Consider the following 62500-nt stretch of genomic DNA (forward strand, 5'->3'; position numbering starts at 1 on the left):
GAAGTTGTCAGGAATACCAGGCTGCTGCTGGCTGGTTTGAGGATGGGGGAGGAGGGGGGAGGAGGGGGGAGGGGATGTGGGGAGACGGGAGAGGGGGGAGGAGGGGGGAGGGAGGATGGGGGGGGGGGGAGGGGGGAGGACAGGGGGAGTGTTTTGTCCTCCACTCCAGAAGGGAGGAGGCGTCTGGCTGCTGGCTGAGGATGGTACGATCCTGTGTGGGACAAGCCCATGCAGTGAGACAGCTGTTAGCTGTGGCACGATCAGCACACCCTGGCTGCTCCTGACAGGAGTACAGATCCTAGACACACACTAGGCACACTGCATCGTCAGGAACTCACTGTTAGTGTTGCTTGTCAACCAAGCCTCAAGCTGTTAACATCCCTTGATTGCATCTCTCGAATAACACCACAGCCGCATACTTGGGAAAAACACCCACTGAAACCCACACCCTCTATCATCTGCCCTCTTCCCACAAAAAGAGAGAAGGGGCTGATGAGAGGGGGTAAGAGGAGTAATGGTTATTCTCTGAGGCAAACCTGAGCCTGGAGTGGAAAGGAGGGAAGTAAACATAGAAGGAGGAAACAGTGGAAGAGGGTTGGAGAGAGAGAGGGCGGGGGGGAGAGAGAGAGCTGGGGAGAGACAGGGAAGACCAGAGAGAGAGAGAGACAGAGAGAGAGGCAGAGAGAGAGGAGAGAGAGGCCGAGAGAGAGGCAGAGAGAGGCAGAGAGAGAGGCAGAGAGAGGCAGAGAGAGAGAGAGAGAGAGAGAGAGAGAGAGAGAGGAGAGAGAGGCCGAGAGAGAGGCAGAGAGAGGCAGAGAGAGAGGCAGAGAGAGGCCGAGAGAGAGGCAGAGAGAGAGGCAGAGAGAGAGGCAGAGAGAGAGAGGCAGAGAGAGAGAGGAAGAGAGAGAGGCAGAGAGAGGCAAAGAGAGAGGCAAAGAGAGAGAGAATAGCTCTTAGACAGATTACAGCTCATTAGTCGAGGCCTTGCACCATGCTATCATGTCAAGAGGAATCCTTTTTAATTTGCACAAATTTGCCTGGAATTCTTCTGATTTAAACCGGCCTCCATTATCAAAGCTGGGAAAGTGATTAGCCCCTGATTATTCCCATGCAAGCCTGCCAGTGCTCCCCCTGCTGACCTGTCTGGAGGCTGGAGGCTGGGGTTAGGCTTCCCTGGAGGCTGGAGGCTGAGGTTAGGCTGCCCTGGAGGCTGGAGGCTGAGGTTGCCCTGGAGGCTGGAGGCTGAGGTTGCCCTGGAGGCTGGAGGCTGAGGTTGCCCTGGAGGCTGGAGGCTGAGGTTGCCCTGGAGGCTGGAGGCTGAGGTTGCCCTGGAGGCTGGGGTTAGGCTTAGCTGTCTTCAAAAACCCTCACACCGACCACACATCATCCTCATGGAACACTGTAGGACTTGAGATTGGAGCGGCACATTTCATAGCAGTCGTTTTGTGTGATATTCTGTAACTATTTTTGTTCTGGAAAATATTACATTCGATTTTAATACAGCTCTCCTTTTTATGTTTTGTGAAAAAAATTGTATTTCAAATTAAGTGTTTATGTAACGTTTGTGTCGTATCAACTGCTTTGCTTCTATTGTCCTCCACTCCTCTCTTCATCTCTAACCATGGGGGAAATATAAAATGTTGCTGGATTTTGTGTCACCAGAACCAATTGAAAGCCTTCACCTTGTGATCTGATGTTATTATAGCACTGGGTTGACAGACTTATAACTGGGGCAGAACAGGTGGAATGGTTTCCCATTGCTAAATAATCACTCCAATTAAACAATTAAAACCCAAGGCGGAATTGAGTTACAGATACCCCATGAATCCGCCCCCAGTGCTAATAATAAATGAACAAAGACGTCCTTGACTTTTATGGTTTCATCAACACGTTGAAATGTTAATTCCAATTTTGCATTGCTGCCAAAACGATACATGGTCGGCCATTAACTACCGAATTATCAGCACATGCTCACATAAAAGACAACAGGAATTTAAACCCCCAAAAATCTGAAATCTTTATTCTATTGTATGTTTTTGCAGTGTGTACAACAATTTGCTAAACAGTTTGTGCTGCAGGTCAGGGTTATAGAACGTGTCTTTGATTCAAACCAACGTACTTCTTCTGTTCTTCTCCTTCTGCACCCTGCTGGCAGAGAGCGGTGGGGGCCCGGGGGCCACACATGCCCCCTCTCTCACCACCTCCTCCCTCCATCCATCCATCTCCTCGCTCCCTCGTTCTTCCTCCATGTCCCAGCAGGCTTTGCTGCAGGGTGCTGTGTAGACGCTCCGCGGCGGCGAGGTCACTGAAAGCTGGCATGGTAGGAGATGACTGAAGCCTAATTGTGCTTTTGAGGGATGCTGTGCTGTGGGGTTAGTGTGAGGCTGTGTGAGGCTGTGTGAGGCTGTGTGAGGCTGTGTGAGGCTGTGTGAGGCCTGGCCAAGGGATGGACCCATGGCCAGGGGAGACTCAGGATACTGGCTTCTGCTAATCTGAGGTCAACAAAGTTGCTAAGGGTCATTTGACTGACATTAGGGCTCCTGTTGCTTGTTTGAAAACTGGGGCTTCAATGAAGGTGTTGAAAAAAATTCTAATTAAATTAAATTCAAAAAAAATACTGTGTCCTTATTGTTATTACTTATTTGCCTGATGAAAAAACTCGTTATTTTTTGACCATTCATGGTTCTCTCATCCTCTCTGAAACTCTGATACTATCATGTTAAATTAAAAAGTTACCGGTATCTTTAAGAAAACGGTATCTGCAACTTTTTTTGCGCGACTATTTTGTCCCAGAAAAATATAAAGACGATACTGTCAGGCATAGGCTACTTTACAAAAACCAACCGCTCATTCAACCTAGCATTTCCCTTTACAATGCAGTCCCTCTCTCTCTCTCTCTCTCTCTCTCTCTCTGTCTCTCTCTCTCTCCCTCTCTCTCTCTCTCTCTCTCTCTCTCTCTCTCTCTCTCTCTCTCTCTCATATCTCTTGATCCCTATAGTGTACCCCCCCCCCTCCCTCCTCTCCACCTCCACCACTACCACATCCAACCCCCCCAGGCCCTCCATCCACCCCTGCTATTTTCACCCTGCACACATCCGTCGCTGCACTTATCCAGCCCCAGACGGCTGGTGGCTCAATGGCTAAACGGATTAGCCGACAACAGAGCACCTTCCCCTCTCCGCTTCTTGCTTCAGTCCTGGGAGGCGCTTTCTATTGAGCCGGCCCGGGCCCTCCACTAGCTAGTCTTTATTGAGGCGTCTATGGGGCTTTATGTTGCTAGCTCTCGGCCTTGCCCTCGCAGTCATCAATCATCCGGGCTCCAGAGTCGCTATCAGACCCCAGACAGTCCGCCAATGCAGACCCTTCCAGGAAACTCTATAGGAGATGGAGAGAGTGGGAGAGAGAAGAGAAGGAGAGAAAGGAAGAGAGAGCATCACTCTGATTCCGTGCCTGCCACTCTCGGTTGTAGTGGATTTGATAGACGTCCTGTCGAGTGTCTGACAATGCAACGATTAACGGGTTGCAGAGAGAATCTGTCCTATTTAAAAAGCGACAATTATACCAATAAAAGTAATATTCGAATATAAACCTCACCAAAAAATTGTCAAACGATTGATACTTTCATTAAAATATGCAGCTGCTTGTCTGGGCCGTATCATAGCCTGTGGTTTAAATACGGTGAGCAAAGATGACCAAATATTTATAGCCTACCAGCCTATAACGATAACAGGCAGAGGAACAACAACAAAGGTTATTTAAGGGAAAGATGTCTCATATAAAGATCTGTCCATGATATCACTTTCCCCTTTTTCATCAGGACTCAACGGCGTGTCGAATTCTACTCTGCACTTAACTTTTTTAATAACGATTTTTTTCCTCTCTCTCAAGGCGCAAGCTCTCACTCACCTCCTAGTGGAATAGGCGGAATCCGATTATAGTTCTATTTTACAGCAGACGCCAGGGCGCAATAAAAGAAGAGAGCACGGAAACGGGACTTCACCCATCAATTAGATCTCTATTAGCAGCCAATGCAGACCTCACCGCAGGAAATACTGCGGCCTTGCCTCAGCCAAGCGCTGAAATTAAACAATTGTTCAAGCCCGACATGGTAGAGTCAAGTGCACAATATTTTGGGTAATTTGTTTCTTATAACTGCCTAAAGCAACTAAAACGGTGACCTTTTGACCTATGTAGGGCTAACATGTCAATATTGGATGATTCGCATTGACAAGAGAGCACATGAATGGGCAATAGCCTGTCTTTTAGATACGTTGGAGATACGATTGAGGAGAATTGGTGATCAATTGGAGATCAATTAAGAAAGGCCTTTTCCCCCACTTACAGCCAAGATCCTATAGATATGGTAAGATGCTAACGTTGTCTGTTTAAGCCTGTGAGCTTGCATTCTATGCCAATCCAAAGATCCAATATCGTGTTTGGACAGGCAAACATTGGTCAATGGTTTGTATAATTGTAATTAATATCTAGGCCTACATTAGTGTACAGATCCTGATGCTGTGACCAATCAAAACCTGATATAATGATTCCTTACCAGAAACCATTACAAAACGTAATATTTTTTACCTGACACAGTGCAGTAAGAAATCAATGCTTAAGCCCATATGAAGATGTGATTTCGTTGAACGGACCTAGGCTACTATAAGGGGCAAATCGACTATACTGACTTTAAAAGAAAGTTATTTAAGTCTGTGAGCGTGATAGAGCTGAACTTCTAATGCGGACGTTGCCTGTTTCTAAGTAAGGGCTGGTGTACGTAGCCTTTGCTCTGTTTGTTCATCAAAGGATGGCCATTTATCATCTACCGGGACAGCTTCGTATTTTCTACCTAGATCCCTCAGTTCCAGACCCAACTTCAGCATTTTTATGGAAAACTGCAGTCATTTTGATTGATGAAATCTAAAGATGTCTAAAACAATCCGCAAGATCCCCAACTGTGACGCACCAACGGGGTGCTTCACTGTTTGCATTGTTCCCGACAAAGAAAGGAGAGAGTCGGGAGAATACACGAGAAAAAATCGTGATTTCTGTTCAAAAGGGATGTAAAAGCAGCATTTCTTTACAGGGAGTGGGAAAGTTGCAGAAAACCTTTTCCACTTCAGTCACAAACAATACTTGCTTAGTTTTCTTAGCTCATTGGGACAGGATATAAAGAATTGATTATTTTACTGAATGATTTGTATGCTTATGCCAGTCAGAACAAGGTCTTATGAATGAATCTAAAATTGAATATCTTCTGAACAGCCTTAACATCAGTGCATTTGCTTTTTAAAATAACTAATTTAGCAAAAGCTAAACTGTCTACAATAGCCTATTTTCTCTTAACGTTCAGTAGGCTATGCTTGCCTTATTTGGAACGGTAGGATTTATAATGTCACAAGAAATGTCACCTGCGTAATTGCCGCAATCTATTATTAATACTAGGTGTGTGGTATCTAATACCCACTGAAATATCAAGGATAGTCTACTTAATATCGCATCACCCAAAGGGAGTTTCAATAAATCTCCTTTTAACTGCGTTTTCCTTCAAAACTCCTCAGGGCGAGAGGAGGCCGTGTCAAGATTGCGTTTGTGTGCCAGTGCTTAGGACCAGCTGCTCCTAAGGACAGACAAGCCCTTGTCAATTAGCCAGTTGACAAGCAGGTCCTCCGGTTGCCCGAGGCGCTCCACCAGCCAGCAGTGTACAGTCCCCGCAATTAGTATCAATTCCTGTCTGGACCTCCACGGAGCGCACAGACACCGGCCGGTCAAATGGCCAAACACTCACAGCCACAAATGACAGTCGCAGTGTGGACCTCTCGCTGTAGAATGTTTATGAGGCTCAAACCAAACTGGACTTCTGGGGTTTTGTGAAGACAAGTAAATAAATGTCAGTCCAACCCTGTCACAATACTGTCATCCTTTAGAACGATTGCTCACCGTGCGCCTTTGTGGCCTGTGTCACCGCAAGCAGCTGGGGGTCTCATTCCCTAGCCTCCGCGCTGCCCTTTAGGCCGTGGGGGGATGGACTCCGGACAGGGCGGTCCAGCCGTTTCTACAGCGCCATGATAGGTCGGGTCATCGGGGCCAAGTTTCCAGCAGGACATGCAAAGTCCTGAGCAGCGGCAGCTGACTTCGAACAAAACCCCCAGAGCTCACCAGGCCTGGGGAATCATTAGTACAAGCGTTTGTTTAACTAATTAGCAAGCTGGGCAGTCAGAAGGAGGCTTGTTGGGGCAATGCATTTATTTTGAGGAAGATCCAAAGTTCAAAGTACAGAACGGGAACATGGCAGAGTTGCCTGGAGCGGCTCACTGAAGTTCAAGAACAGTGCAAACAGCACATGCCAACAAAGGGGGACACGTAGCATTCAACCGGGATGGAGCTAAAGAAAGTCCAACGACCGTAAAGAGAGAGAGGGGGGCGATGTCCCGAGTTAAATATGGGAAAGTTTAGGGAATGGGTCGATGGGTCAAGAAAAGTCAACAAGAGAGCAGTCTTGATGACAGAAGGAATTTAATATCAAAAATACATAAATCTTCAAGTGAGGGCAGGCACATAATAGGCACAAAGGAAGCGAGTGTTCGAGTCAACACGGATTTGTTGTTGGAGATTAAATGGATTGGGCCAAGTTGTTAACATTAACACAAAACGTTCGCACTAGAATAGAAGTAATACAGAATAGGAGGTTCCCTGTGGGCCGGGGTTGACGTGTCGTGAAGAGAGACCGCTTATCTTGCCGCCTGGAGGCCAGTGGAGAGAGACATGACCCCATGAGACCGCGCATTTTTTCACTTGTTAACAGCCGCGCGCAAATTCACGTTGACAATTGTTTTTTACTATTGAAAAATAACAATAGGCCTATGTTTTTATGCACTTACATGTTGCAAGGTCTAAAAGCCATATCGTTTGTCCATCCTCCTTTATCAGCTGTCTTCTCTGTTCTGAAGTTGATCTTAGCTATAACTCGGAGTCTAACATGTTCAGTGCACTGAATTGGTAACTTAATGTCTCAGTGTTTTTGAAAAACAAGTGGCGCCACTTGAGCTTCCCACCCGGCCCCCGGTCTATCAGACCACCGCCATGCAACACTGGAAGCAGTTGACCAACCGTTAAGTCGCTGAGAACTTCGACTGACCTTCGGCCGTTTCTCAGTGGTTGGCCGCTCTCACCCCATCAGAACCAATGCTAGTTCCCTAGCAGTCACAAACAACTCTGAGTTCCATAATTCTTCACGAAAATGCATTATTAGGGAAATCCTTCCTTTTTGACAATTTAATCGTGCAAACTAATCATCTCCGTGACACGGGCCATTCATCTCCTCATACGCAGACAAAGACAAGGCCTCTTCGCAGCGTGCTCGCCTGGGTCCTGCAGAACGGTCTATTTTGAGATCAAGTGCACAATAAAAGCATTGTGACCGACTAATGGTTATGTTTGTGAAACCACCCAAACCCTGTGTGAGTTTCTGAGTATCCGAATGATGTAATCTTCAGGCTACAGAACACACCACTTGAAATAAAACAATTTCTCTTTTTATTTTCATGAAAATAGAAAAGAGGAACATGTATTGAGATCCATGTGTAAAATACGGTGCAAATTGAAGAGATTCAGTTTATGGAGCAGAATTGCCATCTTCAAAGCCTCTAGTTGTTAAGTTGTGACTACTTTTATGAATCAATTTAGCCTTTCCGTCTTTTTCTTGTGGGAGTAACAAGACAGAGAAATTGATCCGTCGAGACCTCACCTTTCGGTGCGCCTCAATAGCGGAGACACCAGCCTCGCGCATCGAATTTATAATTTTTAATATATATGCAATAAATGTTCAATTTGTTTGCTGAAATGACGGGAAATAATAACGTCAAAATGTAAAGCCATCCATTAAATCTAAACGACGTGCGTGCTCCGCCGCTTGGTGCTTGATTAATTCGTTTTCTGATTGTGTTTGATAAAGCAATAATGATAGCGCTGTGATCTTGGCCATGGTCTCCGCGGGGCAGTTGGACAAATTCCCTTTTTGAAAAAATACGGGTCTGTAGTTCAAACCTTATCAATAATTAATATTATTTAATCGATGCTTTTGTACCGGGCCTGCATTCCAGACACACGTTGAATTAACGGTACAGGAACATAATTTTATCAAGCTTCTGCCAAACAATCACGTGACCTTACATTGATGGTGAGTGCATCGTATATTATAGGCCTAAGCAGTGTCCCTATGGTCGACAAGACCACACTTGCGCATTGCTTACCTATCATTAGACTTGATACACTGATAACTTCAACCGTAAATCATTTAACTCAATTAAACCTTTGCAGGACTGCGAAATGTTACTTTAATTATCAAATTATGGGTAAAATGATGAGGTATAATGATCAAAATCAACACGCATTCTAAATAACGTTCATCTTAAAAACTTGCATATTTGGTCTGAACAGCTATGATTTAATGTTTGTGGTCAGTCTTCGTCAGTGAACGAGACCTAGGCCATAAAACCCCCACTGTGCATTGAGGTTGAAGCATCATTCTTGTAACCTATAATGTTGCTTTAAAACGCTTCATGCTAATAATGTCATAGGCCTACACAGTAGCCGATGGTGACCAGTACCCTCCAAAGGTAAACAGGCCTAGAGAGATACTATAGCTACTGGGTCAGATTTACACGTTTGCGTAGATTTTTAATTGATGAACAAGAGCAGTTGGTTAGAAAAGCAACAATGGAGGGAGTTCCTGACTTGAAGCCTGTTGTCAGCCGGCACTTCTATCTGGGCTTGTTTCATTGTTCAAGCAGGTCTGGGCTTTGAAACACATTAACTAAACAGTAGAGTGAATGACACTAACTCTAATTTTGGTCTATGAAATTCAGTCTATACGTTTTTGTCTAAGAAGATCACTTGGACTATTAGCCTGGCTATCCTCAGACCATCTCATCACCAAATAAAAAACAGCAGAATTGCTGTTCGGAATGGGGCTCATGGTATAAATCAAAAATGCATTAACTTGGCTCTAACTATTTGATTAATACATCGTATTCAAGGGAAGGGGAGCCGGGGAGGGGTACGTGGCCGGTGACATAATGGGCTCTGTCAAGCAGCCATGTGCAATACGCCCAGGCGATTTGTGGTGACAATCCTGATGCGATCAATTCCATTACGCCTATTCACTAAGAAACAAACATGGGCCTACCTTCCCAAAAGAATAGTCTACTGAATCCAAAGACGTTTCTATGGAAAGACTTGAGTCACGACAGAAAAAAGACGCCCTCTTGCAGATTATCTCAGAAACAGGCCTCCAGATAACCTATGAAAATGTTTTAAGTCATGTGCTAAATGTCATGGAATCCTCGGCACATTTTGGAGAAATATCAGGTGGTTTTCTTGAAAAATTCGCTCGTGACTGTGGCCTAATGAACACATAAAACATTTCGAGCAGAAATCGAACCCGGTTCTTTTCTCAGTCAAGATGATGATTTCTGAAGCGAAAATAATTAGGCTATACAACCGTGTCCTTCTGAGCCTCCCTCTACTGAACAACGCTTTTTAAATGCCTTCCTTGCTTGTCTCGATTTTCGTTTGTTTCGTCCTAGTCCACTCCCTGTTTGTTTTTGTGCAATAGCTACAGCTGTGGAAAGAAAAGGCCCTACAGCCGTCTTTTTCCGATTACAACCGCATTCCTTTGAGAGGTAGCCTTTGATTTCTCCCCTTTTAACGTCTTTGACTCTACCCTGTCAGTCGCTTGCCTGTTTTGTCTTTTTCTCTTCCCCGGCAGTTGAACAGAAAACGTATGGATCAGTGATGGATCAGCTTTAAATTAGGAAAAGGTTAAGAGTGGAAAAGCTGAAAGTGCGTGTTAAACGGTTCCCCTGGCAATTGTTTTATTTTTTGAGGGAAAACGGTTTTTTTTACTTTATTTTTATTTGCTTAACGGTCTTAGGCGAAAAAAAAGTGATACCATGGCTGAACGATTTTATGAAGGAATTGCCATGAAAACTGAAAACCATAGGCTTAAAAGACTGATTAATATACTGTATATATCTGTTACTGATATATATATACTGTATATATATATATATATGTCTGTTATATAATATATATAACAGACTGCCACCACACCGGTCCATAGGCTATATAGTTTCATTGAAGATGTTTTTGTTTCGGAAAAAAGAAAATAAAGAAATTAATAGGCCTAAGTGTAATTTCTCAGTGTAAGTGAGAAGAAAAAAAAAAGGAAAGTCAATTTTTTATCTGGACAGGATAGGCTAAGCGTTTTATTTTTTAAGCTTCTTTCACACCTATAACACTCAAACTTGGCCTTAAACCTATTGTTCTACCTCTTGTCTTACATGCCACAATACAGAATTGAATGCAATCAGCAAATTCTCTACATTCGGTATTACATTGAAAATCATTTGTAAAACGATTGACTGTTTGCAATACAAACGAAAGAATGCTCTAAAATAATTATAGCAGGCTATAAAAGGATAATCTTCAACTCAAAAACAGCTTCCTCCACAGCATAAGGTATAATAACGACAGTAATGATGCAGTCCTTGAGGACCTGACGCAAGAGAAACGTTATGCAAGCCCTTGCTCACTTTGTTCGTGAGATTGCACCACTCCTATTCTTCACACACCGAATCTCTGACAGTAGACATAGTCTATTGTATCTACCGTTACAACATCTTACAGGCTATGATGATGTGCGTGATTCCAACGGTCATGAACACCATCCGTTGATTTTCGTTATAAAATAGCCTATTCGAAAATGTGAACAAAAATCATGCAACGTAGTTGTAGTCTATGTTACTTACTGTGGCGATGTGTCTGCGCCGTGAAGGGTTCTTTTCCATCTCAAACCGTGTCAAATATGAAGTGTAAAGTCTCGACTATTTCGCAGAGATTCACTTAAACAAGTGGAAACTTGGTGCCCTTCTGCACCATTTTATACATGATGAGCCGTCAGTAATGGGATTATTAAACAAAAACGGTTTCAGGCGCTGGCGTTAACCTTTTTTAATGCATAATTAGGTTTTGCAAAGAAATAATTAGATTCAACAGTGCATACACTGCCTATATTTTCAAATGATATCTACCACAATCACATCATGTTTTGACCCTCTTGTCAATCACATCACAACATTTTTCAAGTATCACAAAAGCAAATCATTTTAAAACATATTGGGACCACCAAATACAGTATTATCCATAGCCAAAATGAATTATCCATGGGCCTATAAGGGGATTGCCAACTCACGCTTTGTCCACAATATAATGGGCGAGTGCGCCATCTAGTGATACAGTGGCGTTACATTAACTTTTCACAAAGCGCTTTTGGCTCGCCTCATCTGCAGCATATTTCACATAATTTGCACCATAAATATATTTTTAATGATAGTTTATCTTAATTTTACTCAACATGCCTGATCTGTTTGGTAGTTTAAATGTAGGCCTATATCTAAGTTTATCAAGGCCCATTGATTCTTCTGTGATGATTTCAGTTAAATAATTATTTAGGATAGGAATGAAGTACTCTTACTGCACACTTACATGAACTCATTCATTCATATAAATTAGGCAAACTAAATGTGTGCCATCTGCTTATGATTAGTCTGTAAGGAAACTAATTGTCCGTTAGTCCAGTAGCGCAGCATTCTTTTCAGCACCACGGACAACGACAGCTGTCAATCATATGTAAAGTGCAGTACCGCATCTTGCCAAAGTGAGAACATTTGACATGAACTGGTCACACGGGACCTTAGCATAGCATCAACAATCAGTGTTTGTCAGCAGGTCTAACCTCACGACCCACATTTCTCCTCGGTTATCAAGTCAATTAATGACATAAATTAGACAATTCAGACTCACCCAAAACTCACCCATTTGAAATGTACGCTTTTATCCAATGCGACATAACCAACAAATAGTGTTGTAAAGCAGAAGATCAAGGAGTTCATGTTCAAGTCTTTTATTTGTCAGGTACACAGAACAACACAAGGTCGGACTGGGCACTGAAATTCTTAAGACAAGACAACGCAAGCACCTGGCATAACATAACATATAAGTACACGGAACATAATTTACATCTATGCTGAGCTTAAATAAGTGAAACTTCCTAAATATACAGATAACAATAAATAATACACTATACTAACCCTAAATAAACATAATACTTATTACAACCCTATAACCTACTCAAACCTAGGTGGAGTACAGTGGGCCTACAATGGTGCAAAATTGCAGATCAGTGACTGTCAATGACCATACAGGAGCCTGATGGCGAAGTACAGTGAGGTACAGTAGTGCAATGTTACTGATAGTGCAACCAGTACTGAAAGTGACAGTGTATAAGTGACTCGTGTGCAGAAAAACAATGTCCATATCAGTGTCCATTTAGAAGCCTGATGGCCCTTGGGTAGAAACTGTTGTCCAGTCTGCGTGTGCGCGACCAGATGCTGCGGTAACGCCTGCCAGAAGGCAACGGGATAAAGAGACTGAAGGATGGGTGAGAACAGTCTCTTAGGATCCTGCCAGCTTTCCCGAGGCAACGTGTGTGGTAGGTGTCCTGTAGGGCTGGGAGCTTCCTGCCGATGATGAACTCGGCAGAATGGACCACACTACGTAGGGCCTTGCGGTCCCTGTCTGTGCAGCTCCCATACCACACTGTAACGCAACCAGTCAGAATGCTCTCTATAGTGCATCTGTAAAAGTTCATGAGGATTTGACTGAGTTCATACCAAACTTCTTCAGTCTCCTCAGGAAGAAGAGGCGTTTACGGGCTGCTTTGACCACCTTGTCCGTGTGAACAGACCAGGGGTGCGTTTCCCGAAAGCATCGTAAGCCTAAGTTGATCGTAGAGTCCATCGTACGATGGATCTTAGTTGTACGGGCCGTTTCCCGAAACCATCGTAGCTAAAGAGGCACTTGAAAATCGTCGTAGATCAACGAGGGCTCCAGACCAGTCGTAGATCGCTAAGTGCATCGTAGCACAGAGACTCAGTGGAGACACGCGTAGGCCGACCATGAAAACTACATTAAACTCATGCTGAAAGTTAATTCCGATGGAAAATAAGATTTTTTGGTCCTCTTTTTACACCAGTTACGCTGGAACTGGGATATTTCTTAGTGAACCATACAAGTTTAACTGCCGAAAAAATATCAGAATCCGGTTTATCCTCAAGTAAATTTAGGTTACACAAAATAATTTGATTTAGTGGGTTTGGCGCATGCAATGAAGGTATTTAAAAAACAAGTGTCAGTCTTATTCAAAATACTATAACATTGAAATATGGCTGTTGTAATGTGCAATAGAAACTAGAAATGCATTAACGTAACGCTTTTACGAGTACAATAACACAACAACAATTGAACATTGAAGATGTTTATTAGAATTATAGGGCTGGTAGCACGCCAAGCCCGGTGGATGAAGAGGCTGGTGGCAGAGCCGAGCCTGATGTTAGGAGATGGTGGCGCCCAGGAAATGGAAAGACTCCACAGGGTTGAAGTCACACAGGGTGAAGGGGCTGGGAGGGAGTGAAAACTCGTACGAAAATCATAAAAGCCATTGAAGATAGCCTAAGTCCTGCACTGCAGACTTGTCCCCTCTGATATGGGGAATTGGATGTGGTCTGAGATGTGGCAAAGTAATGCAGTTGTGACAGCCTGCACAGATCTTGACACTGAGGCCTTGGCGAGCCCATATCCATCTCCAATAACCTCCAGAAAACTGCCAATGGCATAGAACCTTAACACTGCCAGTAGTTGGGTTACAGGGGTCAGTGCAAAGGACCTCCTTGTTAGCCTCTGCAGGTCTGCTTCTATGTGGTTTAGGAGCATCATGATATCATGATGTCATCAGACATATCTTACACTCATAATGAGTATAATTGATCAACCATCAATTAAAGTAGAGTTGATTATTCATGTCAAAAACAACGATTCCATGTTGAAGACATGGGGTATTCATTACTTATGTGTTTGTCATTTGTCACAATGTCATTTGTGGCCAATATGTGATAATTATGAGATTGCAAACATGGTCTTGGGAAGCTGTTGGCCTATGCAAGATTGTAGATATAGTCAGCACTAGAAAATAAGACAGTAAATATGTTGGATTGAGATCCTCTCTCTTACCAACCGTCTCTGGAGGAGGGGATCCCTCTCTGAATTGCTCCTCCCAAGGTTTCTTCCATTTTTTCTCCCGGTGGGAGTTTTTCTGGGAGTTTTTCCTTGTCTTCCTTGAGGGTTTAGGTTGGTTGAGGGGCAGTTCTATGGGCACATGTGAAGCCCTCTGTGACATGCTTGCGTGTAAAAAGGGCTATACAAATAAATTTGATTTGATTTGATTTGATTTAGATGCTTGTATTTGTACATTGAATTGTTTAGGATGCTAGCTGGGACATGCCATGTGTGATACCATTCATATGCATGATTTTTAACCTTGCATAACCCTCCATCAAGTTGCGTCAGAAGAATCACATTTCAGTACAATGGACAGCGTCTTGTTAAGTGCAACTTAAGAGATACGTACGATGGTTCTCCTTACGAGCATGTTCGGGAAACGCACGTAAGAAATAACGATGGATCGTTATTTTCATCGTAGAGAACCCTCGTAACAGCTACGATCCATCGTTATCGGGAAACGCACCCCGGGTGAGGTTGTTGCTGATGTTCACCCCACAAGCTTGGAGACCAGTCTGGAGGGGATGATGGTGTTGAAGGATCAGAAGTGCATGGTTCTACAAAGTTTCGGTGGTCAGTCCAGAAGAAAAAGCACCTGGAGAAAAAGCAAGCAAGAGAGATCCCCCAAGATCCCCCAATCCTCCCATCCCCCAAGTCTTCTGCTGTTGTTCTGCTCTCTCTCTTTCTCTCTCTCTCTCTCTCTCTCTCTCTCTCTCTCTCTCTCTCTCTCTCTCTCTCTCTCCCTCCCCCCCCCCCCTCTCTCTCTCTCTCTCTCTCTCTCACTCACACACACACACACATCTGGATACAGGCTGAACGTCATAGGGCCACAACCACCTCTCCCAATGGATTTTCATTCCCTGTGGTCGTACTAATGCAGCGAGTTGATTAAGTCAGTTAGATATCCTTTTTAGTCTTTCTTTGTCATCATGTTTGCATCACCCTGAACAAACATCTACGCGTTGCTCCTTCACTTTTACATCCAATCAAAGTAGCTTTTTTTGCTGCTTGGCTACAAACATCGCGATAACGATTTCTCCTTGGTGCAAAAGAGGGTCAGCTGATCATTTCGTCACTAGCAGTAGCTACCGACGCGTGTAGTTGAGCAAGACAGTAGCTAACACAAGAAATAAGCAACAGTGTAAGAAACGGAATCTATCACCAGTGAAGTGACAACTAATTTTAACGTCGACAAGTTCCAGGTAAATAAGCAGTACATTTCTGCAAACACATTAAGTAATTCAACTACAGTTTGCTTGCTGTCTTAGACTTACTAGCTAACTGTCAGAACATTCCATACAGCTTTGCCTGCGTCGTTAGCTTGATAGCATTTGTAGCTATCGAGCAAGACATTACACTCGCTAGCTTTATAGCCAGTAATTTATCCTGCCATTTAACACATAATTCTACATTTAAGTTATTTAATGTGCTGCTCTTTTCAAATGCGTTGCCTCCCAAATAATAAATAAGGCGAAGATCAAACCTCCATAAGCATTTACACTTCCTGGATTTCTCATACTAGCCGTCCAAGCTAGCTAGCTTGCACTGTCATGTGGTAGCTAACGTTAGCTTCTGTTTAGAAGCTAGCTCGCTACTAACGCACTCAGGCTATTTTCTGAAATAAATACGTTTAGTTGTACACGACATGGATATCTATGATACAGTCTTATATATTATTAATTGCTTGAAACAGTGCATGTGCCATACAGTTTGAGAGGTATGTGTTTACACCGGTTTAATGAGCTAGTAGCTACTTCATAACTTGCTAGCTATCTAGTTAGGTAGTTATACATCTTTCAAAAGCTTAAAATACGTGTCATCATGAAATAGTTGCAGCTACCTTTTTTATAATTAAATACACATTCAGTAAAGCGACGTGTTGCTTAAAGAAATGCTGCCTTGCTTCGTCTGATACGATGAGCATGCTAGCCACTGGAGCAAAGTTCGTTCAATTAGTCATTCAATGAAGTTACTAAGGTAGGACTAACAAGGTTATTCTATAAACCACGGTTCCTTTTTCATGTAGGGCAACCGGAGTTTACCGTCAAGATGGCTGACACGGAGCAAACGACCCCCCCTCCTCAACTAGGACCAGTAGTGAGTATTAATGTGTCTCAAATCAATGCCGACAGCCATTATCGTAAATAACAATTATAAACTCTGTTGACACCGGTTTCTTTTTTTTTTTTTAAAGCAATATATGTTGGCGAACAAGTTGGAGACAGCGATGTGGCTGTCCCGGGTCTTCACAGTGTACTGTTCAATCATGTTCATCCTGCCACTTCTAGGGTAAGTAACTCGAACACTGCCTGAGTGTAATTATTGTTAGTATCACGCACATCATTATCCGCTGATGAAGAGGTTATGGAAATTACACTTGATTAGACTTAGTCTGTAAGCAAGGGACACCAATTAACAAGCAAAACAAATAACAAAACAATCAATTTCTACTATTAACCATCTGATAACAGACATGCATTTGCAAGTGCACACAACTTGCAAAACACTTGGTACACATTTCAAAGCACTTCAAAATGTAATACCAAAGACTACACTGTGAGACTATTTACATTTCATCTATTTTACCGGATGCTTTTATCCAAAGCGACGTACCAAAATTGCACATACAAAGTGCAGCAGATGTTGTCGGCCTGTGTCTCGTGGGCCTGGCTGATGTGTGCTTCTTCCTTCCTGATCTCCAGGCCTCAGGCAGCAGCTAACTTCTACCAGCGTGCCCTGCTGGCCAACGCCCTGACCAGCGCCCTGCGGCTGCACCAGAGGCTCCCTCACTTCCAGCTCAGCAGAGCCTTCCTGGCCCAGGCCCTCCAGGAGGACAGCTGTCACTACCTGCTGTACTCCCTCATCCTGGTCAACTCCTACCCCATCACCAGTATCCAGAGATGAAATAGGAATTATTTGGGAGAGTAGGTTCTGAAATGTGGATGTTTTTGTTGTAGGTTTTTTTTTTTTTTTTTTTACTGATGGAGGATGTGGCCGTTTATTTAGTTTTCTTTATAAATATACCGCTGGAATTATTCATACAACCTTGTTTGTTTGTAAAGACATGAGGCTCTCCATGATCCACCACAATGGGTTTGGGGAGTGTTTCAGACTGTGGTGCAAACAGGTTTACATGTTGATCATGTAAACATGTGGTAAATCGTTCAGTGCAGAATTTTCATTGTGTCAAAGTGAATTCCAAGATATTTCAGTTTTGTTTCTTAACTGCCGTCTTCAGTGAGCATATTCCCCGTCTTCCTCTTCTCCCTGCTCCATGCAACCACGTATACAAAGAAGGTTCTAGATGTAAGGATGCACGATCACACAGTCCAAACACAGCTAAGTGATTGATATTAATAGGCTCCCAGTTTCTTGAATCCCAATTCATTCCTTCTTTCTAACGTCCGTGTAGGCGATGGGCCCTAACAGCCTTGCCTTTGTGAGAAACTTCCTAGACAAGCTCACAGCGAACCAGCAGAACATCCTCAAGTTCACTGCCTGCAACGAGATATTCCTAATGCCAGCCACTGTATTCATGCTCCTGAGGTAATTGATTTTTGTTCATATTGACATGACTTTTCATATTGACATGATTTTTTACATGAAAAAATGTAAATGTTTCTCTGTAAACTGACTTCAGTCCAGAGTAAGCAGGTACGCTGAGAGTACTTCCTAGTCACGTGTGTGTTTTGTTGACAGTGGCCAAGGCAGCTTGCTGCAACCCTTCATCTACTACCGGTTCCTCACCCTCCGTTACACCTCCAGAAGAAACCCCTACTGTCGGTAAGACTAGCCCTACGTATCTGCAGTGTTGCTAGGTCAAGACACCACACTTGAAATCTTTAGAAACAGTCATGATCTCATCCGTGATGGCTCTAAAGGACTACTATACCTCATGTCAAGTTTTGGAGAACATTTTTAGATTTCAATCCTGTTTGTTCTTTTGTCCTTCCGTTAATCCCTCTTCCTGTGTCCGGCTGCTTGTTCTCCTCCTCCCAGCACCTTGTTCACCGAGCTGCGGATTCTTATAGAACACCTCATCATGAAGCCCGTCTGCCCTGCCTTCTTCAGGAGAATGTGCCTCAACAGCATCGCCTTCATCAGCCGGCTCGCCCCTACGGAGGTGTGAGTTGGGTTCTCACCACCCGGGGCAGAGGCCAACTGGAGGGACCACCAAAAAACAACAACAAAAACCTTTGAATGTTTCAGGTCCGGTTCGTCCCTGCAGCTCTGTACATACAGTAATGTAGAAGTCCTGCCTGCGATGGTCTGAACCTTGATCACATCGATATGAGGCTTTATGGAACTGCTGTCTCCTCCAGCCACACCCCCCTGCTCGTTGGAAAGTGCACCTGCTGACTTTCAGGATCCCCTGATGGTAATAATGTTTTTGTTCGGTCGTGTATCATTTATTTATTCATGGCAAATACTTGTCCCCTCACAAAATGATAATATTAACCTTCTGAGATTAGGTAGGTGATGATACCAGTTGCAGTCATTGTTTTTTATAATCATTTTCTGTTTTTCAAAGTGACATGAATGAAGGATGGTTTGTGTGTGTGTGTAATTTCTATATCCACCAATTCCATTTTCTACTTTTTTTGTATGTGAAACGCATTGGCCTCCATGAGTTATTTTGTCTTAACATAGTTTACTTGGAATCTAAATGTGATATATAAATATTAATACTATTTAAAAGCGATGTAGAGAAAGGAACAGGGTCAAAATTAGGCACTGAAATTGAATATCTGTCATAGTTGATCCAAGTCAAGATAATAGAATTGGTTTGAATCAATCAGCTTCACCACTCAAGCGCTCCATGTACAATGCATGTCACACAGACATTGGAAAGAATACACCTAAAAGTTTAAATGCAAGACCATAGGTGTATCCTAAACATGTTTCCTGATCAAATGACATCAAATTTCCATTCAGTGTGACTGAGTTGTGGCTAGTGTAGATGTGGTTCATCGCATGCTCTGTTATGCCATGTAGATGTATTTATTATTTACCTGTAGGAAAACCATGTTTGTGTAGATATGGAATAAAATGATCAATTACCTGAAATAAAATATTGTAGAAAAAGATGCATTGACTCTTGCCTTTTCACTGCATTGAATAACATAACATGGGGCGGCCCAGTAGCTCACTGGATATGAGTGCCACCAACAAGGCTGATGTCTTACAGAGGCCCAGCTTTCCTGGCTCTCCAACAAGGCTGATGTGGATGAAATGACCAAAGGGGTATGCATGTGGGTTTTGGATGAAATGACCAAAGGGGTTTAGTGTGTGTTTTGGATAAAATGACTGAGGGGTTAGCATGTGTGTTTTGGGGTAAATGACTAAAGGGGTTAACATGTGTGTTTTGGATTGAATGACCAAGGGGTTTAGTGTGTGTTTTGGATGAAACGACCAAAGGGGTTAATGTACGGTGGCCCTGAAGTGCAAACCACACCCCCTAATATGAGTACATCCCCCAAATCAAAACACTCCCCCCCAATACGAGTCAACTCCCCCCAAATCGGATGACTTGTTCACCTCCCCCCAATACAAAAACGCGCTCCCCCAAATGGAAAACGACATTACATTAACTCAAAAACACATTACATTAACTCTGAACGGAAAGGGTAGGTACTACACTTTAGCGCTGATTGGATGCAGTAGGCTAACTAACAAGAAATAAGAAATTGATCGACAGAAGTACAAAATGCAATAGCCTGGCAGAGTTACGTGCACCAGAACATGTGTTTGGCTATAGAAGAATGTTGCAAATAGTAGGCTACTTAGGCAAAAGTATTTCGAGTTAAATGTAAAAATCGATAGCCAAACAACTATCCTGGTCCACGTTACTCTGTCATTGTGGCATTTCATTCTTCTGTAGTGGACTATTAGTTTTTTCTTCTGAAAAGTCCTGCTTCCTTCAACTGCGTTCTTAGCGTGCGCATAGGCTACATATTGTGAAACGTTAACAGCAGATCTAAGATTATTTCATAGGAATGACCCTGATTAAAATAAAGAGTAGTGTAATGACTCTGAATTGTAAACATTAATGTTTCCTCTTTCCTTCCAATCAAAACGATTAAGTTCATGATAATGACAGAGTTTCTTGGACTAGTTGTTTGGCGATCGATGTTTACGTTTAACACTGCAATTTATGCTTTTGCATACATAGCCTATGTTACATGCTTCAATACCCAAATAAATGTTCTGGTTCATGTAACTCTGTCAGGCTATTGCATTTTGTACTTCTGTCAATCAATTTCTTATTTCTTGTCAGTTAGCCTACTGCATCCAATCAGCGCTAAAGTGTAGTACCTACCCTTTCCGTTCAGTTAATGTAATGTGTTTTTGAGTTAATGTAATGTCGTTTTCCATTTGGGGGAGCGCGTTTTTGTATTGGGGGGAGGTGAACAAGTCATCCGATTTGGGGGGAGTTGACTCGTATTGGGGGGGGAGCGCGTTTTTGTATTGGGGGGAGGTGAACAAGTCATCCGATTTGGGGGGAGTTGACTCGTATTGGGGGGGAGTATTTTCATTTGGGGGATGTACTCATATTAGGGGGTGTCATTTGCACTTCAGGGCCACCGTATTAATGGAATAAAATGATCAATTACCTGAAATAAAATATTGTAGAAAAAGATGCATTGACTCTTGCCTTTTCACTGCATTGAATAACATAACATGGGGCCCAGTAGCTCACTGGATACGAGTGCCACCAACAAGGCTGATGTCTTACAGAGGCCCAGCTTTCCTGGCTCTCCAACAAGGCTGATGCAGATGAAATGACCAAAGGGGTTAGCATGTGTTTTGGATGAAATGACCAAAGGGGTATGCATGTGGGTTTTGGATGAAATGACCAAAGGGGTATGCATGTGTGTTTTGGATGAAATGCGAAATGGGTTAGCATGTGTGTTTTGGGGTAAATGACCAAGGGGTATGCATGCGTGTTTTGGATTAAATTACCAAAGGGGTTAACATGTGGGTTTAGGATGAATTGACCAAGGAGTTGTGTTTTGGGGTAAATGACCAAGGGGTATGCATGTGTGTTTTGGATTAAATTACCAAAGGGGTTTAGTGTGTGTTTTGGATAAAATGACTGAGGGGGTTAGCATGTGTGTTTTGGGGTAAATGACTAAAGGGGTTAGCATGTGTTTTTTGGATGAAATGACCAAAGGGGTTAACATGTGGGTTTTGGATGAAATTACCAAAGGGGTATGCATGTGTGTTTTGGATGAAATGCGAAATGGGTTAGCATGTGTGTTTTGGGGTAAATGACCAAGGGGTATGCATGTGTGTTTTGGATGAAATGACCAAAGGGGTTAACATGTGTGTTTTGGATTGAATGACCAAGGGGTTTAGTGTGTGTTTTGGATGAAAGGACCAAAGGGGTTAATGGAATAAAATGGTCAATAACCTGAAATAAAATATTGTAGAAAAAGATGGATTGACTCTTGCCTTTTCACTGCATTGAATAACATAACATGGGGCGGCCCAGTAGCTCACTGGATACGAGTGCCACCAACAAGGCTGATGTCTTACAGAGGCCCAGCTTTCCTGGCTCTCCAACAAGGCTGATGCAGATGAAATGACCAAAAGGGTTAGCATATGTGTTTTGGATGAAATGACCAAAGGGGTTAGCATGTGTGTTTTGAATGAAATGACCAAGGGGTTAGCATGTGTTTTGGATTAAATGACCAAAGGGGTCAGCATGTGTGTTTTGGGGTAAATGACCAAAGGGTTGGCATGTGTGTTTTGGATGAAACGACAAAAGGGGTTAAGATTTGTGTTTTGGGGTAAATGACCAAAGGGGTTAGCATGTGTGTTTTGGATGAAACAACAAAAGGGGTTAGCATTTGTGTTTTGGGGTAAATGACCAAAGGGGTTAGCATGTGTGTTTTGGATGAAACGACAAAAGGGGTTAGCATTTGTGTTTTGGGGTAAATGACCAAAGGGGTTAGCATGTGTGTTTTGGATGAAATGACCAAGGAGTTGTGTTTTGGATGAAATGACCAAAGGGGTTAGCATGTGTGTTTTGGATGAAATGACCAAGGAGTTGTGTTTTGGATGAAATGACCAAAGGGGTTAGCATGTGTGCTTTAGAGGAAATGACCAAAGGGGTTAATATGTGTGTTTTGGATGAAATTACCAAAGGGGTTAGCATGTGTGTTTTGAATGAAATTACCAAGGAGTTAGAATGTGTGTTTTGGATGAAATGACCAAAGGGGTTAGCATGTGTGCTTTGGAAGAAATGACCAAGGGGTTAGCATGTGTTTTGGATGAAATGACCAAAGGGGTTGGCATGTGTGTTTTGGGGTAAATGACCAAAGGGGTTAGTATGTGTGTTTTGGGGTAAATGACCAAAGGGGTTAGCATTTGTGTTTTGGATGACACGACCAAAGGGGTTAGCATGTGTGTTTTGAATGAAATTACCAAGGAGTTAGAATGTGAGTTTTGGATGAAATGACCAAGCAGCTAGCATGTGTTTTCGATTAAATGACCAAAGGGGTCAGCATGTGTGTTTTAGATGAAATTACCAAAGGGGTTAGCATGTGTGTTTTGGATGAAATGACCAAAGGGGTTAGCATGTGTGCTTTGGATGAAATGACCAAAGGGGTTAATATGTGTGTTTTGGATGAAACGACCAAAGAGGTTAGCATGTGTGTTTTGGATAAAATGACCAAAGGGGTTAGCATGTGTGTTTTGAATGAAATGACCAAGGAGTTAGAATGTGTGTTTTGGATGAAATGACCAAGCAGCTAGCATGTGTTTTCGATTAAATGACCAAAGGGGTCAGCATGTGTGTTTTGGGGTAAATGACCAAAGGGGTTAGCATGTGTGTTTTGGATGAAATGACCAAAGGGGTTAGTATGTGTGTTTTGGATGAAACGACCAAAGGGGTTAGCATGTTTGTTTTGGATAAAATTACCAAAGGGGTTAGCATGTGTGTTTTGAATGAAATGACCAAGGAGTTAGAATGTGTGTTTTGGATGAAATTACCAAAGGGGTTAGCATGTGTGCTTTAGAGGAAATGACCAAAGGGGTTAATATGTGTGTTTTGGATGAAACGACCAAAGGGGTTAGCATGTGTGTTTTGGATAAAATTACCAAAGGGGTCAGCATGTGTGTTTTGAATGAAATTACCAAGGAGTTAGAATGTGTGTTTTGGATGAAATGACCAAAGGGGTTAGCATGTGTGCTTTAGAGGAAATGACCAAAGGGGTTAGCATGTGTGTTTTGGATGAAACGACCAAAGGGGTTAGCATGTGTGTTTTGGATAAAATTACCAAAGGGGTTAGCATGTGTGTTTTGAATGAAATTACCAAGGAGTTAGAATGTGTGTTTTGGATGAAATGACCAAGCAGCTAGCATGTGTTTTCGATTAAATGACCAAAGGGGTTAGCATGTGTGTTTTGGGATAAATGACCAAAGGGGTTAGTATGTGTGTTTTGAGGTAAATGACCAAAGGGTTGGCATGTGTGTTTTGGATGAAACGACAAAAGGGGTTAAGATTTGTGTTTTGGGGTAAATTACCAAAGGGGTTAGCATGTGTGTTTTGGATGAAACGACAAAAGGGGTTAGCATTTGTGTTTTGGGGTAAATGACCAAAGGGGTTAGCATGTGTGTTTTGGATGAAATGACCAAGGAGTTGTGTTTTGGATGAAATGACCAAAGGGGTTAACATGTGTGTTTTGGGGTTAAGATTTGTGTTTTGGGGTAAATGACCAAAGGGGTTAGCATGTGTGTTTTGGATGAAACGACAAAAGGGGTTAGCATTTGTGTTTTGGGGTAAATGACCAAAGGGGTTAGCATGTGTGTTTTGGATGAAATGACCAAGGAGTTGTGTTTTGGATGAAATGACCAAAGGGGTTAACATGTGTGTTTTGGGGTAAAGACCAAAGGGGTTAGCATGTGTGTTTTGGATGAAATGACCAAAGGGGTTAGTGTGTGTGTTTTGGATTAAAATACCAAGGGGTTAGCATGTGTTTTTTGGGGTAAATGACCAAAGTGGTTAGCATGTGTTTTTTGGATGAAATGACCAAAGAGGTTAGCATGTGTGCTTTGGAAGAAATGACCAAGGGGTTAGCATGGGTTTTGGATGAAATGACCAAAGGGGTTAGCATTTGTGTTTTGGATGACACGACCAAAGGGGTTAGCATGTGTGTTTTGAAAAAATTACCAAGGAGTTAGAATGTGAGTTTTGGATGAAATGACCAAGCAGCTAGCATGTGTTTTCGATTAAATGACCAAAGGGGTCAGCATGTGTGTTTTAGATGAAATGACCAAAGGGGTTAGCATGTGTGTTTTGGATGACATGACCAAAGGGGTTAGCATGTGTGCTTTGGATGAAATGACCAAAGGGGTTAATATGTGTGTTTTGGATGAAACGACCAAAGAGGTTAGCATGTGTGTTTTGGATAAAATGACCAAAGGGGTTAGCATGTGTGTTTTGAATGAAATGACCAAGGAGTTAGAATGTGTGTTTTGGATGAAATGACCAAGCATTTAGCATGAGTTTTCGATTAAATGACCAAAGGGGTCAGCATGTGTGTTTTGGGGTAAATGACCAAAGGGGTTAGCATGTGTGTTTTGGATGAAATGACCAAAGGAGTTAGTATGTGTGTTTTGGATGAAACGACCAAAGGGGTTAGCATGTTTGTTTTGGATAAAATGACAAAAGGGGTTAGCATGTGTGTTTTGAATGAAATGACCAAGGAGTTAGAATGTGTGTTTTGGATGAAATGACCAAGCAGCTAGCATGTGTTTTCGATTAAATGACCAAAGGGGTCAGCATGTGTGTTTTGGGGTAAATGACCAAAGGGGTTAGCATGTGTGTTTTGGATGAAATGACCAAAGGGGTTAGTATGTGTGTTTTGGATGAAACGACCAAAGGGGTTAGCATGTTTGTTTTGGATAAAATTACCAAAGGGGTTAGCATGTGTGTTTTGAATGAAATGACAAAGGAGTTAGAATGTGTGTTTTGGATGAAATGACCAAAGGGGTTAGCATGTGTGCTTTAGAGGAAATGACCAAAGGGGTTAATATGTGTGTTTTGGATGAAACGACCAAAGGGGTTAGCATGTGTGTTTTGGATAAAATTACCAAAAGGGTTAGCATGTGTGTTTTGAATGAAATTACCAAGGAGTTAGAATGTGTGTTTTGGATGAAATGACCAAAGGGGTTAGCATGTGTGCTTTAGAGGAAATGACCAAAGGGGTTAGCATGTGTGTTTTGGATGAAACGACCAAAGGGGTTAGCATGTGTGTTTTGGATAAAATTACCAAAGGGGTTAGCATGTGTGTTTTGAATGAAATTACCAAGGAGTTAGAATGTGTGTTTTGGATGAAATGACCAAGCAGCTAGCATGTGTTTTCGATTAAATGACCAAAGGGGTTAGCATGTGTGTTTTGGGATAAATGACCAAAGGGGTTAGTATGTGTGTTTTGAGGTAAATGACCAAAGGGGTTAGCATGTGTGTTTTGGATGAAATGACCAAGGAGTTGTGTTTTGGATGAAATGACCAAAGGGGTTAACATGTGTGTTTTGGGGTTAAGATTTGTGTTTTGGGGTAAATGACCAAAGGGGTTAGCATGTGTGTTTTGGATGAAACGACAAAAGGGGTTAGCATTTGTGTTTTGGGGTAAATGACCAAAGGGGTTAGCATGTGTGTTTTGGATGAAATGACCAAGGAGTTGTGTTTTGGATGAAATGACCAAAGGGGTTAACATGTGTGTTTTGGGGTAAAGACCAAAGGGGTTAGCATGTGTGTTTTGGATGAAATGACCAAAGGGGTTAGTGTGTGTGTTTTGGATTAAAATACCAAGGGGTTAGCATGTGTTTTTTGGGGTAAATGACCAAAGTGGTTAGCATGTGTTTTTTGGATGAAATGACCAAAGAGGTTAGCATGTGTGCTTTGGAAGAAATGACCAAGGGGTTAGCATGGGTTTTGGATGAAATGACCAAAGGGGTTAGCATTTGTGTTTTGGATGACACGACCAAAGGGGTTAGCATGTGTGTTTTGAAAAAATTACCAAGGAGTTAGAATGTGAGTTTTGGATGAAATGACCAAGCAGCTAGCATGTGTTTTCGATTAAATGACCAAAGGGGTCAGCATGTGTGTTTTAGATGAAATGACCAAAGGGGTTAGCATGTGTGTTTTGGATGACATGACCAAAGGGGTTAGCATGTGTGCTTTGGATGAAATGACCAAAGGGGTTAATATGTGTGTTTTGGATGAAACGACCAAAGAGGTTAGCATGTGTGTTTTGGATAAAATGACCAAAGGGGTTAGCATGTGTGTTTTGAATGAAATGACCAAGGAGTTAGAATGTGTGTTTTGGATGAAATGACCAAGCATTTAGCATGAGTTTTCGATTAAATGACCAAAGGGGTCAGCATGTGTGTTTTGGGGTAAATGACCAAAGGGGTTAGCATGTGTGTTTTGGATGAAATGACCAAAGGAGTTAGTATGTGTGTTTTGGATGAAACGACCAAAGGGGTTAGCATGTTTGTTTTGGATAAAATGACAAAAGGGGTTAGCATGTGTGTTTTGAATGAAATGACCAAGGAGTTAGAATGTGTGTTTTGGATGAAATGACCAAGCAGCTAGCATGTGTTTTCGATTAAATGACCAAAGGGGTCAGCATGTGTGTTTTGGGGTAAATGACCAAAGGGGTTAGCATGTGTGTTTTGGATGAAATGACCAAAGGGGTTAGTATGTGTGTTTTGGATGAAACGACCAAAGGGGTTAGCATGTTTGTTTTGGATAAAATTACCAAAGGGGTTAGCATGTGTGTTTTGAATGAAATGACAAAGGAGTTAGAATGTGTGTTTTGGATGAAATGACCAAAGGGGTTAGCATGTGTGCTTTAGAGGAAATGACCAAAGGGGTTAATATGTGTGTTTTGGATGAAACGACCAAAGGGGTTAGCATGTGTGTTTTGGATAAAATTACCAAAAGGGTTAGCATGTGTGTTTTGAATGAAATTACCAAGGAGTTAGAATGTGTGTTTTGGATGAAATGACCAAAGGGGTTAGCATGTGTGCTTTAGAGGAAATGACCAAAGGGGTTAGCATGTGTGTTTTGGATGAAACGACCAAAGGGGTTAGCATGTGTGTTTTGGATAAAATTACCAAAGGGGTTAGCATGTGTGTTTTGAATGAAATTACCAAGGAGTTAGAATGTGTGTTTTGGATGAAATGACCAAGCAGCTAGCATGTGTTTTCGATTAAATGACCAAAGGGGTTAGCATGTGTGTTTTGGGATAAATGACCAAAGGGGTTAGTATGTGTGTTTTGAGGTAAATGACCAAAGGGTTGGCATGTGTGTTTTGGATGAAACGACAAAAGGGGTTAAGATTTGTGTTTTGGGGTAAATGACCAAAGGGGTTAGCATGTGTGTTTTGGATGAAACGACAAAAGGGGTTAGCATTTGTGTTTTGGGGTAAATGACCAAAGGGGTTAGCATGTGTGTTTTGGATGAAATGACCAAGGAGTTGTGTTTTGGATGAATTGACCAAAGGGGTTAACATGTGTGTTTTGGGGTAAAGACCAAAGGGGTTAGCATGTGTGTTTTGGATGAAATGACCAAAGGGGTTAGTGTGTGTGTTTTGGATAAAAATACCAAGGGGTTAGCATGTGTTTTTTGGGGTAAATGACCAAAGTGGTTAGCATGTGTTTTTTGGATGAAATGACCAAAGGGGTTAGCATGTGTGCTTTGGAAGAAATGACCAAGGGGTTAGCATGGGTTTTGGATGAAATGACCAAAGGGGTTGGCATGTGTGTTTTGGGGTAAATGACCAAAGGGGTTAGTATGTGTGTTTTGGGGTAAATGACCAAAGGGGTTAGCATTTGTGTTTTGGATGACACGACCAAAGGGGTTAGCATGTGTGTTTTGAATGAAATTACCAAGGAGTTAGAATGTGAGTTTTGGATGAAATGACCAAGCAGCTAGCATGTGTTTTCGATTAAAACCCTTTCCTGCCGGACCATTCAAATATGGGTCGAAAAAGACCCATAGAACCCGCCTTAATAACTTTGCCATCCAATCACCGATTTTATTTCTGAAAACTGCCAGATACTCATGACAACTTAAGCTCAAAGCACATATCATTGGTTAAGGGGTTAGTGGGAGGGGGAAATAAATCTATCGTCTGCAACGGCAGCCATTGTTTTCTGAGGCGGAGCCAGAGCGGAGACCATGGGAGATTGCCTACAGTGTTAGATATACAGCTTCGAATTGAAATCGGAGACGATATTATGAGTTAAGACAAGTTCCTTAATATGTGTTGTCAATATTGTCTATTAAAAGTCTCAACTTTTTACTTACGAAGAATTTGTTTGTGGGAGTGACGCGAGTGTTTTCAGGAAAGAATGACGTGTCCGGCTTGGCCGTTTGTGACAGGCAGCAATGACGGTAGTAGCACTGTTTAGCTTCGATTTGAGCAGATTTCTAAAAAACTTCGAAAAACAACATTAACTAGGTAGATTATGTATACTCTAAGCTAAATGTACATGCCTTGTTTGGCCAATTCGGTCGATTGTGGAAGAAACTCGGAACGTTTTTTACTTATCGAGAGGAGTATCTAGCCATAGCGCTAGCTGCTTTTAGCTGCTTTTAGCTGCTTTTGGGACAGGATAATTCCGGTTTCCCCCATGTCTCCACTAGTCACAAGAATGGTCATAACTTTTAATCAAAATAAGGTATTTCTAATCTGTCTTCTGTTCTACATTGCCCACAGACTTGTGGATATTCCACCTACTCAAAGTTTTTCTCTATCTTGTAATTAGTGGTGACAAATTCAGTTGTCTGATGAGGTATGGTGGATGGAGAAGTTTTTGTTAAAAATATCTACCTGAAACCACTTTGATAAAATATGATTTGCCTTAAGTAATCATATATTCATTGACATGATAAAAATCCCCTAGTTCTCCTCTTCAAGATGGTATAAACAGTTAAGGTGTATGATTTTATATGAAAATCCATAAAATATGAATATTAATATGCATATCATATTTCAACAGCATATGGAATGTATTAGGCAGTAAAGGGTTAATGACCAAAGGGGTCAGCATGTGTGTTTTAGATGAAATGACCAAAGGGGTTAGCATGTGTGTTTTGGATGAAATGACCAAAGGGGTTTATATGTGTGTTTTGGATGAAACGACCAAAGAGGTTAGCATGTGTGTTTTGGATAAAATGACCAAAGGGGTTAGCATGTGTGTTTTGAATGAAATGACCAAGGAGTTAGAATGTGTGTTTTGGATGAAATGACCAAGCAGCTAGCATGTGTTTTCGATTAAATGACCAAAGGGGTCAGTATGTGTGTTTTGGGGTAAATGACCAATGGGGTTAGCATGTGTGTTTTGGATGAAATGACCAAAGGGGTTAGTATGTGTGTTTTGGATGAAACGACCAAAGGGGTTAGCATGTTTGTTTAGGATAAAATTACCAAAGGGGTTAGCATGTGTGTTTTGAATGAAATTACCAAGGAGTTAGAATGTGTGTTTTGGATGAAATGACCAAAGGGGTTAGCATGTGTGCTTTAGAGGTTAATGACCAAAGGGGTTAATATGTGTGTTTTGGATGAAACGACCAAAGGGGTTAGCATGTGTGTTTTGGATAAAATTACCAAAGGGGTTAGCATGTGTGTTTTGAATGAAATTACCAAGGAGTTAGAATGTGTGTTTTGGATGAAATGACCAAAGGGGTTAGCATGTGTGCTTTAGAGGAAATGACCAAAGGGGTTAGCATGTGTGTTTTGGATGAAACGACCAAAGGGGTTAGCATGTGTGTTTTGGATAAAATTACCAAAGGGGTTAGCATGTGTGTTTTGAATGAAATTACCAAGGAGTTAGAATGTGTGTTTTGGATGAAATGACCAAGCAGCTAGCATGTGTTTTCGATTAAATGACCAAAGGGGTTAGCATGTGTGTTTTGGGATAAATGACCAAAGGGGTTAGTATGTGTGTTTTGAGGTAAATGACCAAAGGGTTGGCATGTGTGTTTTGGATGAAACGACAAAAGGGGTGAAGATTTGTGTTTTGGGGTAAATGACCAAAGGGGTTAGCATGTGTGTTTTGGATGAAACGACAAAAGGGGTTAGCATTTGTGTTTTGGGGTAAATGACCAAAGGGGTTAGCATGTGTGTTTTGGATGAAATGACCAAGGAGTTGTGTTTTGGATGAAATGACCAAAGGGGTTAACATGTGTGTTTTGGGGTAAAGACCAAAGGGGTTAGCATGTGTGTTTTGGATGAAATGACCAAAGGGGTTAGTGTGTGTGTTTTGGATAAAAATACCAAGGGGTTAGCATGTGTTTTTTGGGGTAAATGACCAAAGTGGTTAGCATGTGTTTTTTGGATTAAATGACCAAAGGAGTTAACATGTGTGTTTTGAATGAAAAGACCAAAGGGGTCAATGGAATAAAATGGTCAATAACCTGAAATAAAATATTGTAGAAAAAGATGCATTGACTCTTGCCTTTTCACTGAATTGAATAACATAACATGGGGCGGCCCAGTAGCTCACTGGATACGAGTGCCACCAACAAGGCTGATGTCTTACAGAGGCCCAGCTTTCCTGGCTCTCCAACAAGGCTGATGCAGATGAAATGACCAAAGGGGTTAGCATGTGTGTTTTGGGGTAAAGACCAAAGGGGTTAGTGTGTGTGTTTTGGATAAAAATACCAAAGGGGTTAGCATGTGTGTTTTGAGGTAAATGACCAAAGAGGTTAGCATTTGTGTTTTGGATGAAACGACCAAAGGGGTTAGCATGTGTGTTTTGGATAAAATGACCATAGGGGTTAGCATGTGTGTTTTGGATGAAATGACAAAAGGGGTTAGTATGTGTGTTTTGGATGAAACGACCAAAGGTGTTAGCATGTGTGTTTTGGATGAAATTACCAAAGAGGTTAGCATATGTGCTTTGGAGGAAATGACCAAAAGGGTTAATACGTGTGTTTTGGATGAAACGACCAAAGGGGTTAGCATGTGTGTTTTGGATAAAATTACCAAGGGGTTAGCATGTGTGTTTTGGGGTAAATGACCAAAGGGGTTAGTATGTGTGTTTTGGGGTAAATGACCAAAGGGGTTAGTATGTGTGTTTTGGGGTAAATGACCAAAGGGGTTAGCATGTGTGTTTTGAATGAAATGACCAAGGAGTTAGAATGTGTGTTTTGGATGAAATGACCAAAGGGGTTAGCATGTGTGCTTTGGATGAAATGACCAAAGGGGTTAATATGTGTGTTTTGGATGAAACTACCAAAGAGGTTAGCATGTGTGTTTTGGATCAAATGACCAAAGGGGTTAGCATGTGTGTTTTGAATGAAATTACCAAGGAGTTAGAATGTGTGTTTTGGATGAAATGACCAAGCAGCTAGCATGTGTTTTTGATTAAATGACCAAAGGGGTCAGCATGTGTGTTTTGGGGTAAATGACCAAAGGGGTTAGTATGTGTGTTTTGGGGTAAATTACCAAAGGGGTTGGCATGTGTGTTTTGGATGAAACGACAAAAGGGGTTAGCATTTGTGTTTTGGGGTAAATGACCAAAGGGGTTAGCATGTGTGTTTTGGATGAAACGACAAAAGGGGTTAGCATTTGTGTTTTGGGGTAAATGACCAAAGGGGTTAGCATGTGTGTTTTGAATGAAACGACAAAAGGGGTTAGCATTTGTGTTTTGGGGTAAATGACCAAATGGGTTAGCATGTGTGTTTTGAATAAAATTACCAAGGAGTTAGCATGTGTGTTTTGGATGAAATGACCAAGCAGCTAGCATGTGTTTTCGATTAAATGACCAAAGGGGTTAGCATGTGTGTTTTGGGATAAATGACCAAAGGGGTTAGTATGTGTGTTTTGGGGTAAATGACCAAAGGGGTTAGCATTTGTGTTCACTGGATACAAGTGCCATCAACAAGGCTGATGTCTAACAGAGGCCCAGCTTTCTCCAACTAATACATAATGATCAAATAAGATCTCCTAAAACCTCAATAATCAGTCTTTGTGATATGTGATCATGTTTCTTGAAGGATGTTTCATAACTGCAGATATTTGGAACACCGCTAGGATTTTGACTCACTAAGTGATAAGACTGTACAGGACTGGTTTTAAACTTCGTAGTTGACAAAGTACGATATTAATGTTAAAAAGGCTCTGGTAAAAGCTGAAGAGCTGACCACTTTTTTATTCAAGCAATAAAGAAGTATGGGCTCTGACATATACTCAAGTAAAATGTAGCCATTCCAACTACCTGTTGGACCTCATATCATTTTCATACATTGGTACCCTATAGACATGGATTGATTTTTTGTGTGGTAGCAAATATGATCCCATTTGAAAACTAAATGATTGAGGTTTTGCATACATGAACAACTGTTTCAATACCAATATTTATGGATGGTTTTGTGCAAAGGAAAGAATGATCAACTTAAACTAACAACAAAAATAGATATTGTTCCCTTTTAGCATCAGAACCGTGTCCCTATGTTGCCATTAAAAACCAGCACACATCTTAAGGTGTCCCATTTCTGTTTTTATTTTGAGACATACATTAGTTACTTTTTTCATATATTTTCTGTTATTTCAACATATATCTTTAGAATTTGTTATTTAACATTCAAGGTAACCAAACATAACACCTAATATAATCTCAAATATTACAGTTAGTGCAATTTACAGTTACAACTTTCAAATTTCAAACTAAAAACAGCTTTTGTCTGCAAAAATATACATATCTATTGATACATCAAACTTCCTTTAAGACTCAAGTAAAAACTTAAAATACCTTCCTTTATGGAAAATTAAAAACAAAACGTGACAACGTAAGTCATCTAGAGGCACATTAGCTCAAAATGGTTGAGAAACAGCTTTGACACCTAGGAGTGAAATACGCACATTTTTCAACACAGAAAAACCACTGATATTCTAGAAGCACTTCAATGAGGCACTAGGTGAAGATCTGGCCTCGAGACGCCACAGAACCACACTGGCCTGAGGATTCACAGCTACAGGCAGAATTGACGGAGAAAGCAGAGAACCTACAAATGGTACGCACACACTGTAAGCCACATCCAACACAGACCGGTACCTTGGGCATGGACGCAATGCTGTTATGTGGTTCTCAGTGCAGCAACATTGAGGAGAAATGTAGAAGGAGAGAAAAAAGGAAAGAAAATGGCACTTGTTTGGGTAAATGTGTAAATTAGTTTATAGCCTGGAAGCTAACGACCCCAGTGCTAACGCGTGCTAGGAACGAAGCTAGCTCTCAACCTGTCTGTTCAGACCCCCCGGTGGGGTGGCGTGAAGGGAGGGAGGGAGAGGTCCAACTACAGTATAAGAGTATTATCTTTGGAGAGGATAGCATATTAGCTGTCAAGTGCAGCTGGCACAACTGACTCATTGTGCTTTTGGGGTTTGGCGTTTGACAGGGTGTGTGACTGTGACTACAGAAGAACACAGCGGACCATCACTGGTATTAAAGACAGGTTCTAAAGATACACACTACAGTAAATACACAATACTAACCTCAATGTGTATGCATAAATATCGATCGCCACTCTGAATGGAATGAACATTTAGACGATACCTCATATTATACAGTTTTAAAATACCCCCTACTGTACATGTGTACCGTTGTCAGACAATGGTTTGAATTGCTGTACATACACAAACGCTAGGCTCCTGTCCCCATCTTCCCAAACTGTCGATGTGTATCACTTTTGTATTCCCATGTCTGCCAGATCATCGGCCAATGAGGTTGATATGTTATCCATAGCAAAGTACAAAGTACTATTGTCTGTCACCGGTGTATGACCTTGTGGATAATCTGCTTTGATCCACAGCCTCAAGGAAATGACTAATGTACCTGTGTATCACTAAGGTACTTGTGTTTCGACTTGTCCATCTCCCTGTAGCTCCCTCCTTGGGACTCACCCCAGAGGAACACGCCTCCCTGGGACTCACCCCAGAGGAACACGCCTCCCTGGGACTCACCCCAGAGGACCAGGCCTCCCTGGGACTCACCCCAGAGGACCAGGCCTCCCTGGGACTCACCCCAGAGGACCAGGCCTCCCTGGGACTGAGGAGATGAGGACTGGAGACCAGAAGGCATGTTGACCAGCCAAACAGCAACAGATAACTAAGACACAAGTGTGTGATAACCCAACAGTCCTGTACAAAGGTATTCTCTATCCATTCAAAGCCAGAACCGTTCAGTGCATCGTGATGTCTGAATTCACTGGTTCAAAACATTACAATTTCAAGCCGCACAGTAAAAATACGGTGTCTGACTTCACCTTGAAACCTGGTTGGTGGCTTTGACTGTAATGGATACTACAAGCTGAACCAACAATTTAAACATGTTACACACCAGCACCGAGTAACAGAGCCAGTCTACATGCAGACATGTTGAGTAAATAGTCCATCAACTCAAATCAAATACTGTCAGGCATCAGCTGAGAGCTCAAACAAGATTCTTTGTACATGTTTAGTATTATTGAGACGGTGTGTGATTGTATTTCTAAGTTCTGCATCACTAGGAATGTGGTCGAAGTTCCTCCTTCCACAAGGAAACTTTCAACTTGAGAATGAGTTCTCAAAAGCACCATCTCTCCCATACAAAACATAACCTTGGCATTAGTGCACAGGACTAAAGTTCCCTGAACATCTAATAGACTAATGAAATTAAATGTTTACAATAACGTATTTTCAGATGACGTCTCTTATGACAACAAAAATACATTTGCTGAGGAGTCAAGTCTTGGTAAGTATGTATACTGTAGCATAGCAACTTGCTACAGAGAATGATCTAGATAAACATCATGAGGTACTTGGCTACAGATGTTAATGTGCAATTAAGATACATGTACTGTAGCTGTGAGTCTGTGAGAAAGCACTGATTAGCACATATTGAACACAACACCTGGAAGCTCCTGTTAGGAATATCCATCATAATGTGGCAGTCTTCTGGGTCTGTCAAGTTTGACCAAACTGTGCCAGTTACCACAAAGTTAAACATTTTGACTTTTGATTTGCCTAGAAGAACCAACTTGTAGTTAACATACTGATTACTCTCCAAGAGGACAGTAATCCAATAAAAAACATGTTTATCTGCCCACTGTTGAATACAAAACACAGCAGCTTCCACTGAGTGGCTGTTTACTGGTCCTTATGAGGGTTTAGGCTGAATACGAAGTACTAGTTTAGAATACTTAGTACTGACTTTTTGAGGGGAAATATTCCATTATTGAAATATTTTAGGACCAGATATCTTTCTAAGTTGTAAAACCTTCTTGTGTTATAATTACATCATCAATCTGCTCAGTTGTCTCATTTGAAATAATTATGATATTGTTTTAGGATCAGTTATTTTACATAGACTGCTTTTTCAGTGGCATTTACCTAATAAGGCGCAGATAAAATCAAAACATAAAAATATATATATATATTTTTTTTTTTCTAAACCAGCATTCATCTGAAAGAGGTAACCCTGTTGCGCCTAGCTGTGGTTAACCAACGATGACATAGACAGGGTCATGGTTATGTGTCTGGACAGAGGAGCGCTGGAGTGGAGAGCATGTATAAACAGGGCTCCTCCTGGAGACCAGGTGAGGCTGGGAGAGCTCACCACCCCGACCAGGAGAGCAGCCCAGGGGACGCAGCTCAGCCAGGGAGGGCAGAGCGGGGCGGGGGGTGGGTGAGGAGGGGAGAGGGGGTGGGTGAGGAGGGGAGAGGGGGTGGGTGAGGAGGGGAGAGGGGGTGAGGGGAAGGAGGGGAGACGGGGTGAGGGGCAGGAAGGGAGAGGGGGTGAGGGGCAGGAGGGGAGAGGGGGTGAGGGGCAGGAGGGGAGAGGGGGTGAGGGGCAGGAGGGGAGAGGGGGTGGGGGGCAGGAGGGGAGAGGGGGTGAGGGGCAGGAGGGGAGAGGGGGTGGGGGGCAGAAGGGCAGGAGGGGTGAGGGGCAGAAGGGCAGGAGGGGAGAGGGGGTGAGGGGGTGAGGGGCAGGAGGGGAGAGGGGGTGAGGGGCAGGAGGGGTGAGGGGCAGGAGGGGAGACGGGGTGAGGGGCAGGAAGGGAGAGGGGGTGAGGGGCAGGAGGGGAGAGGGGGTGAGGGGCAGGAGGGGAGAGGGGGTGAGGGGCAGGAGGGGAGAGGGGAGAGGGGGTGAGGGGCAGGAGGGGAGAGGGGGTGAGGGGCAGGAGGGGAGAGGGGGTGAGGGGCAGGAGGGGAGACGGGGTGAGGGGCAGGAGGGGAGACGGGGTGAGGGGCAGGAGGGGAGAGGGGGTGAGGGGCAGGAGGGGAGAGGGGGTGAGGGGCAGGAGGGGAGAGGGGGTGAGGGGCAGGAGGGGTGAGGGGTCACTGGCCTCCATCACTGGATGAGGGGCTCTCAGACCGGGCCTCTCTCAGCCCTGCAGACCTCTTCTGTTTGTGTTTGGACTTCCTCAGCATCCGCACCTGAGACACACAAACACACACACTCTGGTCAGGATGAACACACCGTTTACAGATGTGGAGAGATCACCAGTCATGTCCGGTCTGGAGGACTGTGTTGACCCCTGAGGACCCGGGTGACCCCCTGACCTTTGGCCCGGCGGCAGAGATGATGATGTGTCCTGGGGCCTGGATCCAGGGCTCCCCGTCCACCTGCACCGGGAGGGGCTTGGTTACCGTGACGCGCACGTAGTTGCCCTGGGCGATGCGGATCCCCGAGCGTAGCCCACTTTGCACCTGGCCCTGTGACACAAACAATACTCTGATCTACTGTCCCGGAACAGCAGGGGTCAGTAGCAGCAGGGGTCAGTAGCAGCAGGGGTCAGTAGTAGCAGGGATCAGTAGCAGCAGCGGTCAGTAGCAGCAGGGGTCAGTAGCAGCAGGGGTCAGTAGGAGCAGGGGTCAGTAGCAGCAGGGGTCAGTAGCAGCAGGGGTCAGTAGCAGCAGGGGTCAGTAGCAGCAGGGGTCAGTAGGAGCAGGGGTCAGTAGCAGCAGGGGTCAGTAGCAGCAGGGGTCAGTAGCAGCAGGGATCAGTAGCAGCAGCGGTCAGTAGCAGCAGGGGTCAGTAGCAGCAGGGGTCAGTAGCAGCAGCGGTCAGTAGCAGCAGGGGTCAGTAGCAGCAGGGGTCAGTAGGAGCAGGGGTCAGTAGCAGCAGGGGTCAGTAGCAGCAGGGGTCAGTAGCAGCAGGGGTCAGTAGGAGCAGGGGTCAGTAGGAGCAGGGATCAGTAGCAGCAGGGGTCGGTAAGAGCAAGGGTCAGTACTCACCATGTGCACCACCCCCGTCACCCCCACCACCTCCAGCATCCCATCATCGATACGGGGACGACCAAAACGACCGTCCCCCTCTGATCCCCACAGGTCTGCTCCAGATCCCCAACTAGACACACACACATACACACACACAGTAGAGGTTCATAATTGTCCAAGTACTTAAGCCTGTGTATGTGCAAGACAATGAGTGTGTGTGTGCTTGCGTGTGTGTGTGTGTACCTGGGGATGTTGAGGAAGATCAGTCCCTCTATACTGGGCAGCTCCACTTCGTGTTTGTCCACCTGCAGCCGAATGTCTTGATGTAGGTTCCTGGTGTGGCTAAGTTTCTGCAGCCCTGCCTTCACATACACACCCTTGTTGTGAAACCTAGACACACACACACATCAAGAGAACCTGGTTAGGCAGGGAGGCATGTATGACGACAGCAGCTGTGTGTCCTCCCGGCAGACAGGGGGCGATGGGTCCAGAGTGTTGGGTACCTGCTGTTGAACTTCTCTGGCTCCTCCTCGCGAGCGTGGTGGAAGTCAAGGGTAAGCTCTGCGTCGATGCCCAGACCAAAGTAGTTGTTCATCTGCACTATCTGTGGTTCAACAGCAGAGAGCAGCACTGTCACACATCTCAGGAACTCCAACCAGGAACCAAGACAAACTTCACACACACCAATATCTCTATTAATAACCCCCTCCCCTCCCTCCCCCCCCCCCTCCCCCCCCCCTCCCCTCCCTCCCTCCCTCCAGACCTTGGGAGGCTCCAGGTAGCCGTTCTCCTCCCCACCCCCGCTCATCTCCTGGGCGTCCAGCAGGATGGTCCAGCGGTCCATCTGCACCTCCTCTGCCTCGTCCACGGCCTGCAGCACGTTCTGGGGGTCCTCGCCGCTGTAGCCTGCCCCCCAGCGCAGCACCCGGGCCAGGTCGTTCCCTGAGGGGGACAGGGCGTCAGGGACAACACGCTCAGACATCTGGGGTCAGCTGCAGACGCTGTGTGGGTGTTTGGGGATGTCTGGAGGTGTGATTCTGTGTGTTGGTGGTGGTACCAGGTTCATGACTATCTGGGGGCTATGTTCTGACCTGTGCCCAGAGGGATGATGGCAATCGGGGGCTCAGGACAGACCAGCTTGTGCCTGACGGCCTCCAGGACTCCCAGGACCCAGCCCACCGTTCCGTCCCCCCCACACACCAGCACCCGGAAGTGGGGGACCTCCCTGAACGTGTGGAGTCTGGAGGGGAAGAAAAAAAGCAACCAAAATATGAATGTGTTTTTTTTTTTACAACTTAAAAAGCTAACCATTTTCTATTTTTCTTACAGGGATACACAAACGGTTGTGCACCATTGAGATCACTACACAGAGAAAAAACTAAACACTTTTGGCTCTTAAATAGGCACCAAACACTTTTTTTTTTCTTCACATCTCCCAGTCTCACCCTGCCAGTGGTCCACCATTGGTCAAGTCAAACACTTGGTGAGGGTTCAGAAGCTTCCGGAAACTGTAGAGCAGCTCTCGTCCTCTCAGGCCTCCACTCCTGGGGTTCACAAACACCAGCAAGGGACAGCAGCCTCTCTCCAACTTGTTGTGCTGTGTGGGTTTACAAAAGTGTCAGCTGATGTGCTGTGGAGTTTTCACAAAAGCATCATTGTTGTTACATCCTGGCTGACGCTGCCTTCAGAACTGCAGCCAAATTGCAGACTCTTGAAATGTTAGATTTCGTTCAAAAGGCAGCCCAATCTCACCACCAAAAAAAACTAGATATCTCTACCAAACTTTAACTACCGCCTGCAGGGCAGCGAGACTTGTGTTACCAGTATCTGGGGTATCACCAGGGAGGTGAGCTGTTTGTTGCAGACAGACGTGTCCTTGGCTAGCATGTAGACTCTCTCCGCCTCTGAGAAACACGATATCTGCAGCACCAGCGCTCCTGCCACCACGCACACACACGCACACGCACAAACACACACAGAGGTCAGGACAGGACACTTTTTCCTGCACAAAAGCAACGTAATAAAATACGGTAATATAAGAGGAGTGAGACAAGTACAGTTAAATATCCCAGTACTGTTACCGCCAAATACCACCACTCATGGAACACCTCGTCCAATCAAATAACTTGGCCAGGTAAAAACGTTTCAACAACGCAGCAACAAGCGGATATGGGTTGTGACAGAGGGGAGACATGCAATACTATGGCATGGCACATGGAGCATGTGGACTCATTCAGCTCTTGAAACATACTGCATGGTATTACTCAAAGTGGAGCACTGGCCTGTATTGTGAAAGAGCTAGAGCAAGGAAGGGGTTCCTTGACAACTTGCCTACCTTGGCTCCCGTACACATGCGTTGTGGCAATCAGGTGACCTGTAGACAGAGACAGAGACACAGAGACACAGAAAGACAGAGAGACAGAGAGAAAGAGAGACCGAGAGCAGAAGAAGAAGAAATTAGGTTGGAGAGGTGTCGGTATTGATTGTTTTTCTAGTGCCCCAGATGTAAACGCCTGTTAAAGCCAGCTGAGACAGCGCTAGGTGGCGTGAGTAGGGCCAGGCGGTGGTGGTGGCGGTGGGGGTGACGGGGGGTGAACTGACGCTTGACAGCCAGGTGTTCCTGCAGCAGGTGGGAGTACTGGTCCTTGTTCAGCAGCGGGGGCAGTCCTCCTATGAGCAGCTGCACCTGCACGCTCCTGGTCCTGCTCTCAGCCACGTAGAAGCGAGTCTGGTTCATCTGCCTCAGGGAAACCTAGAGGAGAGAACGTACCATCACGCACTGCAGTGATTTGTTTCCTTTATCTAGTTCACCTCTAAACCCGTTGTTTTTTCCGGTATCAAACGTCCGAAAAGGACTTCAGACTTTTCGTTTACTGAGCGACACCAGGGCCTACATGCTCAACATATTCAACATGATATGGCTACAAGGATGCACCCATGAATACAGTCACCTCGATACTACATAACCCAGGTGGACAGACATTAGTAATAGAGCACCTTCCGGATCTCCTGCAGTTTGTCCAGCAGCATCTCCTGACCAGTCAGCACCTGTCTCTGAACTACAGTCAACACAACACAATACACCGTCAGTCTGATTAACCGCCTGAGTGACCTTTGACCCAGAGAAAGCTTTTTGATCTGTTCAATTTGATGAATGTGTATTTTTGCCCTGAGTACTGACCTTGCCTGCTTCCCATGTACACCTCTATAAGGTTGAAATTGGAAGGGTCCTCTGCCTAAGGTGAACAGCTCAAAGGTTACCAGGAGCAGATAGGAAGGTGGATTGGCTGATACAGTATATTGGGCATTAAGACTAAATAGCCTTTATTCCTAATATCAGGTGTATTAATAACATCTTGTAGAAGCACCTGTTTTTCCAGTCGAATGAGGACTTCCTGGATGACAGAATCCACTGTACTGTTCTTGGATATGGAGATGGACACATAGGGCGCACCAACCCTGTACACACACACACACACACACACACTTTTTGGTTACGGTTTATAGTTCTAACCATCGTCTGGTGGACGGTCCCTTTAATCAGGTGGGGGGGGGGGGGAACTACACTTCCCAGAAGCCCTCACTTCTGCCAGCCGGCGTAGATGTTCAGCCCCTCCGTGTCCTGTGGTCTGGCCCTCAGAACCCACGCCTCGGGAACACAGTCCTTGAAGATGCTCTTGTTGTCAGGGTTACCGTTGCGGTTCAGGATGTCGTCGGACTGCAGGGGTGCTTGTCCGTACTCGTGCAGGTCGTAGTCCTTGGGCTCGTCAGGTAAGTAGAAGGCCCTCAGCGCAGATTCCTGCAGGTCACAGATGGTTTAATGACTTCCGTTACTTCACTACTACACTGTTCAATGAATTGAATGATTGAAGGCACTAGCGCTGCTGTAGAAAGGAGCTAGTGTTCCTTACATTTCCAGGCTAAAACAAAGTTTGTAGCCTGAACTGTACCAGTGAACAGAAGGAACACTGAAAAAAAACATCCTTTGTGTCAGTTGAGTTATTCACACGTTAATCAGGCTCAGATAACGGCAAGCTTCTCACCAACACTTCCTCATTCTTGGTTATTCGAGGAATGGAGACCAAGCGAAAGAAGCCCCGCTTGATGGCATCATCCCCATCTGACACCTTCAACACCTGCTTTCCTGGGGTTAGCAAACACACACACAGGAGACAGGGACTCTTCAGACTAACACAGAGTTAAAGGGATGTCAGTTTGTAGTGTGAGTTTCAGGTTTACCATGCGCCAATCACTTTATTATTATGCTGTTGTTTGTGCGTACCTGAATCTGGAGTGGAGGCAGGCTGGCTCTCCTTGGCTGGAGCAGACATGATACTGTCAACCTCATCAAAATGATCTAGGGAAGGAGAATGTGAAATGGTCAAATCTGGGGCAAAAACATGAAACAATCAATATCCCATTTACCAAACAGAAAAGACTGTTTTTTTCACAGAAGAAAGTGTGACTGTGTCTGCAGAAAAAGCAAGAGGATGTGGCTTATGAGCAACAGCTTTAGTTAGTGTGAGTGTGTGTGTGTGTATACACGTATATGTGTGTGTGAGGGGTTTAGTTAGTACACAGGCGTGTGTGACAGGGGTTTAGTTAGTACATAGGCGTGTGTGTTTGTACAAATGTGTGTGGGAGGTGTAGGAGGGTGTGTGACCGCGGGCGTACCCAGCTCATTCTGGCAGCTCTCAGAGATGCGGTAGCAGTGCATCTTGCTGAAGTTCCTGGAGCTCAGCTGAACACAGGCCGGTCTGAGCAGCACGCCGGCCAGCCGGCCCAGATCACACACTGGAGGCACGATGACGTAGCAGGCAGCATGCGCCTGGAGAAACACCACGTCACAATGCCATCCATCTTGCAGGCGCTAACATGAAATGTACTGTACATATACCGTCCTCAGTCCTAGCCTGTGGTGACCTGTGGTGACTCAAATAACTGGTACTGAACTGTGGGGTTGTTTTGGCAGAGGACACCGTAGGCCGCCACCTAGACTGTGCCAGGCTTTCTTGGTTTAAGACACGTTAACCTTTCTTTCACATAAGTTCTCATCTAGATCTCCTGAATTCCTTAACTCCTGAACCCTCCACCCAGCAGGATCTAGTCCTTCTAACCCTGACCCTCCAGCTTGCTGGGTCCTAGAGCCTGCCGGGTTCTCCAGCTCACCGTCATGCCGCACCACTCGCATTTCATCCCGGCCAGGACGTCAGACGAGCCGCAGGTGCGTCGGCACACCTCGCAGCGCGCCCCTGAGGGGATGTTCCCCTCCCTCCAGTGGTGGTGGAACACGTCCTGCAGCAGGAAAGGAAACTCTCTGTTTATTTTTTTCATTTCATTTCTGGGGTCTAATCTGGCGTCGGACACCTGTTCTAAAAAAAGATTTCAAACCAGAAAGCACACACACACACACACTACACAAGCGAGATCCACAGACAAACACTTGGGGTTATCTATGTATCTAATTACAATTTATCCACAGCTGTTTGGTTTGTTGTGTAACGATATTGATTTCAGTGCAATCCTGTGACAGATCACATTCTCGAGCAGATCAATTAAATGCAATCCACCCCCCCCCCCACACACACACACAGAGGGAAAAGGTAACATAACACAGTAACTACAAAGCAGTCGTAGATCCTAAACTTCAAGTGTTGCGTGTTGTTTTATGTCGAATCAAAGCCTAGCCTTCCAGGCCCTTCTCGGTTCACTAGCCTCTGCTCAGCAGTTGGCAGATTCTCTATGCTGCTAACAGAGTGAAGGATGGGATTACAACCTTTAAGTGTCTCGTGTACAGGATGTGATTAAACAGCATCAGTCTCCCCAGACTGGCAGGAGGTAAGTGCTAAAACTACAGTTTGTTGCCAATGATCAATAATCCAGCCCCACTCAGACCTCAGGACGGCAGTATCAGAGAGCAAAGCCAGATCTAGCACTTGATTACTACTTCTCAGTCTACAGCCAACAGCATGGTTGTAGGTCACCTGAAGCAGCCACTGAACAGACAGTGTGGTGATTTCAAACCACACAGAAAGGTCAGACTTACAGACAACTATGGAGAGGAGCGGGAGCAAGGATTGGAAAAGTCACCTGTGCTTGTTGCTGAAGGTAAATAACTGTGGAAGTCATGAGGTGCGGTTATGCTACTGGACACTTACTCGATCCTGCGTCCCATCTTGGTGGCACACACGGCAGTCCCCACAGCTGAACATCGCACAGTCAGTGTGGACATGGAGCTCGCACACTGAAACAGGAGAACACAACAGGAGATTTAAACTGAACATTAGCTGGGGACAAACACCTGTATGCTAAAACTACCCCTATACTGCCCATAACTATTAGTGAAATTGTTTCAATGATCTCTTGACACTTCACAGGCTCCTACTGTGCCCCTGCTAAACCTACGCCGACGAAACTGATTCTGCCAACCAAGATACCATTTGTTATTAGAGGCTCACTAACAACCAGGTTTATGTATATCTTTCTTAAATATATAACCAATATTGGCCGTGTGAACTTTGTGTTCAGTCGTTTTTACAACCTGTGGTTTGAGGTTACAGGTCCTAAAGGATTGATATGTTTGTGTTCTTTTGGTGAACACGTAGCAAATGATTTAGATGCTACTATTAGTAGCATTTGCAAACTGTGGGCCTCACTAAACGGTTCTTGAGACAAGTGTCTGCGGTTTTCTAGATATAAGGTTTCCATAAACGGTCTTCAAACTTCCCTGTTACAGAATACTGATGTCACTATTATTCAGTTCTGAAGAGATTAGATGATCAAACTCAACAAAAAAAATGATGTTAAATTCTTTGGTCAAATCTGTGATTTGACAAATTTCTAGCCAGACAATGCCTGTTCTGTAATTAACTCCAAATGAAAGAGGCTACAGAAAGATTCACCAAGCAGGACCTGAACAACAGACCACTGCTGACAGCTTGCGCCCACACAAAGACCAATCATTTGTCTCCCGCTGTTGCTCATAGATTGGGTTGGTGTGCCCTGGCTTCTACAGAACCATTATTAGTGGGTTTAAAAGCAGTGCTGAAGCCACGATTGCACAAATAAGCACACCGGCCACACTGATGTTCAGAGGTACAGTGGTCAAAGCTGGGACACACAGAGGTTTACAAGTCATTAAAATACCAACCTTCACAACGTAGCGCTGTGTTTCCTTCAAGGTGTTTTCTACACACACAACAAAATCTTTTCTTTTGCCCAGCTGGACCGAAACAATGAGCAACGGGGAGCTGGAGAGGAAAAAACTAAAATAAGCACACAACAATGGTGTTTCCATCCTGACACCTTCCTGTGTATGTATACACCAGCTCAACCATGCGTTTCGATGCTCACAACAAACAATCACTGGGTCTTGAGGGGTATATCAGGCCAGGGTATGTTTAGGGGTACATGAGGGTATAATGAGGGGTACATGAGGGTATATTGAGGGGTACATTCAGCGGTACAGGAGCAGTGACATCACTCACCTGCACCAGCGTTGGGGCCAAGCATGAGCACACCGTTCTCAATGTCTTCAGGCACTTCTCATGGCACATGAAGTTACACACTGTACACAGCAAGGAGAAGGGAACCATCACCCACACTGTACACACCAAGGAAAACACGCAATTACGCTCATTCCGGTCATGCAGATTTATGCTTCGGAAGGATTTGCTGTGAACATGTACTTCACGTAAGACAGGTTCACAGCACATGTAAACACCTGTGATGAACTCAGGGCACGGCGATGCGAAGGCGATTGTAGCCAGATATCAGATCTCGGTTCAACACCATCAAACAGAATGCAAAGGAGCAGTTATTGAGTCAGTCACCTGAGCCAGTCTATACCTCTCCACTGAAGCTCTTTGAACAAGCATCAAAGGGGCTTGTGACAGAACGTCTGTCTGTAGGCTACAGCAGAGGGGCTTGTGACAGAACGTCTGTCTGTAGGCTACAGCAGAGGTCTTCCACCCTGGTCCTCAGGGTGGCCCTGCATGTTCTAGATGTTTGCCTGCTACGACACACCCGATTCAAATGAATGGTCGTTATCAGCTTTCTGCTGAGCTTCATAAGGACCCTTTCATTTGAGGTGTGTTGGAGTTTCTAAACATCTATCACCTCCAGGGCAGTGGGCCCTAAAGGCTTCTGGTCTAACCACAGCACAGCGGTGCTGCCACAGATCTGCATCCACTCAACAACACGCACACCTACACAGCTGACACAGTAAGCAGGCTTAAAAGTTGAATTGCCTTTCTCTCTGTCTTTACATAAGCATACATTTCCATGCCCCCCCCCCCCCCCCCCCCACTCCACCCTGTCTGTGTTATTCTTCTCTCCAATACAATCCAAGCCTCTCCTTTACTACGGCAAGCATCCACGGGTCCTGTTGCCATGCCAACCGGGAAAAGTAAATCACGACTTGGCTGCAGTTGATTGCGCAACACAGGCTTTGCATCGCTCCCTGCTCCCCCAACACCACCCCAGTACCACTACCGTCGCCCCCCCCCCATTCTCTGCCCAGTAACACAGAAGCCGTCCATCATATCTGCTGTCGTACTCGGCGCTGTGTCGTCTTCTTGTTAGAGGTTATGGTCGCTAGTATAACTTCATATAGACCTGTGGTTGTCAAACTGGGGGCGGGGGGGGGGGGGGGGGGGGGGGGGGGGGGGGGGGGGGGGGTGAGTAAGAAAATAATTTAGAGGATGTGCATTTTTTTTTTATCGCCATCAGATCCTTTTCATAGTAAACTTTACTGAAAGGCCCGTTTTTCCACTAACGAGCACTTCACCTGTTACGTTTAGGCTAGCGATAGCCTTCCTGGAGTTGCTACCATCAACATGTGGGTTTTCCTGTCCCCAACACTTTGTTTTCTGTAAGCTTGTCACACAACTTGGTATTTCACACTTATCTGCTCCTATCACGGCCTTGCACTATGGCCCTGCAAAACTCACGGTGTTGTCGTCTGATAAGTGTTGCTAGCAAGACGTAAACTTACGTTCATTCATTTAAAAGTTAAATATAGGTTAGCCTTTCTTATAAAACATGATTAAGTTAAGCAATTGGTTTGACCGAGAACTTCACTGCTAAACATTAATATGCTGCATCTGGACAGTCATCTACAGTGCACTAATCAACAATGCAGTTAGCCTGAAGGCTGATGTTCTGGTGAGGGTTGTTTACGGACCTAGTTGTTGAGATAGCTAGCTAGCCAGCTACAGAAAACAAAACAAGTGCCAACTGCTCTTTTGAACTTACCTTCACATAGGAATCCGACAATACCCCATATAAAATCGCTGCAGTTGTGGCAGAATGTTGGCTTAGTGAGAGTCACTCTCTTAAAACAATGCCCGGGCGCGCTGACCTGGTACTTAGAGCGCGAGCCGGGAGACTGTTGAGCCTTTTTCCCCCCGGACCGGGGGCTCGCGCAGGGGCTATCAGTGCTGACATTTTTGACTCGAGCGCTTTCTGCCATCGTCCCCGCGTAAGACTCAAGTCGAGGACAACTATCTGTCTCCAACGTTTGTGGGAAACGACCGTTTCCGCAGTCAGGCAGTTGCTGAGCTAGCTAGCAAGCTCTCGCTAGAAACGCGCTACGTTCACCCTCGCCGAGTCACTCCCGACCCGGAGCGAGCGGTGCCAGCTGTGCTCATGCGACGGTGGTCTGCTGAAGACGATTGATGACAGCCCTCCTGTTTAGTAGCAAGCTCGGCAACTATGCGGATGGAATAGACCAACTAAGCTAATTCCTTGTTATTACGAGTTCTTCATTACAGCTATTAGCTTGCTGGCTATAAGCTTGTCAAGAACAACATATTTAGGCTGGTTTCCAGGAAAAATGACAAAACAATAAGCTTCCAAATTCCTGCATGTGAGGCGGCGGTAAATCAAAGACATCCTATGACATCAACAGAAACAAAATTACCGACAGCGACAACTATTCAGTCGGGAAAATCAACTGTTTAGTGTTTTCATTTTTCTTTCTAACGTTGGCAGTGCTATAGTTGGGAGGCAGTTCTAAATGAAAATACTCCAATTACTTCCGCCCATATCCTACGCCCTAACCTCCTTGCTTCTGTGCCATCATGACATGCAGCATGTTCTCAGCAAGGTCTGAACCAGAGCTTTTACGATCAGCATCCCAGAGTCAAGGGCTTGGCTAGTAAATCAGTACAATCAATTATTCAGCGGCCTTTGCTAGTTGTATGATGGGCTTAGTTGAATTTCTGCCACATTTCACACAATTAGGTAAATATGCAAAGATCTCGCTGAAGATGTTTGGGGCTACTGCCAGTAGAGGGGTTTAGAATTCCGAACAGGCTCTCACTTCCATATGGAGGGAGGAAGCTTTCGCTGTTCTGATAGCCTACCAATCAAATAAAAGTAGCGCAACTACACTTGGCAATCTCCGCTGTGTTCAAGTCTACCAGTTTACGGACACAAAATTGAATGTATGAGCTTAAGCAACAACCTATCATTTTACTTGCCCCCACCCCTCTTTGTTTAACACAAAACATAATCAATATGTGAATTATTGCAGGTGTGGGCCTTAACTTTCAACACAGTATTTCACACAGGACACAGTCGGTTAACTGTTCCCGCTAGCGGTCTCCGTTCACCAAAATTGTTTCTGTTCGTTGAGGTTACCGGTCACCTACACTGGGTGACCAAGCTTTGTCAGATGCTGTTGCAAACTCTACGTGTCCACCGTCATAAACCACCGTAGATCATAAACCATACTCACGGTCAATAACAAACTTGAAAACATATTCTGCCTTTTAAAATATTTATTCCCTCTGACTCACCCCTCTCTTTCTGTTCATATGGCTTACCTTTCTTTATATCATTTAAGTCTGTCTTTTGTTTATGTCACCATTAATCCCGTTCTCCAAGGGACGTTTGAAATATTACTAATAGCCTACAGACTTTTCTTAACATATAACTATCCTACTCTTTATTTCACTTGTTTAAACTCTCAAACATAGACGTGACTTTTCCAGAAGAATTTTCAACACTAGATGTCAGCAAAGTATTGCGATTTTACAATGACAACCAGCCCAGTTCCGAATTCTCATTCTCCATCACTTCTCTGCATAATGAATCCTTGCACATTTTAGCACACCAGGAACACCCTCTTGGTGTTATGGAACAGCTTGAATTACAAAGAAAAAATAACTAACTAAAATCAGGGCTGTAGTACTTTATGTGCTGTCCATATTTAGCATGGATTGCATCCTTTTTATTTTAGTATCCCTGCTCTCCAAGATCCAAATTAAGTTAACTAAAGATATAAGTATTTTCTTTTTAGTTATGGTTAACCGTCATCTGCTGAAATATGTTCATGGTTTGTAGCATCTTAACTGCCATTATCCCCAGTGTAATTGTCTGGCTGTGTAATGGGAAAGGGTGTGCGCTAGTAGGGCCTGTCATTGCATGTCGGTACAGCTCTGCGTGTGTGAACACACAAACAGTTGGAGACTTTGGGGGGTTCTGTGTTGGCACTTACACTTATCATCTTCATAAGTAGACAGGGATTAAAAGTGTGAGGTGGGGGGAGAGAGAGATGTGTATATAGAGAGAGAGATGTATGTGGTAGAAAGGAAGAGAGATGTACGAGATAGAGAGGGAGAACGCCACTCATTCAACCACACAGGAAGGCTGTGTGGTTGAATGAGTTGTGAAAATGTATGGTAAAAACAGGATTTTGCTTACAATTCGTCGTATTTTGAATGCTTGGGGCCAGTGGCGGTTCTAGACAATTTTTAATTGGGGGGGCCAAGGGGGGGGGGGGCAGTTTTTAATCAGTGGGGCACATTAAAAAACAGAAACAAATGATATTTAAACATTAAATACTTTTATTTTGCTTTACATTAAAATCATACAAACGGCTCTGGCTCTCCCTCTTACAGCTCCTCAGCTCTCTCAGTACCTTGATATGTTTCTCTAACCTTTTTATTTACTTGGGAAAAAAAGACTGTAATGTCCCTTCCTAGTTTCATGATGACTACTATAAGAAGAAAAACGTGTAAAAAAAATATATATTTTATTCAGTCAGCTCAGGGGGGCCACAGAAGGGGGGGGGGGGGCAGGGAAATGTTTACAGGGGCACTGGCCCCGGTAGGCCCCCGTGTAGAACCACCCCTGCTTGGGGCGTTAAGGCAAATTAGGCAGAATGTTGTAGCGTGCTGCCATACACACATAGCGCTAAATCTCACAACACCTGCACAGGAAAAGTCTGTACTGCTTTGTCGAGCTCAAGGCAGCCTCACAACAAATTATGCTGAAACATTCTGTGATTATGAATATCATATATATAATATATATATATATATATATATATATATTGCATGTATTACTCTGTAGGTTACTGGAAGGTCTCTGGGTTCCCTAAGGCCAGTCATCACATCCAAGCGGTTTCAAACTACTTTTCCTACATTTTTGCTCTGCACTGATCTAGATGGCAGCAGCGGCCCCCTTCATCATGGTGTTTCATGGGTTAGGGTTCGTGTTCACTGGCAAATCCAGGGACCCCAAATCATGTGAGGGAAGTGACCAGTGTCCAGAGACCAGAGACCAGTGACCAGAGACCAGTGTCCAGACACCAAAGACCAGTGACCAGTGACCAGAGACCAGTAACAAGAGACCAGTGTCCAGACACCAAAGACCAGTGACCAGAGACCAGAGACCAGTGACCAGAGACCAAAGAGACCAGAGAGAGATCAGAGATCCGAGACCAGAGATCAGAAACCAGAGATCAGAGACCACTCACACTCTCACTCACTCGCAGAGAGAGTGTAAAGGGGAAACTCCATTTGTGAAGTAAAGATATGTGGTCATGTTGTGAAGGCAATCTCAACTCTTATCTTTCATTATAAAATCAGCAGCATGTCAGCCCCTCCATTTCAATGCTCATGTTTTATTGAAGAAAATACCCATTCAATGCCTGTAGCGAACTGATACTGCAGTGTGTTCAATTTACCCAGTGATCAGTAGGTTTGTGAAGGTATGTGGTTCTGCCTTTTCTGTTAATACGAATCAGTCGAACAGTCGGGGTGTCTTCTCCGTTGGGGGTCGTAAGTGCGAGGAGTCAGCGGGTGGATGATACCGTCGGCACGTGCATGCCTTCGCATTTTAAACAACACCAATTTAGCCAGCAGGAGAACGAACATGCTGGGATTTCTTCTTGAAAAATATCTGTGAACTGGCAAATTAATACAAACTGGCATATCTCAAATCTGACAATAGTTAACGCTGATCATTTTCTGGATTGGATGAGATCTGAGAACTTCTCTTGTTAGGGTTTAGGGCAGATTGCTGTGTTTGGGAGTTGAAATGTTCACATTAATATGTATTGGACATGTAGCGCTTGTTGAGTACGCATGTGCAAATGTTGGTTGTGTCAGTGTGACGTTGGACGGCACTGTCCAATCACCTTTTATTCTCACACAACAGTTGTAAATCAGATTTTCTAAATATGGCGACCGCTGAACCGGTGAGTGGATGTATAACCATGTACTGTAGATAAATGATCATCTTCTTTGAGGATGTTGGGCTAGTGTGGCATTTGTAAAAAGTTGTCAGGTGAACGGTCCAGATTGGGGTGTAAAAGGTATACTCTAGCTGGCTGAATTAGCAAGAATGAGCTAGAGGAATGCATGGTGACTTGGAATGTCCGACTTTTGGGTGGGATCACCCATCTACGAGTCTCAATCTCCAGCGAAACACATTAATGTAACGCCTAGAAAAGTTACTGTAGTAACTTTCTATGTATATGTCTTGTTTACTTTCCCGCAAATAATATTTGCTTGTCATTACTTGGCTGCAGTCCCCAAAAGTAGCAAGCTAGTTTTTGACAGCACGCCACTACTTTAAGTCATGCTTGTCCCCGCCCCCTTCTTTATAGAGCCTGCTTGTAATGTCAGCTAGCTAATGCCCGATGACTAAATCCTTTTATGGTGAGAATGTGTAACATTTCAACCGAGCCCAGACTCAATTGATGCATTATGCAAGTAATGGATTAAGCACAATCTTAAACTTTGTATAGGAATCTACACCTAAACAATCTAATTCTGACGAAGAAGAAAAATGTGAAACAACCGGTAAAGAAATTGCAAGTCCTGAAGACTACATCAAACATCCTCTTCAAAACAAGTAGGCTAAGTACCATTCATCCCTGATTTACAAACCTAAACAAGTAAATAAAACTACTTCTGTAGTTGTAATATAGTTTATTCCTTAGGTAGGTTATTCAATTATTTACCCACAGGTATAGTCCTACTAAAATGTAGGGTTTTGCCTGTAGATGGATCACATGTGACTGTCCCTTTGGCCCTTGTACTTATGCAGGTGGGCGCTCTGGTTTTTTAAGAACGATAAAAGTAAAACCTGGCAAGCAAATTTGAGGCTGATCTCAAAATTTGACACAGTGGAAGACTTCTGGGCGTAAGTGATCCTTTATATTAAAACTGTGTGCTTGTAGTCAAACAGTGAAATTACTTCAAAGAAGTTGTTTTAAAAGTGGGTGTGTCTACAAGAAGCGATCAGATATTGAGTGTATATCAATCTCTTCATAAAAATCTAATATAAATAATGTAAATACAGCAGTCGAAGTGACTTTCAATTAGGCAGGTAGTCAAAGTCTGGTTGTCACAATCCATTGTTTCATTTTGCTTTCTCAGGCTTTATAATCACATCCAATTGTCGAGCAACTTGATTTCTGGGTGTGACTACTCGCTTTTTAAGGTAAGAGAAGAATACTCTCTTCAAAGCTTCGTTTTCGCAAATCTCTTCTACTCTCACTTGGAATATTTCTGACCCCCTGTAGTCAGCATGCCTCAAATATACCCTTCTCCTTGGTCTTATTATTCTACTGCTCATTCAAATTTGAATAATTTACTAAAGTCAGACATGACAAAAGTGTAATTTAAGCTCTAGTTCAGCTGGTGAACCTCACAATGCTACATATTTGGCAAGAAAAACAAGCTGTTGTCCAATTAGATATCATTCTTGATATTGCATGAACAACAAAACTAAGTTTTCAGGAACCTGCATAGTTCAGCTGGTTACCATCTTCACTCTGACTAATTAGGAGCTGGCAACATGTATGTGTATTGGGGCTGATGGCTGTAGCTGGTTGACCTCTGACCTTGACCTGTGCTGGTGGGCAGGATGGCATTGAGCCCATGTGGGAAGATGAGAGGAACAAGCGTGGCGGCCGCTGGCTCATCACGCTCTCAAAGCAGCAGCGCAGGGCGGACCTCGACCGCTTCTGGCTTGAGACGGTTAGTCACCAAACCACCCTGTCACCAAACCACCCTGTCACCAAACCACCCTGTCATTAAAACACAACCGCCCCACACCCACCCAGCCAAGTACCAGAACCCTCTGAGTACTCACGATTGTTATCGGTGTGTGTTGCAGCTCCTGTGTCTTGTAGGTGAAGCATTCGACGACCATAGCGACGATGTGTGTGGTGCTGTTGTTAACATCCGAACTAAAGGAGACAAGATAGCGATATGGACGACAGACTACGACAACAAGGATGGCATCACACACATAGGGTGAGGTGGAGATACAATCAGAGCTCACCAAGTAAACGTTGTCTGCCACATGAAACCACATCCAGATCACACGTAAAAAAAAAAAAAAAAAGTTTATGTTTGGAAGAGTTTGGAAAAAACCCACTGAACTTCCCAACAAATGCCCTGATTTTACATACAGTACATTGAGGATCAATCATGGCTCAGTTTACATGATCTATCATTCACCCATAGCAAGTTCCTTCAGATTGTATTGTTTTAGTTTTTTACAAGTTGTGTTCTCATCCTGTGTTTTTCTGTTTTTCCCAGACGCGTTTACAAGGAAAGGTTGGGTGTGCCATCCAAGGTAGTGATAGGTTACCAGTCACATGCAGACACCGCCACCAAGAGTGGCTCTTCAACCAAGAACAAGTTTGTAGTCTGAGGAATCTCGCACTGCATCCTGGGAGTCCATTTTGATTATTTTGTCATCTTCAGATTTGTCTGTTCTGTTAACCTTCCTGTGTTGTTTATGAAGGTGCTGTTAACTGTTTACCTGTAACCCTTTACTTTAATACGTTATACTTTAGCCATTAAAAAATGAGCCTAAGCTAGTCTCTGAGACTAGCCTAGCGACTAGCCTAGCCTCGGCGACTAGCCTATAGCCGCTAGGCTAGTCTCAGAGGCTAGGCTAGTGAATGCCTTAACAGGAGCTCTGCTGCTGTGGATGATGGTTGTACAAAACATGGCTGTAAATAAAATGTACAGTGAGTTGTCTTTATTCATAAAGAGCTAATGTGCGTTCTCCTATTTAACTCCAAGATTTCAAATGTAAATCACCCTGGAGGGGTAAATCAGGTTTAAGTTGATTTTGGAGTAATTTATTTGACCATCCTTTTCTGGTTAACTTATTCTGTACTTTTCTACATTTCAAATCATAGTAAAGTCATTCAGAGCTCTAGCTCACTCTGACTATAATTACCCTACAATATCTATTTCAGCCCTTAAGACTGCTTATTTTGGGTGAGCTAGGGCTCCTAAGTGCACCTGATGTTTTGTCTGGTGGCTTCAGTCAAATGTTAAATGGTCAATCTTATGGGAGACGGGATGTATCATTTACAGGACACTGCTTAACACTGTGTAGTTGTGCAACGGCTTCGATAAAAATAGTAGCCTACAAAAAAATACAAATGGTGCTAATCAGTGTGAAACCCTGAAGCGAATGTGACGCTTTGTGCGACACCTCCAATCCTGCAGACACCCTGGATTAATCAGACGTCTGGTTTCGAGGTGTTTGATTGTGCAGCTGGATCTAGGATGTAAATAAAAAAACGGGTATTGCTGAAGGTGATGGGGACAGCTGTGGTGTCACGTGCTCCACCTGTCGAGACGGAGGAGCAGTTGGCAGGAGTCTTATCCACGCGGAGGCAGTATATGCACACGCTGTGTTACCTTTAGTTCACATGATTATCCTCCAAAAGGGGCCTTGGGAAATTGCTATTCCAATCAGGGTTTCACCATAGTGTACGGACAGACTATGGAGAAACAGATATCTGTAAATAGCAGCTGGAGTTATTTTGTTGTCATTTTTTCTATTTCAATTTCCCCACAATGCCACAGGCAACTTTAAAACTCCAGCTCGCTGCCTTCTGAAAGCCGTGCAGCGGGGGCAGAGCCGGAGTCATGCCGAGCAACGGTCCTGAGGAGATGTTTTACCCCTGCTTATGTCGAAGCGCAGATAAATTATAACCCCACAACTCTCCCGGTCTCTCCAGGCGCTTTTGACATAAGAAGCTCTGAACATCTCGCGAGGGAGAGCTGTTGTGTGCAGGTGCTACCTGCTTTGTGAGTGCTGGATAATGATGTCACTTCCTGCCTCCCCTCTGAAAGGCCATCCATTACAGGATCCATTAATTTGTCAAGAAGCCAATTTTAGTGCAGTTTTTGGGTCTCCCACTTGCACATAATGGAAAGCCTTGGACCTTATGGGAAAATTAATCAATTTATAAAAAGCATTCCTTGTATTTATGCATAATTATGTCCACAAACACACGTAAGAAAATGTTGTATACACATGCACGCATGCGCACACACATACACACTAGCAAGCTATTATGTAATGCAGTAATAAAGACTTCCGTTCAGTCTCCAAGCTGTTTCTCTACACAGTGCTCTACGCAGGTCCCTCGTTGTCTGCATTCATCTTGGAGACGATCGGAGATTTCAAATTGATCTCAGTGGCGCGGAAGTTATTCCCTAGCATTTAGCTACCGTCAGTGTCGGAAGCATCCGGAAGTTAGGGGAACAGAGCCCCTCTATATGTGATGTATTCCCCCCAGTCACCAGCATCATCCATCTGTAAGCCATCTAAGCCAGCGCGACACTCAGGGGTTTTCTGACCCAGTTGGTGCCAGGCTTGTTTTGAAGGCGCTGAAAATGCTTTTCATACAAAGCCTGACCTTGAGCTAACGTTCAGTCCATGCAATGACGGTGTTACCCTGGCAACATACATAAGTGATCCCTACGTCAGTGGCCTGGATGCAGACTGAGATGGCCCGAGTTGTGGAGATCTCTATGTGGGCTATGTTTGTAAGACCCTTGGAACTGAGTCTCGCATGTTTTCCTTAACTGGAAGCATAGAATTTTAAAACGTATAATTGAACTGTCGTTGTGTTTGGTCATAAATAACAGTTTTGGTATATTTTGATGCGAACATTTATATTTTGGTATATTCAATCTCCACAGTTTTAGCAGGTGCTTGTGTCTAATAATTATAATTATTTATTTAGCAGACTCCATTAACCAAGGCAACGTACAGAGACTAGGTTGTGTGAACGATGCATCAGCTGCACAGTCACTTTCTTCTCACCAGAAAGACGGAGCACAAGGAGGTTAAGTGACTTGCTCAGGGTCACACAATGAGTCAGAGGCGGAGATGGGATTTGAACCTCCTGGTTATAAGTCTGTTTCTTTAACCACTGGACCACACAGCCTCCTCTGTGTCTCTGTGTGTGTCTCTCTGTGTGTGTGCTTGTGTCTCTCTGTGTGTGTGCATTGATTGGTGGGTTGTGTAATCCTTAATCGTGACAATGGTCATTGAGATTAGAGCACTATCCTTGCCTGCTACGCTTTTAGGTGCATGATGGGAAACAGCCTGTTAATTGCCCCTGACTGTTGAAAGTAAATTAATTATTGATTGCTTTCTCTACTCTTCTTCTGTACTTACATACTCTTACAAATCCTTTTATCTCTCCCTCTGTGTAAGTACATTTCCTGCTTTCCCTTCGTTATGCAAGGGGGGATGTCCATGGACCACTAACCACCTCATTAGTCTAAAGGATGTTTCTTTTTTCCCCCCTTTTGTTGGTATTCCGTACATGGATGGGCTTTTGGAAAACCCACCAAAAAGCTTTTAAGCCTCTTGTGTTGGTGTCCTCCTCTCCCAACACACCCCTGCACATCTCACCTTCGCCCTCTCTCACAACCACTCCCGCATGCGCACTAACAGATACACGAGGGGGAGGGTGGGTGGGTAACCCCCAGGTTTGAGGTCCACAAGTCTGGTCTTTAACTGATGATGAGGAGCATGAAACTGGAGAGATGCCGAAGACTCGACCGGCATCAAGATTCGCAAATCAAATGTATTTGTATAGCCCTTGTATAGTCACAAAGGGCTTCACATACGCCCATAGAACTGCCCCTCAACCAACCTAAACCCTCAAGATTCTCCATGTTGATTTAATCTCCTCGGCCTCGAAAAGGAAAAGCCACTTGCGTCTGAAATGTGCTGGAAACAATGTATAACAGGATGTATAACCTGGTGTTTATTCAGCTCTGCCAAATGTCAAACCTCCTGGATTAAAACTTTAACTTAAAATAGGTTTTCAGTGTGTGTGTGTGTGTGCCTGTGCATGTATGTGTGTTTGAGAATGTGGAAAATTAAAAAGCTTTTCTGAGCAACATTTGCCAAATAATACAAATGATTTCAAGATGAATACACTCTTTTGTTTATTGAAAGTTTGAGTCCAAATCATCAAAATTGTTTCTGGTGATGAGAACATTAGAATACTTCCCAGGATCAAGCCACTCCAGTACCTCTCTGTAGTGGTTCAGGGAGCATGTACGATCTATAGCAGTAGGCTGCTGCTATACACACTATTTGCCGAAGAGACAAAAAGGCATCAAAAGTGCCTGTGTAAAGGTGACTGGGACCCTGGTGGACACTGTATCAATTAACATTTAGACTTTGGCCTCATACTACCTCCTCCAATTGAGTGTTCTGCAATTCTCAGATGAAACATAAAATTCACAATCCAAAGGCTTCCTTTCTTCCTCTTTTCAGTCTTAAAAGAAAGTCCAACCATTTTTAGTATATGTGGCCTCAGAGCTTGTGACTCGTGAAGTGTGGCGCAGAGGATGGCTAGGCATGCTGAAGCTTCGATCGTTTTTGCTGTTGGACACCGGAAATATGGCCTGAATATTGAGGGGACTAGAAAGTGCAACCAGAGTAAGTTTCATGCATGTGCCACTTTCCTAGTCAAAGTTAGCAGGGGGTGCATTTCCTGGCAAGACGCAATACAGCCCTGCCCTGAAATGCACCCCCCATGTAATTTCTGTTCTGTATATCCCAGCATCAAATGATTTTTACTGTACATTGAGGGGACTAATATGAGTAACCAGAGTAAGTTTCATGCATGTGGCACTTTTTTCTAGTCAAGCACAAGAGTCCCTCGATGTGGATCCATCTGGTTCATAACGCCTGGTGATGAGACGTGTGTCCCTGCCTGGTGATGAGACGTGTGTCCCTCTCTTGCCCCTTTAATGGTGTCTGTTCTGACCTGGTACAGGCCTGATGTTATCAACATTTTAAAGACGTTTTTTCTTTTGTAAACACTTCAGAAACTTCAGGAGACTTGGGGAATGTTTGTGTTCCCCATCTGTCCTTCTTCGCCGTGGTAGAAAACACACATCACCGTTTTTTTTAAGGTCATTTTTGGGCAAATGGTGTCCTTGTGTCAGGCCTCCCTGTATACTTTCCATTACATATCCCATGAATGATTCAGCGGGCACCGTGTTTGTTCCAAATACAGCTTCATTCATATTTCATACTTGCTTTATCCCAAATCTTCTCCTGTCTTCAACCACCCAGTCGAATCATGCGCTGTGCTGGATTTTATCATCACAGGATGAAGTGCCACGTCTGCATTTTCAATATCATGGCATCTTCATGAATTGTGAATTGCGTCGCTGATGGAGTTGCTGTTTTGCTTCTGGTGGCATTTAGTCGCACAAGCTACAGTTGTGCTCCCGGTACAATATTATTACAGTCACTGTACAGTCACTATACAGTCACTGTTAAGTAATTGTGGACTGCAGATGTTACATGCTGTTGTCCAATCTCCCTGTCTGAGTTCACCATGGGAGTTTCTCCCTGTCTGAGTTCACCATGGGAGTTTCTCCCTGTCTGAGTTCACCATGGGAGTTTCTCCCTGTCTGAGTTCACCATGGGAGTTTCTCCCTGTCTGAGTTCACCATGGGAGTTTCTCCCTGTCTGAGTTCACCATGGCAGTTTCTCCCTGTCTGAGTTCACCATGGGAGTTTCTCCCTGTCTGAGTTCACCATGGGAGTTTCTCCCTGTCTGAGTTCACCATGGGAGTTTCTCCCTGTCTGAGTTCACCATGGGAGTTTCTCCCTGTCTGAGTTCACCATGGCAGTTTCTCCCTGTCTGAGTTCACCATGGCAGTTTTGGGTCTCTCTCAAGGTAATTTCCACTGTTCACAAGCAGGCAATTCATGAGCATCAATAAGTGATCATGTTGAGTTTCATGCTCTCACGTGGAGTGCAGTCATTCTCATCATTTGAGGGCACTCACTGTACATTAGCTCTAGACGAGAGTCTGTTAAAGGACTCAAATATTATATAAATGCCTTACGTAAGTTCCTGAGAAGAAGAGTGGGAGTGTGTTTGTGTGTCGGTTTTTGTGAATGTGGGGGGGGGGGTTGAGATCAAGCTCCTCCCACGCTTTGGAAGCAACGATTTCCATAACCCCTCCTCCTCTCTCTCTCTCTCTCTCTCTCTCTCTCTCTCTCTCTCTCTCTCTCTCCCCCTCCCCCTCCCTCCCTCCCTCCCTCCCTACCTCCCTCCCTCCCTGATGTGTGGCATCACCTCATCAATCTGGCTCCCACCTCCATCCCCACATCAACACTGGCTCAGGATGAGCAGTGTTTCCCACACATAGACTAATTTGTGGCGGTGCGCCACAGAATCAACACCGGCCGCCACACATTGCGTTTCGTAAACATTTTTTTTTTTCGCTATTTAGGTAAAAACACGCAGCGTATTCGTTCAGCTGCATTTCCTTTCCCTGCTCTCCCTCCGTCTCTTTCACGCACGCGTCTTTCTCACATACACACACAGTCACTACGTCAGCACACGTTAGCAACGATGCATACGCCGTTCTAGTGAGACCGACAGCTACATCAGCGAGCCTTCAGCATTAGTGCCGTAGCTAAAGGTCTAGGAAAGTTGAGGCTACTTTTCGCTAGGTACCGACGGACATGTCTTAATCGAAGGTTCCCCTTCGTTGTTTTGGTGAGAAGTTTCAAGAGCTAGCTACTTACCCGGCGTCATGGAGCCGACCAGTTAAATAGTTATTTAGCACCCTGTATGCAGCGTCGCTACCTGCATATGCAGAAATTATTTGTTTGTTGTTGTTGATTGATTTTGTGAATTATTTCGACCCCCCCCCCCCGGTCTGACATGAAACAACACCCCCCCCCCCCCCCCCCCCCGCCACATATAGCTTTCTAATCTGTGGGAAACACTGATGAGAACTCAGAGTGTCAGCGAGTAAGTTAAGTGTCAACACTGTCTTTCTTCTCAGGTCACCACAAAAGCACTTGAAGCTGTCAGCTGCTAGAGAGATATGCTCCAGTGTTAGTCAGTTGCAGGCAGATAGGTGATTAAAGCCTGTTTGAATTGTTACCTTGTGAAACACTGCACCTGCTGCATTGTGTGGCTCATGCATTTTTCATGAAAGTACTGTTGTCAAATTAGAAGAAAAAAAATATTGTGACCGTTCCTTCAGGCAAACTACCAAAGCAGTACGTGGGGTGGGGGGGGGATGGGGGATGGGGGAGGGGGGATTGTGTATACACTTGGGATGAAAATAAACCCAATTCAAATTACTTGATTTGAAATGAATGAATCTGAAATGAAGTCCATCTGACTGATGAAGTGAGGTCTGAATGTTTCCCTGCTCGTAACCATGACAACCATTGTCTACACCCACAAAATTACAAGCTTTAGATTAATAAAGGAACCTGATATCCATCTATGATCTCATACAGCATATCACACACAGATAACATCATCTGACGACGTTTAAAGAAATGAGACAGTTATGTATGTAAAACATGAATGACAATGTTCATATCATGTGCCTATGATTACAAAATGACACAGACACTCGGTGTGTGAACAGAAAAGCTTCATTAAAGAACAGGTGTTTTACTGTCAACATCGAGTTGCATCATCGCAAGAGCCACAGTGCGAACACTGAGACAAGGCTGCACCAAAGACTGAGCAGACAGCGTCAGTAAAGCTCAGCGGTTAGAGCATTTAGCTGCAGATCAAAAGGTTGCAAGTTCAAATTCCGCCCTGTTCTGTACACTGCTTTGAATTTAAAAAAAACTCCAGTCTTTTACAACAACACAGCACTTGAAAAGAACCATCACAGCCGACATTATATCTCCATCTCCGGCTGAAGGATTCCCCTCAATGAAGCAGAGAAGAACCAGAAGGACTGATCACAGACCAGCAGGGGGCCCCATGTCCTTGCACTGGACACTAACACCAAGCTCTTAGTATTCCATGCTCGGATCTCACACTGTGCAAGTGTTTATCATACGAAATGTATTATTAAATTCCAAGCCTACAAAATATTGACCCTGGTATTTGTCTAACCTGATCATGTTTATTTTATCTCCCGGTAGCGTGTAAATCATGCCAAATCAGCTTTAATTACGGTGAAGTGAAGTGGTGTATTCTACAGTTGAGTAGAACAGATAGGATTCAAGGGCAGGATGTTTTCCAATGGTTTCCACCGACTTTGGTTACCGCTGTGTGTGTTTATGATGTTATCTGAGAGGAATAAACCAGGAGGCAGATAATTGGGATTTATTGAACATAGTAAACAACATGGCCGTACATTCAGCTAATGTGACAAGCAGGACGGGGAGAATCAGAGCTCATATTATAACGAGTCATGCTCCCTGGCTTGAGGACATGAGCAGGTGATCGCTGGCGAGACGACACAACATCAGTGATAAAAAGTCTTCCTGGTATCCCCCAGCTTTCTTCTTCATTGGTCATTATGCGATGAGATGGAGGTTATTACAATACCCAGCAGTTAGAAAGTATGTAATATGTTTCGGTGACACTATTTGTTGTGCGTGTGTGTGTGTGTGAGGGAGGCAGGGAGGGAGGGGTAGGAGTTGTCAACACCCTCAGAGAGATATGGGGTGCAGAGCTGTCAGCAACATCCGTCAGACAATGATTCAGTCGTTCCATGGCCACATACAATCAGACTGTGGAACACATTCTTTCCTCCCAATGTACGCCAGCCTTGTTCTAAAGTACCTGTCCCGGTTACTGTCCTAGTTACTATGGTGAGCACAGAATTTCGGCCCTTTTGATAAAAACAACCCGACATGACATTGTTCGTTAAAATGTGGCATTTTTCTTTCTGCTCTGTTCACATGCCTGTTTGACAAACGATCTTACTGTGATGACACATTATATGGTATTAACATTGTATTACGCCTAATGATGTGGGTGATCAAAAATATGTAGATAATAAATCATTTTTCTTTATTTCATTCATAAGATGACAATAGCTGATGATATTCTCTTTGCCTGTTTAAGCCATTTACACTGTAATGTGAGGATCTTCTCCAACAAACATTTGGATGACCTCAAGCGATTCCACGATGGTTCGCTGCTCTACAGTTTTCATTTCACTGTGTCCATTACATTTCTCTCACACGAGTGTAATTGATGAGGAAAGCCATCTTGTCCAGCTGATATTTGTTAATTGCACTATAATGCCTTGGGCAAATTTGAAAACTTCAAAGAATGGTTCCTACTACTCCCTCTCTCTCACTTCTTGTCAGCCTCGGTTGCCCAAGGTGACTTGCTTTCTGTCTGGGTTCGGCACCGCAGAGAACTGCGTTCTTCAGCTTGACGTGCACTCGGGGCTACAGAGACGGGGCAGAGCCTCCGCTCCTGAGTGGCGGTCTTCACACCAGCTAGGTGAACACAGCGGGGGTTTAGGTGGAGTAGCAGGAGAGTGGATTATGTGTGACGTGTGGTCTATGGGTGTGTGTGTGTGTGCATGTGCTTTGTGTGTATGTGGCATGTGTCACCCTGTTGGACTGTTCAGCTCCAGCCTCTCTCCTCTAGGCTGGTGGGCAGACTGTTCAGCTCCAGCCTCTCTCCTCTAGGCTGGTGGGCAGACTGTTCAGCTCCAGCCTCTCTCCTCTAGGCTGGTGGGCAGACTGTTCAGCTCCAGCCTCTCTCCTCTAGGCT

General features: G+C 44.1%; 3 protein-coding genes across 3 annotated transcripts; 2 read left to right on the forward strand and 1 right to left on the reverse strand.

The window, feature by feature from the left end:
* Positions 1 to 15242: 15242 nt before the first annotated feature.
* tmem33 (transmembrane protein 33) lies at positions 15243 to 19262 on the forward strand. Its single transcript, XM_047018870.1, has 9 exons — positions 15243 to 15377; positions 16202 to 16272; positions 16370 to 16464; positions 16878 to 17065; positions 17414 to 17481; positions 17588 to 17721; positions 17875 to 17958; positions 18175 to 18298; positions 18385 to 19262. Exons 2-9 carry the CDS (start codon positions 16225 to 16227, stop codon positions 18418 to 18420), a joined length of 777 nt encoding a protein of 258 aa, XP_046874826.1. The 5' UTR covers positions 15243 to 15377; positions 16202 to 16224; the 3' UTR covers positions 18421 to 19262.
* Positions 19263 to 36443: 17181 nt separating this feature from the next.
* Positions 36444 to 47442, reverse strand: LOC124469637 (diacylglycerol kinase theta). The gene is made up of 23 exons (XM_047023055.1): positions 46653 to 47442; positions 44885 to 44964; positions 44548 to 44647; positions 43556 to 43641; positions 42567 to 42692; positions 42072 to 42225; positions 41680 to 41754; positions 41441 to 41541; positions 40982 to 41196; positions 40766 to 40856; positions 40579 to 40633; positions 40395 to 40456; positions 39999 to 40149; positions 39733 to 39771; positions 39219 to 39334; positions 38843 to 38994; positions 38489 to 38637; positions 38161 to 38339; positions 37901 to 38001; positions 37641 to 37787; positions 37416 to 37527; positions 36741 to 36893; positions 36444 to 36614 (listed from the first exon to the last, which is right to left on the reverse strand). Exons 1-23 carry the CDS (start codon positions 46867 to 46869, stop codon positions 36516 to 36518), a joined length of 2760 nt encoding a protein of 919 aa, XP_046879011.1. The 5' UTR covers positions 46870 to 47442; the 3' UTR covers positions 36444 to 36515.
* A 3373-nt stretch (positions 47443 to 50815) lies between these two features.
* On the forward strand, positions 50816 to 53703 carry LOC124467594 (eukaryotic translation initiation factor 4E-1A). The gene is made up of 7 exons (XM_047019924.1): positions 50816 to 50886; positions 51439 to 51545; positions 51741 to 51836; positions 52073 to 52136; positions 52562 to 52675; positions 52815 to 52954; positions 53243 to 53703. The coding sequence occupies exons 1-7, from the start codon at positions 50869 to 50871 to the stop codon at positions 53355 to 53357; spliced, it is 654 nt and encodes a 217-aa protein (XP_046875880.1). The 5' UTR covers positions 50816 to 50868; the 3' UTR covers positions 53358 to 53703.
* Positions 53704 to 62500: the final 8797 nt, after the last annotated feature.

This window comes from Hypomesus transpacificus, chromosome 1 (genome assembly GCF_021917145.1).
Source record: "Hypomesus transpacificus isolate Combined female chromosome 1, fHypTra1, whole genome shotgun sequence".
NCBI lineage: Eukaryota > Metazoa > Chordata > Actinopteri > Osmeriformes > Osmeridae > Hypomesus > Hypomesus transpacificus.

Excerpts from the sequence above, each read along its gene's own strand:
- LOC124469637 (XM_047023055.1), bottom strand. The coding sequence starts at position 46,869 with ATGGCAGAAAGCGCTCGAGTCAAAAATGTCAGCACTGATAGCCCCTGC. Across the intron at positions 39,772-39,998 it reads GGAACACCTGGCTGTCAAGC|GTCACCTGATTGCCACAACG; the intron begins GTCAGTTCACCC and ends CTCTGTCTACAG. Across the intron at positions 37,528-37,640 it reads ATCTTCCTCAACATCCCCAG|TTGGGGATCTGGAGCAGACC; the intron begins GTACACACACAC and ends GTGTGTGTCTAG.
- tmem33 (XM_047018870.1), top strand. The coding sequence starts at position 16,225 with ATGGCTGACACGGAGCAAACGACCCCCCCTCCTCAACTAGGACCAGTA. Across the intron at positions 16,273-16,369 it reads CTCCTCAACTAGGACCAGTA|CAATATATGTTGGCGAACAA; the intron begins GTGAGTATTAAT and ends TTTTTTTTAAAG. Across the intron at positions 18,299-18,384 it reads GCCGGCTCGCCCCTACGGAG|GTCCGGTTCGTCCCTGCAGC; the intron begins GTGTGAGTTGGG and ends TGAATGTTTCAG.
- LOC124467594 (XM_047019924.1), top strand. Across the intron at positions 52,137-52,561 it reads GTGACTACTCGCTTTTTAAG|GATGGCATTGAGCCCATGTG; the intron begins GTAAGAGAAGAA and ends GCTGGTGGGCAG. Across the intron at positions 52,676-52,814 it reads ACCGCTTCTGGCTTGAGACG|CTCCTGTGTCTTGTAGGTGA; the intron begins GTTAGTCACCAA and ends TGTGTGTTGCAG.